The sequence below is a fragment of the Rhineura floridana genome, chromosome 7 (genome assembly GCF_030035675.1).
Source record: "Rhineura floridana isolate rRhiFlo1 chromosome 7, rRhiFlo1.hap2, whole genome shotgun sequence".
NCBI lineage: Eukaryota > Metazoa > Chordata > Lepidosauria > Squamata > Rhineuridae > Rhineura > Rhineura floridana.
In genome coordinates this window covers 40,747,909-40,819,997 of record NC_084486.1, presented here as the reverse complement: position 1 = coordinate 40,819,997, position 72,089 = coordinate 40,747,909, and the positions used below count along the sequence as shown (strand labels likewise).

Below are 72,089 nucleotides of genomic sequence, written 5' to 3'. Positions count from 1 at the left end.
AATTTGCCCTCTCATCTAGTCCACTTGTCAACGTAATACAGGGCTATCTGGTGTTTGAGCCCGGTAGGACAATGATCCCATAGCTTGAGTCACAGTGGCAGGAATCCACATAGCACCAGCATCATAGTTCCTGGCATACACAGGGTCATCTGGGGTGAACACACGTGCAGGTCTTTGAACTGCAACTGACTCCCTTGGTTGGTCCTCAGTCAGGTCAGGATGCATACAGTCAAGTTGGGTTGTTAGCTGTCTGTTCTTTAATAATTCAGCTGGGCTCCTTTCGGTTGTGGCACAAAGTGTGATGTGTTGTGTCAGGAGAAAACTTGCAAGGCAATGGTCCCAGTCACCTTCAATTATCTATTTAATTATTTATTATATTTATATCCCGCCCTTCCTCCCAGTAGGAGCTCAGGGTGGCAATTTCATTGCATCCTTTATTGTCCTGACCATCCTCTCAACCTGGCCATTGGTTGATGGATGAAAAGGGGCTGAAGTGACATGTCAAATCAGTCCATTATCCAGGAATGTGCAGAATTCTGCAGATGTGAACTGCATGGGTGTTTGGCAGCCTACGTGTTATGAAAAGCCTGTGTAAGGTCTTGATCAAAACACAGGATGTCATTGATGACACAGTAACCACTTCTAACCATTTGGAATATGAGTTAACATCAATAAAGAAGGTCTGTCCCTGGAAGTGGCCTGCAAAATTGATATGAAACCATGACCATGGCATCTAAGTTTAGCAACATACAATGATACACTCTCTGTTAAACCCAGGTTACATTTGTATTAGGAATTACGTCGTGCTATTTCAGACAGTTTTGGAGAAAAATGCTCTTGTAAGGCAACCAGAATATTCTCATAAGATGAATTAGCAAATTGTGCTGGTGCTAGGAGGGCCCGGGCTAAGTCAAAAGTGTCTGCCCCACAGACACTAAGTAACACAGCATACTTCTTCTCTGACTCTATAATGTCATTTGCTACCAAGTAAAACTCCAGTGTGACTCCATAACTCTTCCACTTGTTGGGACATGCAGGGTTAATTTTTTCAATATGTCCTTGAGTAGCCCTAGTCCACAAAATATGCACACAGACCTGGAGTGCTTTGCAATGACTTCCACAAGGCGCAACCTGATTGCCTAATCCAGTCTGCCTCTAATCCATGAAGAATATACTCTGTGTGCCTCAAAAGTATCCCATCTTCGTAGCCAATGAAAAGTATCATGAAAAGGAGGCCACAGAGAGGATATATAACATCAAGAATTTTACTATAACAGTTTATAAAAAGAACCAAGCCTGTCACATGGTGCTGCTTGTCATGCAGAACTGAGACTAAGTGCAGACAGCCTAGGGGATGATTCAGCAATCCCTCGTATGGCAAGCCTGGAGGGCCAACACACTACATTTTATTTTAATAAATGTTAAAGTTTTTATTGTTTTTAAGATGTTTTAAAGTGTTTTTAGCTTTTTTGCTTGCCCTCCTCGGCTCCTTCTGGGAAGAAGGGTGGGATATGCATTTAATAAATAAATAAATAAATAAATTATCTTGCTGCAAAAGTTGCTTCCCCTCTCTCTGCTTCATATACTCTATCCAACCCTAGTAGCCAAGAAATTTGTACTGGAGGTTGCAAAAAGAAAAGTGATTGCAGAAATATAGAGATGATGTAGTGAAAGAGAATTCCCATTCTGTTTCCTGACTCCTAACTGAGCAGAGCAGAAGGAGCTGACTCAGCTGGTCCACAGGAGAGGAGATACAAGCAAGCAAGCTTTCAGGGAGTGAGTGAACAGAGCGAGCAAACAGGTAGAGCAAACAGGAATTTGACAAAGGAGCTGTAGCGAGGAAAAGAAAAAGGCCAAGAGGGCTCTGAAGCCGTGTGCAGCTGTGTGCTCTAAGCTGTGTGCTCTGAAGGGCTCCATAGCAGCTTGATTGGGAAGGGTGTGGCCTGATACCTATTGGCTTAACGGTGTGGCCTGAGAACTGCTGAGGGCAACAAGCAGCAGCTGTGTGTGTTGGGTCTCTCATTCTGTTTCCTGACTCCTAACTGAGCAGAGAAGAGGGAGTTGTCTCAGCTGGTCCACAGGAGAGCAGATACAAGGAAGCCAGCTTTTAGAGAGTGAGCAAACAGAGCGAGTAAATAGGGAGAGCAAACAGTAGTTTGACAAAGGAGTTTGACAGGGGAGGTCAAGGGGGAGGTCCCTAAAAAAAAGTACTAATTCTTCTTGTATAGTGCACCGCATACCAGTGGGACTCTCAAGTCTACCCTGAAGTAGGACAGGACAAAGCACTCTAAAACAAGTGGTTAGAAAGAAACAAAAGGTAGAAGAGAGTATGAACGGGAAGGATACTCCAGTGGTTGTACCTGCAAGGTGTGTACCATGTTTGTTTTCTTGCCTGAGAACAACATGGTGTACATGTGCAACAAGTGCAAGCTCGTGGCACTGTTGGAAGAAAAAGTGAGAGGCCTGGAATGGCGGGTGGCCACACTGAGAACTATAAGAGAAGATGAAGAGTTCTTAGACAGAACGCTGGGACAACAGCAGCAAAGAGAAGTGGAGGTGGAAGAGCAACAGCATGTGGTAGCAGAAGCGGAGACTGCTTTGGAGAGGAACAATGAAGTGGAAGAAACTCCGTGGAAAAGGGTAACAAGAGCAGAAGAGCTAGAAGACACCATTCACCAGTGGAACTATGGAACCGCTTTCAACTACTTGAGGATATGACTGGAGGACAGCCTGTGGTGGAAGAATTACAGGAGACCCTGTGCAAAAATGAGCAAGAGGCTAAAGCTCAATCAAGCAGGAGCAATGAAACCACACCCCACAACAAGAAGAGTACTAATAATGGAGACTCCCTACTGCATGGGATCGAAACCCAAGTATGCCGAGAAGATCCGTGGACTCGCCAGGTATGCTGTCTACCAGGAGGAAGGATTAGAGATGTGACAGAAGGGTTGCCATCATTCATCAAGCCCACCAACAGGTATCTCTTTCTCCTCATCCATGTGGGAACAAATGATACTGCCAAATGGAGCTATGAAGAAATCACATCAGACTTTGAAGCTCTGGGAAGGAAACTCAAGGACTTTGAGGCCCAGATAGTTTTTTCATCCATTCTTCCAGTACTTAGGAGTAGAAAGGGAAAGAAAAATACTCTATGTGAATGAATGGCTGCAAAGGTGGTGCTGACATGAGAGATTTGGATTCTGGGACCACAGGCTCTGCTTCCTGGGAGATGGACTGCTTGCAAGTGATGGGTTGCATCTCACAAGGACTGGGAAGAATGTGTTTGGCCACAGCATGGAGAAGTTCATTGGGAGGGCTTAAAACTGAATCCTAAGGGGGAGGGAGACATAAACTTGGTGGTAATAACTGATGAAGGCTTGTGCACAGTAATGGGAACAGAGAGATCGGCTCTAATAGGGCCCAGTAACAGTCCTCAGAAAAATGTAGTAAGGAAGCCAAGCCATAAATCACATGGTCTTCGATGTCTGTATACTTATGTGCAGAGCATGGGAAACAAGCAGGACGAACTTGAACTCTTAATACAGGAGGGTAATTACGACTTGATAGGTATAACTGAAACTTGGTGGGATGACTCCCATGACTGGAATACAGCAATTGAAGGATATAACTTGTTCAAAAAGAACAGAAGGAATAAAAAGGGAGGTGGAGTTGCGCTGTATGTTAAAAATATATATCCCTGCACAGAAATACAGGAAGATGAGCTTGGTAGCTCCACCGAGAATATCTGGATTAAAATTAATGGGGCAAGTAATAAAAGGAATGTGGTGCTTGGAGTCTACTACTGACCACCCAGTCAAGGAGAAGATGAGAATGTAACTTTTGAAAAGCAAATTGCCAATGTTTCAAGGAGACATGCTGTAGTAGTAATGGGGGACTTCAATTATCCCGATATCTGTTGGGAGACAAATTCTGCCAAACACAGCCCCTCCAAGAAATTTCTGTGTTAGAGATAACTTTCTCCTACAGAAAGTGGAGGAAGCAACCAGATGATCAGCTATCCTGGATTTGATTCTAACCAATAGAGATGATTGATTGAGTGACTGATTGATTGATTTGATTTATATTCCACTCATCCTCCAGCAGGAGCCCAGGGCGGCAAACAAAAGCACTAAAAACACATCATAAAAACAGACCTTAAAATACACCAAAACAAAACAACTTTAAAAACATTTTTTAAAAAGCTTCAAAGATCATTTTTTTAAAAAAGGGTTAAAAACACATATTGGTTTTTTGTTTTGTTTTTTAAATATCAAAAAGCAATTCCAACACAGACACAGACTGGGATAGGTCTCAACTTAAATGGCATGTTGAAAGAGGAAAGTCTTCAAAAGGTGTTGAAAAGATAACAGAAATGGCGCCTGCCTAATATTTAAGGGGAGGGAATTCCACAGGGTAGGTGCCATATTGTTTTTTTTTTAAAAGGTTTAAAAACATATTAAAAAGCAATTCCAAGCAAGACTGGGATAAGGTCTCAACTTAAAAGGCTTGTTGAAAGAGGAAGGTCTTCAATAGGCACCGAAAAGATAACAGAGTTGGCGCCCATCTAATATTTAAGGGTAGGGAATTCCACGGGGTAGGTGCCGCCACACTAAAGGTCTGTTTCCTATGTTGTGCAGAATGGACCTCCTGATAAGATGGTATCTGCAGGAGGCCCTCACCTGCAGAGCACAGTGATCGACTGGGTATATAAGGGATAAGACGGTCTTTGAGGTATCCTGGTCCCAAGCTGTATAGGGCTTTGTACACCTAAACTAGAACCTTGAACTTGGCCCAGTAGCAAATGGGCAGCCAGTGCAATTCTTTCAGCAGTGGGGTGACATGCTGGCAATACCTTGCCCCAGTGAGCAGTCTTGCATTTTTATTAATGACTTGGATGAGGAGGTACAGAACACGCTTATCAAATTTGCAGATGATACAAAATTGGGGGGCATAGCTAATACCGTGAAAGACAGAAACAAAATTCAAAGGGACCTTGATAGGCTGGAGCATCGGGCTGAAAACAACAGAATGAAATTCAACAGGGATAAATGCAAAGTTCTACACTTAGGAAAAGTAACCAAATGCACAGTTATAAGATGGGGGATACTTGGCTCAGCAATACGACATATGAGAAGGATCTTGGAATTGTCGTTGATCACAAGCTGAATATGAGCCAACAGTGTGATGTGCTGCAAAAAAGGCAAATGCTAGATTAGGCTGCATTAACAGAAGTATAGTTTCCAAATAGCGTGAAGTATTAGTTCTCCTGTATTCAGCACTGGTTAGGCCTCATCTTGAATACTGTGTCCAGTTCTGGTCTCCCTACTTCAAGAAGGATGCAGACAAACTGGAACAGGTTCAGAGGAGGGCAACAAGGATGATCAGGGGACTGGAAACAAAGCCCTATGAGGAGAGTCTGAAAGAACTGGGCATGTTTAGCCTGGAGAAGAGAAGACTGAGGGGAGATATGGTAGCACTCTTCAAGTACTTGAAAGGTTGTCACACAGAGGAGGGCCGGGATCTCTTCTCAATCGTACCAGTGTGCAGGACATGGAATAATGGGCTCAAGTTGCAGGAAGCCAGATTTCAACTGAACATCAGGAAAAACTTCCTAACTGTTAGAGCCATATGACAATGGAACCAATTACTTAGAGAGGTGGTGGGCTCTCCGACACTGAAGGCAGCCATCTGTCAGGAATGCTTTGATTTGGATTCCTGCATTGAGCAGGGGGTTGGACTTGATGGCCTTATAGGCCCCTTCCAACTCTATTTTCCTCTGATGCTATTATTCTAATATTCATTCACCTATCTCTGTCCATAATCTCAGTATGAGCTATTTTCTTCTTTTCTTTTAACTGTCTGAGCCCATGCCCGGTATTTGAAATGCTTCCAGGCCCTCTGTCTTTTTCTACAAGTAGCTGTGAGCAGGTGGTGCCAAACTTCTGAGTGCTTTTATACGGAATGCCTGCTGTGAGATTCTTGGTTCTCACTATTTTCTGCACATGGCTTTCTCTTTGACAAGGTCAGAGGAAAGGAGATCAGAGAAGGCCTTGATGTTTTTTGAATGGTATCACTGTCTTTCCTGCATTGTGATCCAGCTGAGAATCATGTAACAGATGCAACTTACAGCTCCTTTTTGGGGGGGGGGAGGGAGAGACTTGCCATGATCCACAGGTTCTGGCAAATTCGCTCTTTATGCTTACTAAATTTATTTTACACTGCCCAGTTTCACAAGAGTCTATGGGCCATTTTACACATTATGGAGGCAAACCTAGGGCCTTTTGCTTCCAAAACATGTGCTCTCCTGCTGTGCTAGTGCCCTTCTCTTTTAGCCAGATTTAATGGACAGTAAATTTTGGACAGCTGCACCACACTGAGTGCCCTTTAATTAAGGGGGCCCATATTTGTCCTGCTTACATTGGACAGTCCCCTGTTTGAAAAGCTGTAGATCCTCTATTTGAAGGAGTCCTATATTTGAAGGGTTATCCGCTCAAAGGCCAATTTAAATATAAAGAATGGAGACTGGAAGGGCCTTGGAAGTTGTTGATCTGGGCAGCAGACTAAGCAGGCACATTAGCCACCTGATCACAGTCTTCCCCACTAGGGTGAAATGTATTTTCATTCTTAGTATCTCCAAATGTGCAGTTATGCATAGAAATCAGCATATGCAAATATTATGCAAATCTGTGCTTTTTCTTTTCCTTGTGATGCATTATTATTATCATTATTATTATTAATAATTAAATGGCTATCCCGCTCTTCCTCCCAGAAGGAGCCCAGGGCAGCAAACGAGGGACAAAACACTAAAAACATCATAGAAAATAAAACATCTTTTAAAAAAGAAACTTCAAAAATATTGTGAAAATAATTCCAACACAGATGCAGACTATGATAAGGGCTCAGGTTAAAAGACTTGTTGAAAGACGAAAGTCTTCAGAAGGCACTTTCCCCACTTTGTTATTTTGATTTGTAATTTGAACTCTCTCTTTATTTTACCTAGCCCTTGGGGGTGTTTGGCCAGGATCAATTGTCCTGGGTTTGGGAACTGAGTCCTGGTGCGAACTGGCAGCAGTTCATGACATGGTGTTGGTGGTGGAATTGTCATGAATTGCTGCCAGTTTGCACCAAGACTCCGTTCCCAAACCCAGGACAATTGTTCCTGGCCAGGCACAACCCATGCCTCCCTTACCAGGGCTCAGTAAATCAAGAACAACCCTGCAAAGTAGGTAAACTACCACCATCCCTTAAACCTGGTCACCCACTCTGGGCCAATGGGAAACCCAAAGTGCCAGAAACAAACCTGCCAAGGATTCCAGAAGACAAGAGCCAATTATGTACTCCTGGTCTTAAAGCCTTTACACAAAATACCCAAATATACAGTAGTCTGTGGCTAATTGGCCAAAGTGTTGGATTCAGAGCCAATTCCCCCTGAAATGCACGCACACTGGTAAATAAGAGGTAACTTTATTACAATAAAATATAAGTGCAAAGGAGTATGGCACTAAAATAGTACCTTAAACCAAACACCCCCATTTGCTTGGACTGCCTTCAAGTCGATTCTGACTTATGGGCAACCCCATGAATAGGATTTTCATGGTAAGCGGTATTCAGAGGGGGTTTACTATTGCCTTCCTCTGAGGCTGAGAAGCAGTGACTGGCCCAAGGTAACCCAGTGAGTTTCATGGCTATGTGGGAATTCGAACCCTGGTCTCCCAGGTCATAGTCCAACACTCTAACCACTACACCACACTGGCTCTCTACCCACAAGGTAACACCCCCAAGGGCTAAGTAAAATACAAAGAGAGTTCAAATCACAAATTAAAAAAAAGCTGTCTAGCCTAATCTATACTCATAATAGAAGTAACAACATGGTTCCACATCTCCCCAGAGACTTATAGCCTGGATAGCAGATGGAAGATGGAACCCCAACATCAGGTAGCACCAATGAACCCAGGGGCGTCACTAGGGCAGTGCGGCGGGTGTGGGCCGCACTGGGTGACACCACAAGACGGGGGTGACACCCAGAGCTGCCCACCACCCTAGGCACCACCGCTGGGAAGCGGCAGGCGTGGCCAAGGAGGAGAGAGAGAAAGAGATCAGGAGCGAGCGCGGTGACTGCCCTCTTCTCTCAGCGCCTGCCCTGCCGCCTCACAGGCTGGCTTCTTCGCACTCCCTCGAGCTAGATTTGCTCTCAAATTGAGTGACGAATGTGAGAGCGAGCGGCTCCTCCGGTGGAGGAAAAGGTCAACAGAACTTGAATGGTTAATGGGCCAAAGGGGTAGGGTGGTCTTTAGACTCCGAAACACCTCCAGTTCCCAAACGAGAGCAGCAATGCGGAAGGGTGCTGGTCCAAAGAAACACAAGGAGGGGGAATGAAAGAGGTATGATGGCAATGAAACCAGTTCCAGCCTCTGAATGAGGACTGGAAGGCTGCATGTCTTCCACCACTTTGTCTCTGGTCATTGCACCCCCCTCTTCTGGCCTGGTCAATTTCCTTCGCAAAGAAGGTGGGGAAAGCGGGAACAGAGTAGGAGGGAATAAACTCCCAGGCTCCACCCCTTTTAAGAACCTGAGGGCTTCTCCATGCAATCAACTCCAATCCAATGTCATGCAAAACAGAGCCCAAACTCCATTGCTTCCATTGCCTGGTTTTCTTGCAACCTCCAGATTTGGGGGGGGGGCTGTCCTGGTGCAGAGTAAGCCACCTTGCATGGGGCGGGTGGGAACAGCGGCTGCACGTTGGAATGCCAAAGAGGGTTGGACCTGATGGCCTTATAGGCCCCTTCCAACTCTACTATTCTATGATTCTATGCCGGCCAACTTGGATGGCTTTCAAAGCGGGTTGCACATGTTTCTAGAGGCTCAGTGGCTGCTGACCATGATGGCTCTGTTGCTCCCTCCATTGTTGGAGGCAGGAAATGTCTCTGAATACCAGTTGGTGGGAATGTCATTTGGGGGTGAGTGTTGCTGTTGCCCTCGAGGCCTGCTTTCAGGCTTTCCAATGGGGCCTCTGGTTGGCCACTGAGGGCACGATGCTGGGCTCTTGGCCTGACCCAGCAGCCAGGCTCCTCTGATGTTATGAGAGGGGTTGGTCTAGGGCTGGCACCAGACTTTTGGGGGGCTGTGAGCCCAGGGCCAGTAATGGCCCCCACGAACACCTGCCTCCAACAAGGCCAAGGCCCGCCCTTTCTCTGTCCCTGCTTTGACATCGAGGCTGGTCACCACCTTCCACCCCCTGGATACACTTCAGCAGGGACAGGTGGTGGCTCTTTTGAATGGGGGCTCACCATTTGGGGAATGAAACAAAGCTCATTAGAAGAGCACCTCCTTGGATGCAGAAGGGCCCAGGTTCAATCGCCAACATTTCTGGAAAAGACCCCCTGCCTGAAATCTTGGAGAGCTGCTGCCAATAAGGGCAGACAATACTGAAATAGATGAACCAATGATCCTCAGTCTACAACAGCTTTCTGCATTTCAAGGTTTTTGTTGTTATATGCCTTCAAGGTCGATTATGACTTATGGCAACCCTATGAATAAGCAACCTCCAGTAACATCTGTTGTAAACTGCCCTGTTCAGATCTTGTAAGTTCAGGTCTGTGGCTTCCTTTATGGAATCAATCCATCTCTTGTTTGTTCTTCCTCTTTTTCTACTCCCTTCTGGTTTTCCCAGCATTATTGTCTTTTCTAGTGAATCATGTCTTCTCATGATGTGTCCAAAGTATGATAACCTCAGTTTCATCATTTTAGCTTCTAGTGATAGTTCTGGTTTAATTTGTTCTAACACCCAATCATTTGTCTTTTTTGCAGTCCATGGTATGCGCAAAGTTCTCCAACACCACATTTCAAATAAGCTGATTTTTCTCTTATTCATTTTTTTCACTGTTTAACTTTCACATCCATACATAGAGATGGGGAATACCATGGACTGAATGATCCTGACTTTAGTGTTCAGTGATACATATTTGCATGTGAGTTCTCCAATAGCTGACCTCCCCAGTCCTAGCCTAATTTCTTGACGATTGTCTCCATTTTGGTTAATGACTGTGCCAAGGTATTGATAATCCTTGACTAGTTCAGATAAATTAATATTACATGAAATGAGTAATTATATAATTTGAAGTTCAGGTCAGCTTGTATGGCTCTAGTTTATTGTCACCTTTCCATTTCTTTCAGCACTAAAATCATGCCATCAAAACTCTGAGAAGTTTGATACACAAATAACCTTTTAAATAAATACCTAATTAGTCTGCTTTGAAGTGCAGGCAATCATGCCAAGGTCAGAAAATATATTAACAATTACACCACTGTAGCCTGAAATGTTGATTACCTTCTTTTCAAGCTTCAAATGAACAGTATACAGAATAATAGGTGTCCCTGACTATTGAATGACTGTCCCTACAAACTAATGTCAGCGGAATATTTTTTTAAAAGGTTAAAAAAAAAAACCCACTAGAAATTCTGTAAAAGACCATTTGTAAAACTATCATTATTTAAGGGCACAAAGGGCTCTCAAATTTCCCTATCCTTCATATGATTGCACTGCAGAGGTAGAAACGGGCACTACAAATGTGTGCTTTATATGTATGGCAATGATCCCTGTGCAAACAAAAATCTACAGACTTTTGTCATGAAAGTTGCCTCTCTGATGCTGCTTTAATGGTGGGCAAAGAAAAACCTATCATTCCAAACTGCTTCACTAAATCCCAAATGAACAGAAATGATTTAAACATGTGCCCTTTGGGGCATGCATTATTAGAGCATATATTTTAGGTGCTTCTTCTTATCACCTTAACAGCTCATTCTTATGCACATTCATGAATCTTTACACAGAAATAAGTCCTACTGTATTCAGAGCAGTTGTAGTCTAAGGAAGTCATCCTGTTAGCACTTGCAAAATGGAACTCCCCTCTTCCAAGTCTGCTCTAGAGGGCAGGGGTGTAGTGGTCCAGGGTCTCAGGGGTGGGGTCTCAGACCCCTTACTTTTTTTGAGAGCAGGGTCCCTATGTCTCCAGCATTCTACAAGCCAATCAGCGTGAAAGAAGAGCACTGAGAAGAATCTTCTTACATGATTCCTTGTCCTTTCCTGCTGATTGCAGCCAATCAGAGTGAAAGGAGGTGAGCCAGCCACTGAGAAGACTCTTCTAAGTAGCTAACACACTCCTCTTGCTTTCTTGTTGGATTCTATGGACATCTGTTGTTCTGGAAGAAGGTGCATGTGGGAAGGACTGAGGAGTGTGGAGATGATGATGGATAGCAAGCAAGTGAATGAGGGGACATGGCTATGAGAGGGCATGACATGACTATCATGAAGGGACTCTGCACTTCTGAATTTGTCACTATGCTATTGCTAGAGCATTGGGGGGAACCTAGAACAGATCTGGGGACACATGGGAGAAAGAGGGGGAGGTTCTGTTGTGCAAGCGGAAGTCCTTGTGAAAATTTAACAACTTTGTTGGATACAACCCTAAGGCTGAAATCCTATGCAGATATACAAAGGAATAAATCCCATTGAAATCAATGGAAATTACGGAGTAAATGTATTTTTAATGATGTGCATTTCATGTATTTGTATTGTTGTCCTTGTAATTTAATATATGGTATTGTGATTTTAATTTGTTGCAAGCTGCCATGGGCACTGGAAAGGTGGAATAGAAATGTTAATAAGATAAATTAATATTCAAAAAATGCACCACACAAAACCCTAAAACTAAATATTCCATTGAAGCCAGTTCTTATGGCTACAGTAAAAGTCAAAAGCAAGAAGAATTCCAGGTTGTTCACAAAAAATGTTTTAACGTAAGCTCAGAACCAGAGAATAGAGCTACTGTCATGGGACCCGTACACCACCAGTCTGTTATCATTATTATTTTTTATTTTTATATTTTATCATTGTCACTGGAGCTTGAGCAACCACTATTTCAATGACTTCAAAGTAGTGTCTATTTTCATTTGCTGATGCAATTGCTTCCCTTGCTATCTCCAGCAACTATTAAACAGTGGCCTGGATTTCTAGCTTGAGTGGGATCAGGGACCCAGTTCACAAAGTAATGGAATTATATTTATAGTTGCATGGGAAGGACTGGGTATCCAGCATGCCAATTTCATTGTGTATACAAAATTATTCCTATTAGTTATTATTTGTCACATTTCCTCCAAGGAGCTCAAGGCAGCATACACGGTTCTCTCCCTTTCCATTTTATACTCAGCAACCCTGTGGAGTAGGCCAGGCTGAGAGACAATGCCTTTCCCAAGGTCTCCACATTTGAACCCTGATCTTCCAGGTCCTAGTCCAACATTCTAACCACTACACCACACTGGGTCTCAGCTTTTTTTAAAAGGGCGTATCCCATATGCCCCATCCTGACTCCTTGGATAGGCATACACATGTGAAATATACTTTGAACCTTCTTAAAAGTTAACAGGCTTACTCTGGAGGACATGGTTTAAGGACTACAGACAAAGATGGCTTCCTGTTTTGTTTTGTTGTATAGATTGTTCAAAAGAGAAAAAAAACAGTTCTTCACTGAAATTTTCCCCCACTAACTTAAGAAATTTGTATTTATTTAAAATATTTCTATCCCACCCTTCTACCCTACAATAGGGCACTCAGGGCGGCTGCAATAAAATCACACACATATATAATAAAATACACAATAAAAACACAAAACATTACAGTAAATTAAAATGCATAAAATACTATTAAAATACATAAAATACATTATGCACACACATACATAAAAAGCATTATGCATACACACACAAACATACATACATGTATATATGTGCATACTAGGGTTACCAGATTCAGGGCCTGAGACTGATCCTGTATCGTTAGGAGAAGAGAAAGTCAGCCAAGTGCAGGTGTTCTTGCAACCCTGTAATGGGAAAAACCACAAGGTGGAATTCTCCCTTCCCCCAGCACAACTTTTAAAGATACAGAAGACCTCTTGGTTGCCAGGCCCACCCTCCAAGATGTCTTCTGTATCTTTAAAAGTTGTGCAGAGGGAAAGGAGAATGCCATCTTGTGGTTGTTCCCATTACAGAGTTGCAAGAACACCTGCACTTGGCTGACTTTCTCTTCTCCTAAAGATACAGGATCAGTCTCAGGCCCTGAACCTGGCAACCCTAAGTCTACTCTGAAAGAAACCTGAATGAGTTCAATGGGACTCACTCTCAGATAAGTATGTATATTGATTGCAGCTGAAGGTTAGTAATATCACCCATTCTACTTGAATGGAGTTAACCCAAGTATCACCTTAATTAAAAACAATCAGCTGACAAGAACTATTCTGTGGGTGGTGGAGCACATGAGACAAAGGGAGCATATATGTCTCCAATAGGGTTGCCAGGTCCATGGCCTGAGACTGATCCTGTATCCTGGAAGTTGGGCAGGGGGAAGGAAGGAGTCCACCTTGTGGTTTTTCTCATTACAGAGTTGCAAGAACACCTGCACTTGGCTGACTTTCTCTTCTCCTAAAGATTACAGGATCAGTCTCAGGCCAAGAACCTGGCAACCCTAGTGCATATGCATATAAGAAAGTGAGAATAAAAAATAAATTGAAAAAGATGAAAGTCCTGCCAGGAAGAAAAGTTTGTTTACAGCATGTGGTGTTTTTAAGTAGCTTATTCTTCCTTTCTATTTTGAGGACTTATCACATTTTATGCAAATAGCTCTAACAGCCCAAGGATATATGACAAAACTAACCCAATGCAACACTCAGAAAATTTGTTATGTACTGTAAAAGTTCTTGACAGAGCTAGAGAGCAAAATAAAATAACTTCAGATAAATTTAACAAGATCTCTCCTAACTGCAAAACAGAAAGTACAGTTCTATTATTATGTAGCATATAGTGTGGGATATGAAGTCCCAGGTTTTTATACTGCAAATATTTCCAGTTGCTTGTATGAAGGGAATGGATAGTATTAATGAAATTTCTATGGTTTAATTTTTTTAAAAAATTGGCATGATGGGAACATATTGAAAGAACAAATGTTGTGCCTTCTGTTCTTCAGTCTAGAAAATTGTGACAGAGAAAAGAAAAAAACAAGAATAAAACTAACAGCCTTGTTTTTTCTATTACAGCCAGTGTGAAGCAATCACTTAAGTTAATAATGGACACATATGACCCAAAGGAGTTATGTGAAGGGTCCACACCCAGGACCAGGGCAATGTTGTGTCTTTTCCCTTGTTAGAACAGGAATGTGACCCTGCCAATTGGAACGATGGAGCCCCTCCAGCTGTTGTTTTTATTCTGCTTTCATGATGCTCAAGATCCCGCTATGAGGATGTGTGATCCCACTTTTAATACTAGTTGCACCTGAACAGAGCTTGGAAAAGTTACTTTTTTGAACTACAACTCCCATCAGTCCAATCCAGTGGCCATGCTGGCTGGGGCTGATGGGAGTTGTAGTTTAAAAAAGTAACTTTTCCAAGCTCTGCACCTGAAAATGTTCTGGGGGAGTCACACTGCTTCATTTCCAATCAGTGATTATCCTGTAACTTCCTGCTGAAATCCCGTAATTTTTCATACCAACATTCAGCACCTTTAATACTTCCCATGATTTTGGGGGGAAAGCCATGACTGTTTAAAGACCATTTGGGGGAGACCCAGTGCCTGCAGGAGGAAGGGGACCATCATCGCCCAGGGAAGAAGGAGAGCCGTTTGCTGCTGCTGTCTGCTTGCCTGCTTATGCTGATGATGCTCGGCTACCACCATCGTCCTCCCCCTGTTGGACTTCTGCTCTGCACGTGTCACGCCTTGCAGGCCCAGGCCCCCATGTACTCAGCCAGTTGTTGCTGATTTTGTCCACCTGTCCCTTCCCTGGAAGGGATGCATAAGCTGGCTGGCTGAGGTGGCTCCTGCTTTGCAGACTGCCTGGCTTTTTGTGGAACTGGCAGGTCTTGAGTTATGTGCCTGGGAGAGAGGACTCAGAACCATGCGGGGAGACTTAAGGGGGTCCCAATTAGTGTAGTGATGTGTAGAGGGAGATATGGCATTGTGAGGAGGACTTGCCAGGTAAGGGGAACGCGGCCTAGGCAGTTGACTGTGCCTTGTTCTGGTCCTCCCCACATCTGCAGGTTTGTTGGTTGCCCTGTCAACCAGCTCTCAGACCTCTGGATGCTGCTCCTAAAGGCTAGATCAGTGCATAATAAGATCTCCCCCATTCATGATTTAATTGTGGATGAGGCAGCCGATCTGGCAGGTATAACCGAGACCTGGGTGGGTGAGCAGGGAGGAGTCAGTCTCTCCCAGCTATGTCCGCCAGGGTACCTGGTTCAGCATCAGGGTAGGCCTGAAGGTCTGGAAGGGGGTTTGCTGTGATCTATAACAGCTCCATCTCCCTCTGCAAGCACCCTGTCCATGTGACTACTGGTCTGGAGTGTTTGCACCTTGTGTTGGGTCAACGGGACAGACTGGGGATTCTGTTGGTGTACCACCCACCCCACTGCCCAACAGACTCCCTAGCTGAGCTGATGGAGGGGAACTTGGGTGTACTGTTGAGATCCCCCAGACTGTTGGTTCTGGGGGATGTCAACATCCATGCTGAGGCCACTTTATGCGGGCGGCTCAAGAGTTCATGGTCTCCATGACAACCATGGGACTGTCCCAATATGCCATTGGCCCAACGCATGTAGCAGGGCATACTCTAGATTTGGGGTTTGCAACTGGACATGGAGATGGTGATCTGAATGTGGGGAGCCTTACATCAGTCCCTCTGTCATGGACAGATCACTGCTTGCTAAAGTTTAGACTCACAGCGGCTTTTCCCCTCTGCAAGGGTGAGGGACCTATTAAGTTGGTCCTCCCCCAGAGACTAACCGATCTGGATGGTTTTCAAAGGGCTCTGGGGAGTCTTCCGGCTGATAGGGCTGGCGCTCCTGTTGAAACCCTGGTTGAGCTGTGGAATGTAGAAATGACCCGGGCGGTTGACACAATTGCTCCTGAGCACCCTCTCCTGTGTAGAGCTCGTATGACTCCATGGTATACCCCAGAGCTGAGAGCAATGAAACAATATAGGAGACGGCTTGAGTGCAGATGGAGGCAAACTCCTAGTGGATGCAGTTATACACTGGTAAGTGCCTATGGTAAGCTGTATTTGGGGGCAGTGAGGGCAGAAAAAAAAAATTGCTGCCACTATCAAATCATCAATCTGCCGCCCAGTGGAGCTCTTCAGAACTGTCCAGGGGCTATTACACGCTGGCCCCAAGGACATGGTAGAACCATCTGAGGCCCACTGTAATGAATTTGCTAGGCACTTCCAGGATAAAATCTTTAACATCCACCAGGACTTAGACTCCAGTGTTATAGCAGGTGAATCAAGCGAGGTATCCAGAGCACAGCCTTGTCCTGATTTCTTAGATGAGTTTCTGTTGGTACAGCTTGAGGACATTGACAAGGTGCTTGGACAGGTATGTGCAACCACTTCTGTGCTGGATCCTTGCCCTTCTTGGCTAATAAAAGCTAGCAGGGATGGAACAGCCGGCTGGGCCAGGGAAATGATTAATGACTCTCTGTGAGAGGGAGTGGTCCCTGGATGCCTAAAAGAGGTGGTAGTGAGACCACTCCTGAAGAGACCCTCCTTGGACCCGGAAAATCTTAATAACTATAGGCTGGTGGCAAATGTTCCATTCCTGGGCAAGGTTCTTGAACAAGTAGTGGCAGGCCAGCTCCAGACACTCTTGGATGAAACCGATTATCTGGATCCATTTCAGTCATGTTTCAGGCCTGGTTTTGGCACGGAAACAACCTTGGTCGCCCTGTATGATGACCTCTGTTGGGAGAGAGACTGGGGGAGTGTGACTCTGTTAATTCTCCTTGATCTCTCAGTGGCTTTCAATACCATCGACCATGGTATCCTTCTGGGAAGACTGGCTGAGTTGGGAGTGGGAGGTACTGCATAGCAGTGGTTCTGCTCCTACTTGGCGGGTCAGCTCCAGAAGCTGGTGCTTGGGGAACATTGCTCGGCATCCTGGACTCTCCAGTATGGGGTTCCACAAGGGTTAGTTCTGTCCCTCATGCTGTTCAACATCTACATGAAACCGTTGGGTGCAGTCATCCAGAGCTTTGGAGTACATTGCCATCAGTTTGCTGATGACACGCAGCTCTATTTCTCCTTTTCCTCTTCTTCAGGTGAGGCTTTCAATGTGCTGAACCAGTGCCTGGCTGCGACAATGGACTGGATGAGGGCTAATAAACTGAGGCTCAATCCAGACAAGACTGAGATGCTGTTAGGGGTGGTTCTTCTAACCGTAAGGTGGATGTCCAACCTGTCCTGGTTGGGGTTGCACTCCCCATGAAGGAGCAGGTTCATAGCTTGGGGGTTGTCCTAGAACCATCTCTGTCATTTGAGGCTCAGGTAGCCTCGGTGGCATGGAGTGCCTTCTACCAACTTTGGTTGGTGGCCCAGCTACGCCCCTGTTTGGACAGGGATAACCTGGCTTCAGTTGTCCATGTTCTGGTAACCTCCAAGTTAGATTACTGCAATGCGCTCTACGTGAGGCTGCCTTTGAAGACGGTTTGGAAACTGCAGCTTCTGCAAAATGCAGCAGCCAGATTGGTAACAGGGACCAGACGCTTCGAACATATAAAACCGATTCTGGCCCGCTTGCATTGGCTGCCTGTATGTTTCTGAGCTTGATTGAAGGTGCTGGTTTTGACCTATAAAGCCTTACACGGCTTGGGACCACAATACCAGACTGAACGCCTCTCCTGACACAAACCCACCTGTACATTACGCTCAACATCAAAGGCCCTCCTCCGAGTGCCTTCTCCGAGGGAAGCTGGGAGTCTGGCAACAAGGGAGAGGGCATTCTCAGTGGTGGCCCCCAAATTATGGAATGATCTCCCTGACGAGGTGCACCTGGCGCCAGCACTGTTATTTTTTCAGCACCAAGTCAAGACTTTCCTCTTCTCGCAGGCATTTTAGCATGTGTTTTTAAATTGCTTTTTTAAAATGTGTTTTTAAATTTGTATATTTGTTTTTAATGTTTTTAATTGTTGTAAACCACCCAGAGAGCTTCAGCTATGGGGCAATATACAAATGCAATAAATAAATAAATAAATAATAGAGTGGTATGCTAGTGCTTTAAATTCAGAGTGCAGATTGGGGCAGTGTGCACTGTAAGCATAGTTCCACAGCGGAATATAGTTCTGCAGCTGAACAGTTAGTAATATAGTGAACCAGTATGTCATTGTATTCTTTAAAAATGATCACTGTAATCCTTCAGGTACCTCATACAGATACTGTAGCTCTGGTGTTCATTGCACATGAAAAATATTTGTTGTTGTCATTTCAATTACTCTTTGCTTTCCACAAAAATGTCTCAGATGTAAAAAAAAGTATATTGTGTATATTTCATATATGCAGCCCACATCCATTCTGTTTTATGTATGAAATATATGAATATATTTCAAAGCATGTATTTCAGTGCTTTGTACTCACTGAGGCAATATGCTTGCATCTGGGCAGCAGTGGATGGCAGGGTGGGGCTGTGCTACTCACCTGACCTCCATCTGGTTGAGTCACTGCAGCATACTGGTACAGTGAAGGGGAGGGGTGCTACGGCTGTGAGCTTTGGCATTGGCTCCAGTGTAGCGTTTGCTTCACACTGACCTTGATGCTGCCACACCCCTCTCCCTCTCTGTATTCTGCAGTGACTCAGCTGAACCACACCATCCATTGTGAGCTGGGTTGTACCACTTTGGATTGCCAGTGGGACAAATCACAGATAGAATAAAAATTTAAATCCTTCACATAGAAAACTATGAATCAATGAGAAGGGTGTTAGCCTCATCTTATCTCTGGTGTGCTAGTTTGTCTGTGTGTATGGGATTTATTTTCTACTGAGGAGCAGCATGAGCTCCCACTTGATGTCTGAAGTGGTATAGCCCAGAAACAGGTTTATAACCTCAGAAAGAATTAAGGCAATATGTTGGTGTTTATAACAAGAAAGCACTAGAAAACTTTAAAAATAAGTAACAGCCAGCCTATCTGAATGACCGTGGTACCCATATTTGCCTCAATGAAGTATTTCAGTGTTGGTAGAATGTATTATCTTTGCAAGGAAAGAAATTAGGAATGCCAAATAAAGAATCCTTCGAGTATCAAAGTGGCCAGTTTTTAAAGGTTTGACCATCAGTTTTTTCCAAGCAACCTCCCTGGGTGCACCTAAGGAAGAACAATCTTAGAAGAGAATGAAACCAGCTGACAAGTCTGTGCAGCAGAGGTACCCAACATGTATATATATGAAAATGTGATATTAAATTGTGCATGGACACACGCGCACAGCATAATTGTTATAAGCTTGCATTGGCAGGGGACCTGAGCAATCTTGGGATGCCTTCAGTATATCCCTTTCAAGAAGGTTTGCCAGGTCAGAGGAAAAACACACCAATGGTCCAAATATGGAAAAATTCTTATTCTCAAACAGAAGCTCCAAAGAAGATCATACCTTGGTAGCATCAACCATGCCAACCCAAGGAAACCAATAATGCATCATGGATTCCTTGGTTCCTGGTTTGTTCCTGAGCCCAATTCAAAGTTTTGATTCTTACCTTTGAAGCTCTAAATAGTTAAGGACCAGGATATTTGAAAGGCCATTTCATTCCACATGAACTACCAACATGCTGAGATCCTCAGGTGAGGCCTTACAAATGTCCCACCACATGTTGGATGGGTACATGTGGTGATATCCCTTTAAGAGGTTTTGCTTAGTTTTGGAGGGAAACCCACTGGGAAGTGGTTATATTAGGGTAGAACCCAAACAGGGAGATCAGGCTGTGGATCTGGTAGAAAAGGCAGTTTGTTCAGCATAACAAAGGACTAGGTTATAGTAAATACTGTCTTCCGTTAAATAAATGAAACATTATACTTAAGAAGCCTGGCATATTTCATTACTGGTGCACAAAGAGAGAACATCGCAAAGGCCTTAACTGTAGTAGCTCCTAGGTTTTGGAATCTCCTGTCTTGGAGGTATGCCTATTTTTAGGAACAAGGCCAAGAAGAAGGTGTTGCTTAAGCAGCTGATGATTATTCAAGGCCTCTGGTAATGCACATTAATTCTTGTTGGGTGTTTTACTGTTTTAACGTAAGTTACTTTGTCTTTATGTTATTTCACCCCATTCATTTCAACGCAGAGGAAACAATTCAAATGGGAAAAAAATGTAATCAGTTATGCATTATTTGTGGACCGAAAGAAGCAACAACACTGAATACCGGTCATATTTACTGGGTTGATTTCCATTCCAGAGATGCGACGAATAAATAGCAATTTCCAATCCCATCTCCATTTTTGTCAGAATTCTCCGACATCCCTAATTATAAGTCACCCTAAGTGTCTTATAATGTGAATAAAAGTTTTAGCTTCTATGATATAAAAGCTTTTAGTAAATAAAACATATCCAAGTAAATCCTGGCATTCATAGTCTTGTATTCATAGATAAAATGCTACTAAAAATAATACTGATCCAGAAAACAAACGCTGTAAAACCAAGGTAGAGCCAAAAATAAGAGCCAATTTGCACATGGCATAGTCCACTCATGTGCTGACTCTGTGTGCGCATGGACCATACATAGCCATGAAGCTCACTGGGTGACCTTGGGCCAGTCACTGCCTCTCAGCCTCATGAAAACCCTATTCATAGGATTGCCATAAGTCGGAATTGACTTGAAGGCGGTACATTTACATTTTAAGGAATGCAAACATGTCAGGGAGAAAGTAGGTTCTCTTGATCTGATCATTTTCTATAAGTGCACAAGGATGTTATTTTATTTTTAATGGGGGGGAGGAACCTTGTAGCCAGCCTTCCTTGTTAGGTAGGACAACCATATTTCTAGGTGGGACATTTTGAGGGGGAGAGGCACATAGTGCCAGCCAATCCCACAAACACACACTGTTGGAGAGGACATGAGGGCCAGGCCTGGGGAAAAGAAAGCCAGTGGCCTATTTAATCTGTTGAATTATGTCACCTTTTTTTGAGAGATCCCCAGGAATGCCAGGGTATTGACTTTGCCTATAGCTACAGTGCTCTTTCACTTGTGGTCTGTCCCTGTGTTCTGATTCTTCATGAACTGAACTACTTTGGTAATGGCAGTTTAGGTATGCTGCATTAAGTATCTCAGTTTTAGACTTCACCCAAAAAAACAAACTTGTCCGTACTACAAGTTTAGGGAAGGGCAGAAACACAATAAATACTTTAGGGTGTGTTTGTTAACTCTGCCTTGGGGGTCCCTCCTTCTAGTCTTGTTCCTGACCTTTAGTTTTTCCTTCCTGTTGGACAATCAAGGGAAACCTTTTAACTGGCTGATATATACAGGGCTAACTAAGCAACTGGAAACTAATTGTGGAAAGAACTCCTGTCCAGAAACCCTGAAAAGGCCTCATGCTGAACTGCACATATTGACACATAGTGGGAAAATCGGAAATTAGGCCTGAGTTACAGCATAGGTAGCCATCCAGCCAGCTAGCCAGCTACCTAACTGTAGTGTACACTGCAATATTTCTGTTTCTCTAGGGATGTTTCATCCTTTGCCATCAAATATTCAAGAAAGAAAGAAAGAAATAGCCACTATTATGATTTTGAGGACAGTGAGTGCTTTCTTTAAAACAGTAAAAGGTAACTTAGGGTAGCCATTTTTCAGATCACTAAGTTATCTCTTTATTTTACCCTTTAGCTATAAACATCCAATCCTGCTCTACTCATCATAATAAAGGAAGAATAAACAAACTCTTATTTCTTACTGCAGACAAGCCAGCATGCTTCTTCATTGCCAGCTGAGTAGGGAACACAACTGAAACTGAAAAGCAGAGCAACGGAAAATCCAAGGGGTGGAATCTAACTCTAGCCCATAATACGAAGTTCTAATATTTAACTCTTCATATTACTATACATGCTGTTTTTTTCTAAATTTTTTCTAAATCACTAAAGTAATTATAGGATGATTATGAAAATGAAAAATCCACCATCAGTGAGGGAAAGTCTTGAGTGAGTAAATTTTGGGGGGCTCTTCCAGATTTTATTGTGTACTCCCTGTATCACTGCATTTTTCAGAGGCTCCTATTTTTAAATTGCTTGTGTTCTTAAAACATGCTATCATTCTTTAAATGGAGGCTGCCATTGTCTGTTATGTGACAAATTCAAAACAAGATAATTTCCCCCAAAATTCCTAGGAGGGGCGAAGCACAGCTCTATGGGAGCGCTGCCCCCATTTCCCCCCAGGCTACAACCCAGGGGTGACTTCAAACAAGTAACTCCAGTCCCTTGTGCCTTTTGAAATTATACAATCCCACAAGAGGACTCTGTCAGCATGCATTTCTTAACATTTGAACCATTCACAGATGACTAGCAGCACTGTAGCTAAATCTACTGAGTTTTGTTCCAACACAGTCTTCATTCGTTTCAAAGGGACTTTATTACAGCAATGCTGAGTGAACAATTTATTTATGTGAAGCATCTTAGCCCACCTTTCCTCCAAAAAACATCAAGGAGGCTAACAGCAATCAGTTAAAAACAGCACTCAAAACAAAAATACCTAAATTGCATAGTATGAAATGAACCAGCCCAGATGGGAAGAAATCTACTGTTGGGTAAAGAAAAAATCAGGATACTTCCCATTCATGTCAATAGGTCACCAACTCATTGAACTCAATGAGTTTTAGACATGTTGAATGGTAGTTTCTAATGACAATTATTTTATATTTTATGAATAGTTTATCAAAAATATGGTGCTTTTTACCATTTTACTTTAATTTGCTTTTGATTTGGGGGCAGCGTTTTGTGTGAGGCATTTTCTTATCAACACAAGATTGCCACTATAATTTAAGGCATTTATAAATATAAATGGGAATGAGGCACAAACATTTCCAACAGTCAACACAATACAGCATTAAAATTTCATCTGTTTTTTTTTCCAATCTCAAATGTGAGATTGGCCATGTTGTTGCAATAATCGTCCTATCTTATTTGAATGAATGGATTTTTTCCCTTTCAGGGTGGCCTAATGTCATTTTTACTGCACACCCATGAAAAATTTTACTATAGCTATCTTTGTAGAAAGCAGAAGGGCAAAAGTCTCTAAAGCATCTTATCTGCCTTGAAAAATGCTTTATGATATAGTAAAGAACATGTTTTGAGAACATCATTAAGTATCTTTTCTTTGCAATATACTTTTTTTAAAAAAGCCATCCAACAACATAGCTAATTATTATTCTTATTAGTAGAAGCAGTATATTACATTTACTCACACTGACTAAATTTGTTTTGTGATTTTTTTAAAAAAATAATTCAGACAAAGTTGAATCATTTTTAATATCCACAATACTGCAGCTTACAAAAATGCAAACTGGGATGGGTGTTGCATATCCATTCTCAAACTGAGTTTGCAATTGTTTCCAGTAGCATCAGATTACATTAATCATGCATAAATAGGGTTTTCCCCAAAAGAACATTGTTTTGAGACACAATAGTTGCTCATCGCTACCCAGTGAATTCTCAGAGGGATAAAATTGGACCAATCATGCTGCAGTCCACACATTAAAAAACAACAACTTTGGGTGGAATGCAATAGGCACCCTTGCAATCACAGAATTTTGATCCAGTGAAAGGAGACCATTTTTACCTGTTCTTCTTCTCCCTGCACACACACACAACCAGCATTCCCTCAAAAATGGGCTCCAAAAAGTTGAAAGACCCTCCAGATTAGCCTGAAAGGTGATGGGGGGGGTTACTGGGAAGAGGAAACTGGTATAACTTATCTCCCCTCTTCTTTCATTCAGCAGAAGTGCCTGATGAATCAAAAGACACAAGGGCACCAGTTGGATCCTACCCACTATGAGAAGTTGGTAAGTCCTTGGAGAGTTCCAACTGATAAATAGTGTTACTTCAATAAAGTAATGGGAAGGGCCGTATAACTCAAATGGAAAGGGCTGTAAGCTCATTGGCAGAACATCTACAGAAGGTCTCAGGTTCAACCCTCAGCATCTCCAGGAAGGACTGGGAATGTCCCCAGTCTGAAACCCTGGAGAGCTGATGTCAGTCAGCTTATACTATACTGGACTCAAAGGACCAATGGTCTGACTTGGTATATGGCAGCCTCCTGCATTCCAAATTGTACTTACAGCATTGTTAATTAGGTTCAAGTTCATGTGGGGGATCAACAACTCCTCATGTATTGAGTGATGATGCAGTTTGCCACACTGCCAGACCTGTGCCCTGCTTCCCCTTATTGACTTATCATGATTTCTTTGGTTACTAGAAATCCACCAAAAATCTAGATGGAATGGTGTGCTCGTCCACTGATGATCAGTTGTCAATACATTTATCCAATAATGCAGTAACACCATTAAGCATAACACTCTGGCCATTATACCCATATACTCACACCATAAATTCCACACTGATGCATACTGCCAACACTCAAACCTCTATACTAATAATTACGACTGGCACCCTTAAGCAAATCTATGTAACCCACATAGGCTTATCATGAACATAAATGAGATAAATATTACAAAGCATTTACTGTGCGCTGAAAAATCTGTGGAAATTATTGATAGCAATTTATTTAAGCTGAATTAGACTTTAAAATTTGATAGGCTATGATTGTTCTCCAGTTCAACAGCCACCACATTAAAAATGTGCTAGGTTAATCAATTGAAACACGATTGATTAATTTTTTTTAATCAGATGGCAGTATAACATACATAGGTCTCATGTGAATAGTGAGCTTCTTGTAGGCCCCTTAATTCTCCATCATCCATATGACATTCTCCTCCAATCACTGCCCCCCCCACACTTTCCCTTCCCTTAATCCAAATTTTCTCATACCAGGTGTACTCCAAAAAGGACAGAAAGCTATTCCAAACTGTTGCTAAGAAGAGATCTCTGGTTGTTTTGCCCTGCTGTTTCCTATGTGTGTGGTTTACCCCCATCTTCTTCCATATCTGCTAGGTCCCCATTTGCTCCCGTCACATCACCCCTTCCCTTTCTCCCTCTATTATATGCACTGAGCTGATGTCAGCAACACAACGTATCTCAGATGCTAAAAATAATAAAAAGGAGATGGGGGCAGTGTTCTCAGAAGGTGAATAGCATCAATCAAAATAAAAGGGAAAGGTTTCCAGAAGCTGTAATGTATGCATATATGCCAGAGCTTGGAAAAGTTACTTTTTTGAACTACAACTCCCATCAGCCCCAGCCAGCTGGCTGGGGCTGATGGGAGTTGTAGTTCAAAAAAGTAACTTTTCCAAGCTCTGATATATGCTGTGGATCTGTGGTTGTGGAGCTCTCACAGGCACAGTGGGGAGATTAATGGAACTTATTTCCTCCAGGCTTCTCCCCCCCACCCCATTTTTGCCAAGTGTGTGATGGTCAGCTCTGTGCTGGGAGAGGAGGGAGGACAAACAAACCATACACACTTGTGGACTTGTGTGTACTCACTTGATCAGGGAGGAAGGGGGTGGCTGCAAAGGCAGGCAAACAGTAAAAAAGCAAAGTAAACAGAAAAGGACATGCCTACAAGTATGGAGAATGTTTAACTGAAGCATGAGGGAAGTGCAAAGCATCACGTTTGGACTACCAGGGACCATGCGAATAAGGAAAACATGGATTTTTTAGCAATCTTATGAGACAGTATAAGAAGCTGGTATAGCACAGTGGGGAGGAGAGCCTGGCTGGGAGGCCAGAGTCTGTGAGTTCAAATCCCCACTTGTGTCTCCTGGTGTCAAGGGCCAGCTAAAGATCACCCCACAGTGAGTGGCTCAGGGGTTACGTGCCCTGCCACCTGTGCAGCCGTGATCAAGCTGCATAGTCCCAAGGAGGCCAGTTGCCCCCCAGCTGGCAGTTGCGGACAAGGAAGGGGCTGGCTTGTGCTGCTGTGGCAAGCTGAGCAGGCCCTAGGCAGCTGGGGAGGACTAGCCTCAGAGGGAGGCAATGGTAAACCCCCTCTGAATACTGCTTACCATGAACACCCTATTTATATGGTCGCCATAAGTCGGGATCGACTTGAAGGCAGTCCATTTCTATTTTCATGAGACAGTACGGATGAGTCCATAGACCTGTATTAGCTTACCAGTAGTTATGGTAGGGTTGCCAGGTCTCTGGTTTTCACCCAGAGACTTCAGTTGTTGCGAGTCCTCTCCAGGTGAGTCATCCCAATTTCCAGACTCTTAGCTTTCATATATAAAATAAAAGTTTCTAGGTGGTCTGGTTCAAGACATATACACCAAAATATCAGCCACCCACCCACCCGCAACTTCTATTAGAAGTCAGAGGTTCTAATCCCCGCCCTTTCACATTTTTAGCCAATAGGTAAAGTAAGGTTGGTGAATGACAAGAGATTTGCTGACCTCCAGGCAATAGCTAGAATCCATTGCAAATCCTGAAAAGTTTCATTTACCTGATTGTCTGCACATCGGAAATTGAGTATAACTTACAGCAGCAGAAAGATTGCCTTTCTGCAATAATGTAACAGGAAATTTTGATCTGAAGATCACAACAGATATTGGTAGGTATGCACAGTAAACAATTTCAGTTATGATTATAATAAAAGTGTACATGCAGGTTTTTAATTACTTGCAAAAATAGCATATTATATATTTTATCTTTCAAATAATTTTTGAACATAAATTTGAAAAAGGGTACATGCTGCAGCTTATGATGCCATTACAATGTGTTCTGCTTTTCTAATTACAAGGAATCAAACAAGTTTAAATTTTACTGGGCTGTTGAAGAGAGCAGTTTATTTGTCTAATTCATAGCCTGTTTTGAAAATCTTCTCAATATGAAGCTTTCATCCTATACTCACTATTCTGGGAGTAAAACTGCAATGCTAATCCAACATACTGAGAGTAAACCCCATTGAATTCAATATGACTTACTTTTGAGCAGACATGGTAAGGATTGTGCTGTAAATTAGTGGGACTTTTGAGTGAACATAGCAAAAGATTGTGTTGTAAATCTTTCTTTCCCCCTCCAATCCTTTTTTAAGCAATGAGGCAGGGCTTACTTGGCTGTGATTGCTTTTATTTTGTAGGAAACGAATACTGTTTATTTTAAAAAGAAAACGTTCTGCAATGACAAGTTGGTTTTGACAATAAACTATTATATGGCGTGCATGTATTTTTACATCTTCAGTGTGTGTGTGTATGTGTGTATGGAGTCTTTTTAACAACCCTGTGAGGTAGGATTGGAAACCAAGGCAGCTCACAAGAAATAAATCCATTTAAAATCCAGTAACCATAAAACAAGTATAGAACAGTTGTAAAACAACTTAAAGTGGCATGGTTCTGAATTTTGGGTTGGGTGAGTGAAGTTTCTTATTACTTGAGTTTGCAGTCCTGGCACGCTTCCCAGCTTCAGTAAGTCCCACTGAATACATTGGGACTTGCTTCTGAGTAAGGATGCATAGGATTGCACTATAAATATTGTTACAGGTTTTGTAAATTATACAAATCTTAGAGATTCATGCTTATATATATATATATATTATACTATGTCTCAATAAGTAACTGATTTCACCCTAAGGTTGTACATGGTTATTTCCTCTACATTTTAAGTGTGCCCTTCTTCCTTGGGGTGGTCATGGCCCCCCTCTGTTGTTTTCACCCTGAGGGGCAAATAAGGCTGAGAGATGATGAGTAGCCCATGGTCACCCAGTAAACTTTGTAGCTGATTTCCATTGTAAAAATCAATTAAAATGATTTACATGAAGGCAAAATTTATGAGGTAATGCAGATCCACATAGTACATTTAAAGCATATCCAACTCACATTTAAAGTGCATTATTTTCCCCAAAGATTCCTGGGAAGTGTATTTTCCCCTCACAGTTATTGTATAGTTCCCACCATCCTTAACAAACTACAGTTCCTCATTTCTGTGGTGGGATTCATGTACTTCGAATGTATGTTGAATGTACTTTAAATGCATGGTGTAGATCTGCCCTAGGTTTGCTGTGCATTCATTAGTGAAACGAAAAGAACAATTTTAAAAGATACTTTTTTAAACAGGAAGGGCTGCAGCTCAATGGTAGGGCACATGCTTTGTGTGCAGAAGTCCAACATTCAATCTCTGGAAAAGACTATTGCCTCGAATCCTGGAGAGCCAATGCTTGTCCATGTCATCAATACTGAACTGCATAATACCAAATGGCCTGAGTCGGTATAAGGCAGATTCCTTTGTTCCTAAAAGAGGAAAGAGACCTTCTTACAACATTTATATACCACTTCATTGTAAAAATTCTCAAAGCAGTTTACAGAAGGAATTAAAACAAAATTATTGGCAAAAACAGTTAAAAACAGGTGTTTAAAGACATTCAAAATAATAAAACCAACAATGAGTTAAAAATAGATAAAAAGCATAATAGCTTCTACATGCCTGGGTAGGCTTGCCTGAATAAAAAATGTTTTTAGCAGGTGTCGAAAAGAGTACAAAGAAAGCATCTGCCTAATGTCAATAGGCAGGGAGTTCCAAAGTGTAGGTGCTGCCACACTAAAGGACTGATTTCTTACAAGAGCAGAACAAGCACTGTGTGGTGCCTGTAACATGGAAAGCACACTTAGAACTTGGCCTGGTAACTAATCAACAACTAGTGCAGTGAAGGGTCAAATCTGAAAGACGTTTGGAGCAGCCATGTTAAAAGGCAGGCAGGGGGTTGCCAACCCTATTTTGATATCAATATCTTTGCAGAGGAACCCTAGTAAAGCCTTACCAATAGCACAATCCTAACAATATCTACTCAGAAGTCCTATTGAGTTCTATGAGGCTTAGTCCCTTAGTAAGTGTGTTTAGAATTGCAGCCTTCAGTGGCATCCATCTTTACTCCTGAGTGTTCCCATCTAACATCTCCACAAAACTAGGCTCCCTTCTTCTTACAATAGCCTTCTGGTGACTGGCCTTGTCTGAGGGCAATTAAACCCTTCTTGCCAGAAGCAAGTAGACTAGATTAAATGTTCCCTACCCAGACTTCCTAAGCAGGTGAGAAGAAATGATCCCATCACTTCAGCTGGACCTGGGAACATCCTAATTTAGCTAAGATTTCTATCTTAATTTCTAATCAGATTTTTTTTGTGGGATGCTCCTAGCAACTGTGGGTGATGCATAATGTATCATGCTTAATGACATCACTAGGGCCTACCCCTGTGACATCACTAGTGCCCGCCCCTGAAATCTCAGGATTTGGGATGCTTCTGACCTGACAACCCTAACTAATGGGAGTATTACACTGCAGGATCAGAGACCTAGACTCTCAAGTTATAGCAGTAGATCCTAGTGAGGTGTCCGGAGCACAGTCTTGTCCTGTTTTGTTGGATGAGCTTCAGTTGGTTCAACTCGAGGACGTGGACAAGGTGCTTGGACAGGTACGTGCAACCACTTCGGTACTGGATCCTTGCCCCTCCTGGCTGATAAAAACTAGCAGGAATGGAACAGGTAGCTGGGCCAAGGAAGTGATAAATGCCTCTTTACGAGAGGGAGTGGTCCCGGGCTGTCTGAAAGAGGCAGTGGTGAGACCACTCCTGAAAAAGCCTTCCTTGGACCCAGACAATTTTAACAGCTACAGGCCAGTGGCGAATGTTCCATTCCTGGGCAAGGTCTTGGAACGGGTGGTTGCTGGCCAGCTCCAGGCGCTATTGGATGAAACTGATTATCTAGATCCATTTCAATCGGGTTTTAGGCCCGGTTTTGGCACTGAGACAGCCTTGGTCGCCCTGTACGATGACCTATGTCGGGAAAGAGACAGAGGGAGTGTAACTCTGTTGATTCTCCTTGATCTCTCAGCGGCTTTTGATACCATCGACCATGGTATCCTTCTGGAGAGGCTCGCGGAGTTGGGAGTTGGAGGTACTGCTTGGCAGTGGTTCCGCTCCTACTTGGCGGGTCGTCTCCAGAAGGTAGTGCTTGGGGAACATTGCTCGACACCGCGGGCTCTCCAATATGGGGTCCCGCAGGGGTCAGTTTTGTCCCCCCTGCTTTTTAATATCTACATGAAGCCGTTGGGAGAGGTCATCAGGAGTTTTGGAGTGCGTTGTCATCAGTATGCTGATGACACGCAGCTCTACTTCTCCTTTTCATCTTCTTCAGGTGAGGCTGTCGATTTGCTGAACCGTTGCCTGGCCTCGACAATGGACTGGATGAGAGTTAACAAACTGAAGCTCAATCCAGACAAGACTGAGATGCTGTTGGTGGACGGGTTCTCTGATCAGATGGTGGATATATACCCTGTCCTGGACGGGGTTACACTCCCCCTAAAGGACCGGGTTCGTAGTCTGGGAGTCTTTTTAGACTCTTCCCTCTCACTTGAGGCTCAAGTAGCCTCGGTGGTTAGGAATGCGTTTTACCAACTTCGGTTGGTAGCCCAGCTACGTCCCTATTTGAGTAAAGAGGACCTTACATCAGTGGTACATGCTCTGGTAACCTCACGTTTGGATTACTGTAATGCGCTTTACGTAGGGCTACCTTTGAAGACAGTTCGGAAGCTACAACTAGTGCAAAATGCGGCGGCCAGATTGCTGACAAGGACCAAGCGGTCCGAGCATATAACACCTGTTCTGGCCAGCTTGCACTGGTTGCCAATATGTTTCCGGGCTAGATTCAAAGTGTTGGTATTAACCTATAAAGCCTTATACGGTGCGGGACCACGATACCTTGCGGAACGCCTCTTCCGATATGAACCGGCCCGTGCACTACGTTCTGCTACGAAGGCCCTCCTCCGGGTTCCAACTCACAGGGAGGCCCGGAGGGTGATGACAAGATCTAGGGCCTTCTCAGTGGTGGCCCCCGAACTATGGAACAGTCTCCCTGAGGAAGTACGCCTGGCGCCGACTCTGCTTTCCTTCCGGCGCCAGGTCAAAACCTTCCTATTCTCTGAAGCATTTTAAGTTACATTGATCTAATTTTAATAATGTTTATTGTATTGTTGATTGTATTTTAATATTATTCTGTTATTCATTGTATTTTTATACTATTTTATGTTCACCGCCCAGAGAGCTATCGCTAGTCGGGCGGTATATAAATTTAATAAATAATAATAATAATAATAAACAACTTTCTTAGATTATGTGGCCAGCATGAAGGCAAATGACCTTCACACTCCCCATGCCTAGATTTAACAGTCTTCATTGTGAATGCCTAGGGTTGCCATATTGCCCGGTTAGCCGGGTTTTACCCGGATTCTATGCATGCCACCCAGCGCCCGGCTAGCCCTTTAAGTGGCCCGGATTCTCAGCTTTAATTTAAAAAAAAAAAAGTTTCTAGTTGGTCTGGTTCTCGAGATATACATAAAAACGTCAGCCGCCCCCCCGACTGTTAAATCTTTCTTTAAACAGTACTGTATAGCACTTCGTAGCTTTAACCCCGCCCGTTCAGGATTGCAGCCAATCAGGGATTGTGTTTCAGTTTCATTGACCTTAGGCAGTGTCTAGAAAACAAAATGGTGGTTTCACCCCCTGTTTATCTGAAAATCTCATAAATTGGGTAAGTATATACATTTCAGTTTTTTTTCCTCTTGTGTGCAGGAGTCAGATCTTGGGCAGTGTTTTGAAAACCTTCCCAATACTTGCTTTTTGTAAAAGCAATGCTAATCCCATATGCCCAGAGTAAATCCCATTGAATTCAATAGGATTTACTTTTATTTTATTTATTTATTTATTTATTTTTATTAAATTTATATACCGCCCAACTAGCAATAGCTCTCTGGGCGGTGAACATAAAACAACATAAAAATACAATAAATAACAAAACAATACTAAAATACAAGCAACAATCCAACACAGTAAACATTTTTAAAATTAAATCAGTATAACTTAAAATGCTTCAGAGAATAGGAAGGTTTTGACCTGGCGCCGGAAGGAGAGCAGAGTCGGCGCCAGGCGTACTTCCTCAGGGAGACTGTTCCATAGTTCGGGGGCCACCACTGAGAAGGCCCTAGATCTTGTCATCACCCTCCGGGCCTCCCTGTGAGTTGGAACCCGGAGGAGGGCCTTCGTAGCAGAACGTAGTGCAAGGGCCGGTTCATATCGGAAGAGGCGTTCCGCAAGGTATCGTGGTCCCGCACCGTATAAGGCTTTATAGGTTAATACCAACACTTTGAATCTAGCCCGGAAACATATTGGCAACCAGTGCAAGCTGGCCAGAACAGGTGTTATATGCTCGGACCGCTTGGTCCTTGTCAGCAATCTGGCCGCCGCATTTTGCACTAGTTGTAGCTTCCGAACTGTCTTCAAAGGTAGCCCTACGTAAAGCGCATTACAGTAGTCCAAACGTGAGGTTACCAGAGCATGTACCACTGATGTAAGGTCCTCTTTACTCAAATAGGGACGTAGCTGGGCTACCAACCGAAGTTGGTAAAACGCATTCCTAACCACCGAGGCTACTTGAGCCTCAAGTGAGAGGGAAGAATCTAAAAAGACTCCCAGACTACGAACCCGGTCCTTTAGGGGGAGTGTAACCCCGTCCAGGACAGGGTATATATCCACCATCTGATCAGAGAACCCGTCCACCAACAGCATCTCAGTCTTGTCTGGATTGAGCTTCAGTTTGTTAACTCTCATCCAGTCCATTGTCGAGGCCAGGCAACAGTTCAGCAAATCGACAGCCTCACCTGAAGAAGATGAAAAGGAGAAGTAGAGCTGTGTGTCATCAGCATACTGATGACAACGCACTCCAAAACTCCTGATGACCTCTCCCAACGGCTTCATGTAGATATTAAAAAGCAGGGGGGACAAAACTGACCCCTGCGGGACCCCATATTGGAGAGCCCACGGTGTCGAGCAATGTTCCCCAAGCACTACCTTCTGGAGACGACCCGCCAAGTAGGAGCGGAACCACTGCCAAGCAGTACCTCCAACTCCCAACTCCGCGAGCCTCTCCAGAAGGATACCATGGTCGATGGTATCAAAAGCCGCTGAGAGATCAAGGAGAATCAACAGAGTTACACTCCCTCTGTCTCTTTCCCGACATAGGTCATCGTACAGGGCGACCAAGGCTGTCTCAGTGCCAAAACCGGGCCTAAAACCCGATTGAAATGGATCTAGATAATCAGTTTCATCCAATAGCGCCTGGAGCTGGCCAGCAACCACCCGTTCCAAGACCTTGCCCAGGAATGGAACATTCGCCACTGGCCTGTAGCTGTTAAAATTGTCTGGGTCCAAGGAAAGCTTTTTCAGGAGTGGTCTCACCACTGCCTCTTTCAGACAGCCCGGGACCACTCCCTCTCGTAAAGAGGCATTTATCACTTCCTTGGCCCAGCTACCTGTTCCATTCCTACTAGTTTTTATCAGCCAGGAGGGGCAAGGATCCAGTACCGAAGTGGTTGCAAGGTTGCACCTTGTCCACGTCCTCGAGTTGAACCAACTGAAGCTCATCCAACAAAACAGGACAAGACTGTGCTCCGGACATCTCACTAGGATCTACTGCTATAACTTGAGAATCTAGGTCCTGGCGGATACATGAGATCTTATTCTGGAAGTGATCGGCAAACTGAGTAGACATGGTTATGAATGTTCTGAAAATCAATGGGACTTTGGAGTGAATGTAAAAAAGAATTGTGTTTGTGCCCTCCAGTCCTATTTTAAAGCAAGTAGGCAGGGCTTACTTAGGTATTACAGTTTTTATTCTGTAGGAAAGTAATACTGATTTTTTTAAACCTAATACTGATTTTTCTGCAATGACCAACTGGTTTGACAATAAACTATTATATGGGCTGTATGTATTTATACATCAGCAGTGTGTGCGTGTGCGTGTATGGAGTCTTTCCAACACCCCTGTGAGGTAGGGTTGGAAACCAAGGTAGCTCACAACAAGAAATAAAGCCATTTAAAATCCAATAACCATACAAACAAGTATAAACAGTTGCAAAACAGCATGAAGTGGCATGATTTGGAATTTTGGGTTGTGTGAATGAAGATGCTTATCACTTGAAGTTGCATTTCTGTCCCTGTTTGAGTAAGCCCCACTGAATACGCTGGGACTTGCTTCTGAATAAATAAACCTAGGATTGCACTATAAATATCTTTACAGTTTGTGTAAATAATAAATATATTTGATAGTCATGCTTTTATATAAATATTTCTTTATTTATCATATTTTTGGTTTTTGGTTAGGAATCCTGACTGGTTGTGAGATGCTTAGTTTTCTGCCTTACTCATAGGAATCTTGTTGTGGTTGGTATGGTATTACATTTAGGAAAGTGTTACTGCCTTTTGTGTTGTTGTTTTCCTATTTGCATTTCACTTATCTTTAACCTCACTCCGTTACAGCCATAGAAGCAGCAGCAGCATATGCAAGATAATTAACTCCCATTAGTGATAAGAACAAGAATTTATAATTATTATTTCAATTAAAACAAGAGGCTTATCAATACTTTGAAGAGGACCAGATATTTATTTTCTTTCTGAGCCCAGGACTGGGTCTTTTATGATGCCCGGGGGGGAGGGGGGAGCAGGAGAGTTGTCGATAAGACAGACATCCTGGCATTGGTAATCTAATTAGCAAGGTATGTGTGGGGTTGTTGCACACTTCCAGGCCCAGTTTCATTTTGAGTATGGAGGTGGAACCAGTGTAGATGTGGTTGATCAAAGGGAGAAGAAATTTTGAGTTAAGCAAAGCTCTGCTTTTATAAAACCTAAGAAACATACAGATACTTTGAATGTCTGAGTGCCTGCACCAGTGGAATACTGGAGGAACTTGTAAAGCTTGCTGCAACAGTATTTACAACTGAGCATGTTGTGTGAAAGACTCCTTTTCCTAACATTTTGGCTTCTTGTTTTTCTCCACCCACCACATCTTTGAAATATATCGTATATGGTTAACCGTACTGCTGCCCTGACTTACTTTATGTTTGTTGCTATTTTGTGTTTTTATTATGTTTTTATATTGATTGTGTATTTTTATTGTTTTTATTATATATGTAAGCTGTGCTGAGCTCTGTTTTTAACAGCAAAAGGGCAGGATATAAATTCTCTTAATCAATCAATAAATACTCCATAGTGTTGGAAACTAGAGTCTAGGCATTTAAGGCTAAAAATGTTGCTTTAAAAAAAAAGATTTCTCACATCTTTCCCCAGTTTTTGGTGGTAATTCCTAGGCACAAAAACAAAACAACTGGACAATCGAAATATTAATATGCAAATAATTTGTATAATATGCAAATGCTTTACATAATATGCAAATTAACCTGCCCGGATTTGTGGAACTGGAATATGGCAACCCTATGAATGCCAATGATAAAAGGTCAGCACATGGTCACTTACTGAATCCTCCTATCTTGGGTCTCTGACTTCAATGAATAAATAGATCAGGGTTCCTGATTTAGCATTTTCACTCAGTGACTAGGAGGCTACCAGTGCATAGGCATCCCCTGTTAGGCTGCTGACTCAGTGATGTTGCTCCTCAGCCTGCTACAAAAGCACACATCTCCTTTGATAAACAATACAGCCATTAAAACATTCAGGTTAATCATTAATGTTTAATTCAGAAAAGCCAGAAAGGAGAGAGGTGCTTTTGCAGCAGATCAATAGTCAAATAACTTTCAAAGGGATCACTCAGTTTGTTGTTCTTGCTGCAAGAGGCTGAGAATTTTGTGGCACCCTAAAGACTAATTGAGGAAGCATGTGTTTATTTGATGAAGTAGACTCAAGTCCACTAAAGTTTATCCTGTAAATAATCTGTTCAGCCTTAAAATACCACATGAGTCAGAGCCCATTCAGAGAATCAAACTAGGCCAGGGTGAACTGTCTAACCCTGGAGCAAGCTGGTCATCTGTAAGCCCAGAAGTAAAAAACCAGGAGTTGGAGCTTATAATGAACCAAGAAGTCAGACATAGTTTGCTGCCCAGAAAAAGTCCCACCAGACTTAGTTATTCCCCATCAAGGAGAACCAATGGGCAGTCTGGACTGGTGGAGTCACTCTGGAACCTAGCAATGCTTAACTGCCATGGGGCAACAGTGCACAGATCATGCCACTTCTGCCATTCATGCTGTCAGTGCTGATGGGTAGTGCATCAGTAGCTGGGCTTTGACCAAAGTTTGGTCCCTGCACCAGTGCAAGTTGTCCTTATGCTTATGTTTGTCACAGTACATGTATACCCAAGACTGTAAACTAGGAATGGCCAACTTCTGCAATCTCACGGGTCATTCTTCTCTTCAGACAGTAGTAAGCTTCACATTAAAAGTGGCACTGTTTAGCAAGAAGAGATTCACACCTAGGGTGCTAAGGCATAGCATTACGCACAAATGTGTATATTTACATACATCACAACAGAGATGTTGGAGACATGGCATAGCCCCCAAATCTGCTCTGGAGGCTTGGGGACCCTCTGGAACAGATGTTGGGGTGGAAAGGGGAAAAGGAAAATTGGAAGCCCCATTGCACAAGAGGATTTCCACTGCACAAGCAAGTGGACATCATTGGATGACGTCCATAGTATTTTGAATGACGGTTAATACATTTATAAAATATAAAACATATTTTCCTTGTGTAATAATAGTGTGTCCTTCTTTTTTTTTTTTTTTTTTTATTGATACGGTCATAGACCAAAAGACATTTATAAATAAAACTACATACGTTTATAATAAAAGGTTACAAAGTTGCAGTCATGTTAAAACAGTAAAACAATAAAACAACAAGGAAAACAGTTACAGTTGGGTGGCGGAAGCTTCTGAAAGGATAGATGCCTTCCGAATTGATTGAGCCGCAAAAATAAATTTAGCAACTGACAAGATAGTAACCTTATTAGCTGCTGACAAAAGATGTAAAAGTAAAGTTAAGCGGTTTGTAGGCGTATTTATTTATGATGGGGGTTATGAATTTGGTGCGAATATCGTCATATAGGGTGCACTCAAAGATGACATGAGAGAGAGTTTCTATGGCGCTGACACCACAAAGGCATAATCGGTTTGCATACGGGATACATTTAAATCTCCCTTCAAGTAAGGCAGAGATAAGACAGTTAAATCTAGCCTTTGTAAAGGCTAGACGATATTTGGGGATCGTAAGAGTTTCCAGATAAGGGGCACTGAGCATAGGCACAAAGCTCAGACCAAAGTGAATAGGAGAGCAGGTCGAGGTGGCTGCAGTTATGGAACGTTGGAAGTCCATATCGTTGATACGAGTCCGGATAGAATGTTTAACTGTCTCTGGAGCGAGGGACATCAGATGTTCAATTGAGAGGCCAATACTTGCAAGGTAATTTGTAAACGTACGGGCCCATTTCGAGGTAAAAGAGTCTTCCCAGAGTAAAGGGAGATAGCCAGTAGATTTTTCATAAGACATTTTAAACCAGAAATTTAGGGCGGCCAACCACGCTTGAGACTCAAGTGAGACTAGGCCAGATTCTAACCTAAGGACCGCCGCAGGAACGCACCTGGGAACGCCAAAAATTTGTCTGAGAAACAAGGAGAGAACTGCCTCCGCAGAAGAGTTGAAGGCGCCAATCCATAAAGGTACCCCGTAGAGAAGTTGAGAAATAGTTTTGGATCTAAAAACCTTTAGGGCTGCCGGAATGTATTGTCCTCCTTTAGTGAAGAAGAACCTTCGAATACCACTGGCTGAGTTGCGAGCAGTAGAAATAGCCCCTCGGATATGGGGATTCCAGGACAGAGAGGAATGAAAAAGTATACCAAGGTATTTGAAATGAGAAACCTGTTCTATTTTATGGGTATTAATTGTCCATGCGTGAGCAGGAGAGTGCTTGGCAAAAGCTAAGATCTTAGTTTTGGAAAAGTTTATAGATAGTTTGTTATTATGACAGAAACTCATAAAAGCTTTAGTTAGGCGTTTGAGTCCTACTTTGGAAACAGAAAGGAGAACAGCGTCATCTGCATACAATAACAAGGGACAATGCAGGTTTGCTAACTTAGGGGGGTGGAAGTCCGGGGATTGACAATAAAGGGACAGATCATTCATGAAAAAATTAAATAAAAGTGGGGCTAGTATGCAGCCTTGTCTAACTCCTTTTGTTGTAGTAATGGGGTTTGTGAGATGACCTTCACGACTACATCTAACATGAAAGGATGTGTGGTGGTGCAGACGGCTAATTAAGAAGAGGAGTCTCTTGTCGATCGTAGATTTTGCGAGTTTCGCCCATAGTATCTCCCTAGGGATGGAATCAAAAGCCGATTTCAAGTCGACAAAGGCAACAAACAGGCCGTTACCCCAGCGGTTCTTGTATTTTTCAGCTAAGTGATTTAAAATCACACAGTGTTCTATCCCAGACCTACCTTTCCGGAAAGCTGCCTGCTCCCTCCCAAGGATATTATCCTCCTCCAACCAAGATGAGAGTCTCTCTTTTAAGTAGCAGGCATATAGTTTGCCAATAATGGAAAGGAGGCTAATTGGGCGGTAATTTGCTGGGTCCTCTTTGTTCCCTTTTTTAAATATAGGGATAACTATGGATTCAAGCCAAGACTCAGGGAAGCATCCGGAATTATTGATCAGAGTAAAGAAATTTGCTAGAAGAGGGGCCCACCAAGCTTGGTGCGCCTTCAACATTTCAGAAAGTATGTTATCAGGTCCAGGAGCTTTGCCGGATTTCAAACTAGCAATCAAATCAATAATTTCTTTTTGGGTTACAGGTGGCCAAGTGGGAAGATTTGTTAAATTATCAATAAAGGAAACAGCATTTACAGTCTCGTTGTTTGCAGAAAAATATTTCTCCCAGAGGTATGGGGAAATGTGGCAAGGGGCCGGATTTAGTGGGCTCATAGAACCAGAAATCAGCTCCCAAAAACACTTCGAATTATTTGATCTGGAGGCTTGAATTAAGGCTTCCCAATCTTCGTGCATCACCTGCCTTTTTTTGATGACTATCATATGCTTGTAGTATTTTTTGATAATAAAATACTCAGGGGGGAGGGTGGTTAAATTTTGGTGTCGATATTGAAGGTATAGCCGTCTCAGCTGTTTCTTAGCATCAAGACAGTCCTTATCAAACCATCTGGGAAAACCAGTGGTAGGAGGAGCCCTGAAGGAAGAAGATGGTGGGATAATAGAGGCTTTAAGTTTGGTAATTAAGGAGTTATACGCTATTGACGCTAAATATGAATCAGAAGCATGCATGATCTCCCTCTGTAAGGACAGGGCAGAGGGGGAAGTGAGAAATAAGGCCACATTAGCGGCTACTGTGGGAGTCCAAAATGTCCTTTTATGGGTAGGGTGGATTAGATTTGCCATTGGTTTATGGGTAAGGAGCAAGTGACCGCGTTCTGGTAGGTAAAAGGAAAAGGTAAGGGGAAGGTGATCACTATCCTGTCTGGAGCCGACAGAAAAGTCCAAAATAAACCTGAACAGGGAATGCGAGATCAAGGCGTAATCGATGACACTGCACCTGAGGCCAGAGATGTAGGTAAATTCCGCACATGAATCTATCTGCTTATGACCGTTCAACATTATTAGGCTGTGTCTAGCAAGGAATCGGTATAAACATATTCCACCATAATTTATCTTGGGGTCCTTGGAAGTCCTAGCATAGCCTGGGAGATATGGGGCGGTGTCCTCGCCCCCCCAGAGGTTTGAAGCAAATAGCGCATCATTGTGGGGGCCAGACCTGGCGTTGAAATCACCCATAACAATGAGAGGCGCTTTGGGGGATTTAGCCTCGAGTGATGTTAGATAATTGGTAAGAACGTCCCAGTCACAGTCAATTTGTGCCCGAGAGGCATGAGGGGGAATATAAACATTTACTAACAGAAGAGAAAATGTGCTAAAAGATAATAAAACAGCCTGTGCAATGTTTTTACAAGGGGTTAAACTTATAGAGCGAGCTGTTACAGAAGTAGAGATGAGTATGGCTAGGCCTCCTTTGGGTCTGCCTTTGGAACTGGGTTGGGAATAGGTCGCTGGTAAACATGAACAAGAGAAACCATCCACTATTAATTTAAGGGTACACCACGTCTCCTGTAAGAAAATTAAGTCAAATTTGTTCAGAAAAGTAATAAAGTCAGGAATTTTTTGTTTGGCATTCCACCCTGCAATGTTCCAGGAGAGAAGGTGGAATGTAAAATTAGGTGAGAGAACAGAAACCTGGCATGCATTAATAATTGGATTCGTAGGATGAGAGATTTCCTTTGCTGTATAAGATTTGCATAGTGAGTGCTGTGATGTCCTGAAATGAGGGTTTACCATTTTTTCAGGAGATTCACAGGATAGAATCGGGTTTTTAGAATTTAATAAGGGTTGTCAAGTCAGTTCAGGAACCTCATGTACAATCACATCACATATTGTGCTAGGTCTACAGACATTTGAGTAACAATGTGGCAGTACCTTTAAGGGAACTTTCAGAGGAGAAACTTGAATGCTGGATGGTGAGTTCAGTTCATAGTCCTCCAAGTATCTGGAACATGTCCTTTTTGCCCTTAGATTGTTTAACAGATTCTGCATTTTGTTTATGACCTCACTTTGTTCATTCTCAGTGAATGTATGGAAACTATTTAATAGTTCCTCCTCTCCCTCACAAGCAAAGTCAAATGCAAGATCTTGATTTTCCTTACTGTTTACCAGAGAAGGAGGTGACTGTAACGGAACGAAAATGGGAGCTGGTGGTGGGGAGGAGCTTACTTCATCCAAAATAATAAGATCAGAGTTTATGGAGTTAAGTGTTTCAAAGTTTAATGTTTCTTGTGCTGGGGGAGTCAAAGGGGATAAATTCTTTTCCAGCATAGTTGGTCCTAATGATAGAGAAGAGCAGTTCATGTTTAATGTGCTTTTAAGAGGAAGCTGTTCCAGGAATGGATCCAAGTTTCCAGAGTTTGATATATTTTTGCTGCTGTTCGAGGAAAACTTCCTCCTCTCATGTGAAGAGATAAGGTTTGTTGTTGGAGTTCTCTTTGTGAACAAGGAAATTGGACTGGCCAGGTTTGTGAAATGTCTCTGAACGGATATTCCATGGTAGCTGAGAAGGGATTTATTTGCAATTATCCGTGCTGTTGTCTCAGCCGATTTAAAGGTAAGTAAAGCAGACGTTTTTGTTGAGGGGTTGTAAAGGAATTCCACATACGAGATATCGTCAGGCCGTAAATCCATTACACCTAACGACTGGAGGGCGTAACACACTCTTTGCTTCCTGATGTTTACTTTTTCTTTGATGTTAAGAAGAGGAAGATTCAGCAGTGCAAGTTTGTTTGAATTATATTTGAGAAGCCAATTCCCATTTGTATTCTCTCGTCGTGAAATCTTGTTATTGGTAGAGCATATTCCGCTATAGGACCTCGGGTTGGGGTGAGTAAGTAGCTCTGGGAGATTTGGACTTTTTTTGCTTTCTGGTAAGGCTTTGCAATAAGATCTAGGGGGTGTTCTCGCTGTAGATGAAGCAGATAAATTCTTTGTTTGCGAAGCTGTTTGCTGTTGAGCTTTAAGTACTTTAAAAAGTTTCTGAAAGTTCATCTTCTTACTCCTTGGCGGTTTGTAATTTTTTATGTTTTTGGATTTTTTCTCCTTAGGTGCAATACGAGGTTTCTTTATGTTTGCACACTTCAGTGTTGTTGTTGTTTTGTGGGGGGGAAGAGTGTAGTTTAGGCTCAAATATAGTTTGGATAGTTCTTCCATAAATGATTTTAGAAGGTTGTTTGTTTCTTCCAAAAAAACTTTGATGTTTTCAGTCTCTTTTGCCACAATGGCTAATTGTAGCTGCAGACATTTTTGGCCAGTTAGAAGTAGTTTTTGGCCAATTTGTGCCAGTTCCGTGGTTTCAGTAACTTCTGTAGAGCAGGCAGAAGAAGGCTGTGATTGAGTAAAAACGGGAGTCTGGCTGTCGATGTCTGTAGCATGCACAGTAGACAGAATGTCTAAGGGGGAATGTAAGTCAGTGTCCTTGTACAGAGAGGAAGATGGCGTCTCCTTGCTTTCAGGTACCTGCAGCAAAGAGTTGATCAGACTAGGTGTATGCGTCTGCCCAAAAAGGGGATCTGTGGATGTTCCATACACCAGGCTTTGTATAATTTCTGGGTCATCTCTTGCCTGGAATTCCTCACTCAAGCAGGTACAGAATTGTTCTGTTTCGATTTGGGAAGGGGTTTTCTCAATAGATCGTGACGCATTTCTCTTTGTCTTATCCGCTTTGGTTGGTAAAAAGAAGTTTGTAATTTTAAGCTGTTGATCCCCATTCCCAGATTCTTCCAAAACCTGGTCTGATTTATGGTCATGTTCATAACATCTTTTCCTTGTTTGAACCATTTTAAAAACTATAAGGTTTGCCTTTTAAACTCTAAGATGAACGGAGGTATAATTATAAATTGTCGACTCCAAGGCTAAGTAGTTTTATCTTAGGAATCCTTAGATTTTGTTATGGTAAATTATATTCCTTGAGTTAGTAATGCGAAGCAGAGTTGTGACTCACCGGCTGATAAAGAGTCTGTTTTCTTGCTGATAAAATGGTTCCATAGCCTTCAAAAAATAGGTGTTGTTGATGCTGTTAGGTTCCAGAATAAAAATTTCCAAAGAATATCTCTAAAGATAGCAAAAAAAGAGGCAAGGTGGGTATGAGCTCCAGAGCTCGCTAGTGGACCAGCCTGCCAGCAGCCATCTTCCCCCTTCAGCCTAGTGTGTCCTTCTGTTCCTGAAATGAACAAAAAATATTTTATGGCTATAAATTTTGATTTCAGATCTTCTGGGCTGCCAAATGTGAGATACGAACAGAGTAATCAACTGCCAGAAATAAATCGTTTTACAATGATCTCTTCGTTCATCATTTCACAAAGTAAATATGCTACAAAGCAATGCATGAACAAGCAAATAAGCAAATCATGAGCCTAGCAGAGTTTCACGTTTCCTCCCATTGTCCATAAAACAGGATGATATGAAAGTCAATAACATGAAGTGCAAGAAAGCAGCAAGTGAAAAAACTATATAGTTTAAAATTAGAATTAGACATGACATACACTGTGCAGTGTGACAAGTCCAGAGTTAAAAGGAACACGGCTCTTTGTAGATTGCATGGCAAGTGTCAGTTCAAATAACCATTTGATCTGGATGTTATAACAAAGTGAAAGATCTGTTCTTTCTGCCTCAGCTCCTTGTCTTTTAACAGATTGTTTTATGGACTCTTGTCCTTTAAAGTTTGATGATGCAGTTTCCCTGCATGAAGAGTTATAGAAAGGTCTCAGAGCAGAGAATAGGCTTTGATGTTAGACTAATATCCACAGTATCCCAAAATGCTTTGCCAGATTATTAGCCAATTTCTGGTGGTACAGGTAAACATAAAAGTGATTATTTCCCCAGTAATAGCTTACATATGCTGCATGAGTGGGAGCATGAGTTCTTGGATTAGATTAAATATAATCTGGAAAATAAATACCAGCAAGGACAAGAAATTAAATGTCTTGGAGGCAAGGAAACAGAAGATGTATATCAGAAATTAAAAGTATAATCAGCATGGCAAAAAAAATCCATTTTTTTTTTGAAGATGAAATGCTGACAGGCAGGAGAAAGACGTTTAAATCTGAAAAAGAAATGCATAAAATCTTATGTATGAAATACAGTTCTATATGGATGTGGTGATGGAATGCCAAACTGGGGTGCCAAACTGATGGAGAATTTTTTATTTTCTCCTGTGGGATCTTTGCTGGGGGTCCTTTAAGTAATCAATGACACAGGCTTAGAGCAAAAAGGTAGGCCTTTATTAACTTACAAGTATATGCAAGGTCAGTCCTCCAGAACACATCCAGGAAGTACCCAGGAGGGACTGCAAAGAGGTAGAGTCTGCACAGATCCTTTATACCTTATTGAATATACATGTGACATTATTTTACCAATCCCCTGAGTTCTTCGTAACAGTTCTTCCCTCTTGAAATATTTCCAACAAACCAGATAGTTTTATTACAATGAATTCATGTATGTTCATGGTTTTTACAGGTACTTCCCATCATTGTCTTGTTGTCTTCCCAGATTGATGTTTATCTGTCCTCCTGACTGATATTACCATTATTCTACTGTCACTTGATACTGATGATTTTGTACCAGTTTGAAACCAATATGTTCTTTCATGGTTTCTGATCAGTCATGTTGGCCAGAAACATGTCTTAGGACATTTCAGCCTGTTCCTTAGACAATACAATGATGCAAAGCCAACTTTTGGGTCCCCTTAGAATGACTGGAAATTTCTATATGAAGTTCCACTTATAACTACCTTGCTATAGAGAAAGATTAATTTTAAATTATATTATAGCTGAAAACCACATAATATAAAAATGATTAGGGAACACAGTAAAAGAAAAGGGGTAAATCTGAGCCAACCACTCTCTATTAAACACAGAGGGGTGAAAGAGGTGGCCCACACACTTACTACATTTATGGAATAAAATTATACACATCATGCTGTCATAAAAAATCAGTATCTCATTTCCACCTTGATTTCTATGATAAAGACTTATGAAAGACTTATAAAGATTTCTGTTATAAGGTTATAAAGATTTTTTCTATACAAAAGCAGGACTCTCTAATCATCTGCTTTCCCAAGATCAAATAGTAAAAAAAAATATTAATGAAGAGATTGCACGCATTGGCTTAACAATGCCGAATTAATGATCTGCAGTCATACTTTAGCCATTCTTGGCACAGGGAGATGCTCAGGAATTTGCAGCAAAGTGAGTTTGACCTCCCTTCTGCTTCCTCTACACACCGGCCTGCTTTTAATGCCTGTTGTGTGTGAATAGAAAGAAATCCAATTTTCCTTCATAATTTTTCAAGGGGCCTATTGCTTGGGGCCAGGGTGCTTAAGGGGTCCTCCATCAGTGGAGTCTAAAGATAGGTAAAACTGGAGAAAGATTAACTTGTGGCTTTGGGATATTTTATTTATGTATTTTTTAACATTTCCAAACCACATCCTCATCCACACATAGATTCCAGGTCACTGTACCTAAAGGCATTTGGCTTTACCGATGCTGGCCTGTTGTGGATTGGCAAGCTATTTTTATGTATGCATGTAACTATTATTATTATTATTATTATTATTATTATTATTATTAAACTGATATCCAGCCCTTCCTCCCAGAAGAAGCCCAGGGCGGCAAACAAAACACTAAAAACACTCTAAAACATCTTAAAAACAGACTTTAAAATATATTAAAACAAAACATCTTTTTTAAAAAAAGCTTTTAAAACATATTAAAAAGCAAGTCCAACACAGATACAGACTGGGATAAGGTCTCTATTTAAAAGGCTTGTTGAAAGAAGAAGGTCTTCAGTAGGTGCTGAAAAGATAACAGAGATGGTGTCTGTCTAATAGTTAAGGGGAGGGAATTCCATAGGATAGGTGCCAGATAAGATGGTATTTGCAGGAGGCCCTCACCTGGAGAATGCAGTGATTGACTGGGTATATCAGAGGTAAGATGATCTTTCAGGTATCCTGGTCCCAAGCTGTATAGGGCTCTGTACACCAAAATCAGAGTCTTGAACTTTGCCCAGTAGCCAAGTATATATCTTATTCCATTTAAAAAATGGAGCAGGACAGAATCCTATTTAAAATCATACAATTTAAACAAATGAATAGGGTTGTACATTCAGCAGAGTCTGAACATCAAGTATAATTAGCTTTATAGTAACCTTTATTGGTTCTGTCCATAAAAAACAAACTGCCGTCCTTTTTCTGAGGAATGCATATCAGCAGCTCTAGGATAGTCAGAAGGTAATATAGACAATGTTTTATGAAGAATGTTATGTTCTTTCAGCCCAATTTATGCACTGTTTATCTTTTATGATCACTAAAATGCATGGAGTTTTTTTAAAAAAGAGTTGAGAATAAATGATTGAGTTCAGTTTTGCAGTGCTAGGGTTGTTCAGGTACTGTGTATGCTTCAAATGTTTACTGAGTTTATGAACTTTGCTAACAATCTGTGATAAAGTCTGAAGACAAGCTAACTTGGCAATACCGAAAAAGCAATTCAAAGGAAAGAAAATTATCTTGTTCTTCAGTGTGGTGTATGAAAAAATCTACACATACAAATTCTTTTAAGTAAAAGATGTTGAAAACTGTCTCACATTGATTAATTTAGTTTGTCCACCCTCAAAATGGAAGGTGAGATTTAAGGATGGCATTTTGTTTCTCAAATGTCCTTAGTTAAATATGCTTTCCATAGTTTGACATCACTGCTTTAATTAATAAAGGGGGTATCTTGACTATGGACACTCTTAGCATTCAGATAGGAAGAGTAACAACAGTTAAAGCTGTGCCAGCTCCCACCCCAATTTGTGGCGTGATTGGATAATTTTAATTGGACCCTGATTTGGCCCAGATTGATCCAAATCCTGAATCTGAATTGTGATCCAGAAATCCAGTCTTGGTACTCCCATTCACTTGCACTGGAAATGGCCGTAACTTTTTTTGTTGTTTCACATAGGTGCATGGAATTTGGAAACCACTCAAGAGGGAATTAGCCCTACTATATTGCAGACAGGTAGGACTAATTGTTTTGTACTAGCTACCTTTCAATGTGCTTTGCCAAAACACTTTGCTGGAGAGGGTTGGGTGAGATTCTAGCCCTGGATTAGAAGCTAGAGCTGTCAATGAGCACAATCCATCTCCCCTCCTCCCCTGTCCCTTCTTTCTGTCACCACCCTGGCATTCTTCTTATACAGTAGGGCCCCGCTTTACAGCACTTTGCTTTACAGCATTCCGCTAATACAGCAGTTGTGAATTGTAGAAAGGCCCCACATTACAGTGCTTGTTCCGCTTTTACAGCATTTTTTTTGCTGCCGGGCGCCATTTTGGTCAATGTAAGTCAATGGGATCCACTTTACAGCGGTTTTCACTTTACAGCGGGGGTCCGGAACGTAATCCACTGTATGAGCGGGGCCCTACTGTATGGTGCTGTAATTGCAAAACTTTGGAGACAGGCTGTCTGGCTTTCTTGCTCAGTATCTCCAGCTCCAGATTGCTCTGGGTGGACCCAACTCATTTGGGAGCAATCCAGAGCTGCCTCGACCTGGTTCAGAGCAGCCCTGTTTCAACCCAAATCAGCCCAATTCAGTTTGGGATTCAGCTAGAATGGTTGCACTGCCCTAGCAACAACGCTGTCCTATCCATGTCTACTCAGAAGTATTTCCATTTCTCCATCCTGTCCTCTTTTTGTTCTGGTCCTTTCTGAAATAGAGAATAAAGTTCTTGTCTAGCTTTCTGACTGGTGTGTATTTCATGACAGTTGCTAAAGCCTAAGATACCTAGAGATATGTAGGAAAATCCTCCTTTAGCATAGCGGCAATCTATTGTTTATTTTCTCCCCTTCTGAAATCTGCACTGCTAATATTAACTGGTCCCAACTGGCTTTTAGGAAGATAGTGAAAATTTATTGTTTCACCAAGTCTTGGGGGATTAACCATTTAGGGAGGTATTCAGTGCTAGTCCTTTTCAGCGTAGACCTGACTAGTTTAGGTTCATTAATTTCAATAGGTCTACTCTGAGTAGGCCTTAATTAAATACAACTCTTCATTTATACTGTTGTCCTTAGTAAGTACAAATGATAAGTACCAGCTGGATGAATGGGTCTCTGCTATAGATGTCTGCTTTTTTTTTCTTTTTACATGTATCTGCTGTTTTTTATGTTGTTGTTATACATTATCTTGAGATGCTTGTGCAGAAGGCAATTAATAAATTAATAATAATAATACCATTAAACTTCTCAGACATATGTAAAAATTGCAGCAAGGTTAAGACTGAGCAGGCAAGTCTTGCATTTCAGGTCTTTTAAGGTTTTGCAGAAATGGAGAGATAGGATGGTGTATATTAAAGCCCAGTTAAATCAGATGCCCTTAGCTGTCTTAGAAGGAAAGTTCAGAAATATGTCATATTCTGAACATACCCGTTGTTGCAGTTTAAACTGGGTTCAAGATCTTGTAATATTATTGTACATTGTCCTTTGTATGGTGTGTTAAAAAATACTCTGGACAAAGTTTGGGGAGAGATGTGAAGAGTTTTAACCAAGAATCTGTAGCTTATCTTCTGGGTGGAGAAGATATATATACAACTGTGAAGATTGCACATTATTTTAGAGATAATGCTATATTTGTCAGAGAGATTCCGAATTTTAAATTTGTTTTATGCATACATGAAATTAATTTCATTATACAGCCACCACACTTCCCAGAATTCTTTGAGGGAAGCCATGACTATTTAAAGTGGAATAAATGTCTGGTATGGATGTGGCCAGCTTTGGTTTAAATTTGGGTGGAAGACTACACATGTCTTCTGTAGAATAAAATGGTGGGGGAAACCACGAAAAACAATGATACTGTTAACAGTGTTTTCCTTTTGGAAAGAAAAGGGGCTTTCCCTGTGCATAGTGCCCACACACCCAATCATTTTAACATTTATTAAAAGAGGGACAGGTGTTTTATTTTTTTAAAGGTTGTGATCTGCCAAGCAATTCAGCATTTGAAGTTTGTTTATGTTGCATATAGTTTTATTTGGGACTGAGTTATCTTTTATTGATATTACCTTGTTAAATGTTTGTTTTGGGATGGTCTGATGATGAGATAGAAATAGACAAAGCTGATCTGTGATCTGCATTTCAGGTCAAAAGCACTGTGTTATACAAGATTATAATGAGATGGGTGATGATGCATACTGAAGTATTGCGATGCTGACATTATTTCTCCTATCTAACACATGGCTGTGCTTGGAAGAGGGAAGGTCTGCTATTGCAGCAGATAGATAGACAGGAAGGAGCCTACCCGTTGCCAAGATGGCTGAGGGATGAGTATGTTTCTGTAAAGCAGGGATGGGGAAACTGTGGCCCTCCTGATGTTGTTGGACTACAAATCCTGTCATCCTTGACCATTTATCATGCTGGCTGGGACTGATGGGTAGTAGAATCCAAGACCATATGGAGGGATTTCTCATCCCAGGTATAAAATCACTACTGGGGGCTATGCTGTCAGCCTGGATGGCTGAAGATGATCAGTGGCATGGTAACAGGCTTTTTTTAAAAAAATCCCCTAAGATGTACATTTTAGCATTTTCATCAAGGTTCACACCGTTGCTAAGGTCCCACCTGTACTATACATTTAAAGCAATATTCACTAATAGGCAAAAAAAAATCCTTGCGGTTTAAGAATGTACCTAAAGCCAACAAATATTTCTATCAAACTTTCAAAAGCAGGGAAATTGGGCAGCTATAGTGAATGCACCAGGGGAGCAGGAGACCTGAACTCCTCTCTGAGATATTGTACTGCCCTACAAATTTGTCAAAATGCAGACACAATTTGGGTTGGTGATTCACAGTCCAATCCACTTCCTGTGTAGATTGGAAGAATTTGGTAACGTGCCTCTGAGCATATGGTGAGTGCTGGCAACAGCTGCAATCAGCCCAAAGAACAGAAACAATACATGTGCTGTGCTGATCTTGTTTTAGCAGGGAGGAAGCAACAATATCAAAACAGTTGATATAGTTCAGATAGTCAGTTTAAATATGTTTGATTTACTTTGCAATTTTAGTGGAGTTTCCTATAGTAAATCATTTTCTTTTGCTTCTGTTTCTGTGAATATGTGAAGAACTGACCATGGGGAGGGGAAGGCGGAGGAGAGGGGAAGGAGGAGGAAGGAGAAGGAGGGAATTGGAAGGGGATGGGGGAGGGGAGAGGTGAAGGAAGGACGAGGGAAGAGGCAAGAGGGAGGGGATAGGAGGGAGGAGGAGAGAAGGGCAGGTTTGATCATTTGCATGTTTATTGAGTTCAGTGGGATTTACTCCCCTGCAATCATGCCTAGAATAGGTGAAACTGACCACAGGGGATGGGGAGGAGAGGAGGAGGAGGAGGGAGAGGAGGAAGGGCGGAGGGGAGGAGGGGAGGAGGGGGAAGGGAGGAGAAAGACAGGTTTGATCATCTGCATGTTTATTGAGTTCAATGGGATTTACTCCTGTGCAATCATGCTTAGGATAGATGAAACTGACCTGGAAGATGAAGGTCAGAGTATGGGGCAAGGTCAGTAATAGGATTACAGGTACTCTGTGAATATGACTGATTTTTAATTAATTTCAACAGATTATGAGAACTCTGACAGAAAGAAGTCCAGATGGGGTCTGTTTTTCTTTCTCTCTTTTTACACTTTGAAATCTCAATTCTCTCTGTTTTATGTATCACCATGAAAATTTAGGGTTTTTAAGAGGGTTGTTAAGCAAGTGTTTCTGAGTTCAGGACTATAGGTTTTGTAAGGTTTTGTTTTGAAATGAGCTTATGGGAAGCATCAGAATGGCATGGGGGTATTTTCAATTTAACATTGTGGAATGCAAAAAATCCATGCTGACTATAGCATACAGCCACTCTTGTGGCTGTGTAATTATACCATTTTAAACAGACATGGCTTCCCCCAAAGAATCCTGGCAACTGTAGATTGTTAATCGTGCTGAGAGGTGTTACGAGATGTCTATTCCCCTCACAGAACTACAATTCCCAACTTAACAATCAATTCCTCTTCCCCAGGGAACTCTGAGACTTGTAGTTGTATGAGGGGAATAGGGGTCTCCTTAACAAACTACAGTTCCCAGGATTCTTTGGGGGAAGCCGTGACTATTTAGAAAGTGGCAAATTTGTACTTTAAAAGTACAGTGCAGATAAGCCTAAGATATAAATCAGTGCTGGAATTTTTCATAACTCGTTTATAACTCATCAGAGTAATTTAATTACGAGTATTTCAAAACTCATAATTGGTAGAGTACATCCTTTGCATTTAGAAGGTCCTAGGTAGAAAGATTCACACTGAGCGTACAGCTACCTGAAACAGCCTTGCTTATATGTAGGTAAATCCCCATTGCCTGCAGTGGAAGCTTAACCATGTTTACTGAGTTCAGTAAATCTAATGGCGCAATCCTAGACGTGTTTACTCAGAGATAAGTCTTACTGATTTTAATGAGGTAAGTGGATATAGGATTGTGCCCTAAGACTATAAATCTATACACCAGGGGTGGAGAACCTTTCAGGGGTGGAGAACCTTTGGCCCTTCAGATGTTGCTGGACTCCAACTCCCATCAGCCTCAGTCACCATAGCCAGTGGTGAGGGATAATTGGAGTTGGTCCAGCAACATCTGGAGAGCAGAAGGTTCCCCAGATCCTGGAGGCCGTATTGAATTCAGAGGAGCTTACTTCTAAGCAGCATGCATAAGGTTGTGGTTTTCTCAGCAGTCTGCATACTTAGGATTGTGGTGGTCTTGACAGCTCAAGGTATCTGAAGCAGGGCCTCATCTGAAGAGAGAAGTGTTTGGGGAGGTTGATTCTTGCAGAGAAGACAGACCCTGGTCTCAGCAAATGTCAGATTTATCAGATGCTTATCAAGCTCTGTACCATGACAAGATCATGAGAATGCAATAATTTGCAAGCAAACACAGTAAATATTAAATCAACATCGTAAACTCTCGTTAGCCCTTTGAATGACTGTTCTGCTTCCCAATGGGACCAGCCGTAACCAATGGCATTCTCTATATACTCATTTTATCAAAAATGTCTCGTACTTCAGCGAATAACTAGATCAGTGCAACAATGTAGCCTCCTCACTTTCTTCTATACAGAGGCATCTTGTAGGTTGGGATTCAAGGGTATTTTGTAGACCACTGCCCCATGGTGGCCAAAAAAGTACACAATACCTGGATGCAATCTCAGTGTAGAGCAATACCCCATCGAGAACATCTCTGTTGCCTCGGCACCAGTGAGAAGGGCGAAGAGGCTACCTTCGAATGCAAGGCTGACTTTCAGCAGCTGAACTTCAAACCACATTTGAAAATCAGTACACTTGTCTGTGTGGAGCTGCTTTTCAGTAGGGAAAAAAATCCAAGAGGAAAGTGTACAAGTTCTTTTATGTGATGACATGAAGACAGTTCCACTGTGATTTTCAAAGGCTTCTTTTCTTTGCTTCGTTTATAAGTGTGTAATGCGGAACTTTTATGTTTGTGTGCCCATGAATTTCTTTATAGGGTATCGTTGCATCTCTCTTTGATTTCCATCCCCCCAATGAAAAGCTGTAGCTCACCCGTCCTGAAAAAGTTATGCCATCTGTGGAACTTTTAAAAACAGAAATGTAGATACAGCAGCCAACTCACTTCTATTTATTATGAAGTATGCCTTTCTCTGGCTGTTTTGAAGAATGAAAAAGAACCACAGTCCCTGTGTCTCCAGAGTTCAAAGCTCTGATGCTTGCCTCCAAAGCTGCATATGCATCATAAATGGAAAGCAGATTACTTCCCCTCAAGAATCTTGGGAACTGTAGTTTGTTAAGGGTGCAGGGAATTGTAGCTCTGTTCTACAGTTCCCAGGATTCTTTGCCGGAAATCACGTGCTTTAAATATATGGTGTATACTCAGTAGGGATATGCTAGATTCCACCCAGTTTGGATTTGGTACTGCATTTTCTATTAATTCGCTTATTCTTAATCATTGCCAATCGGATTTTCTGTAGTGATTTTCTGTAGCAATTTTCAAAAGTGGATTTTTTAAAAAAAAATCTGCCTCTGAAATATTGACATTAAAAACAATAATGTAATTGATATCTACTTTCATTTATCAATATTTCCTTTCAAAGTATTGATATTAATATTAATTCTTTTATGAGGGGAAAATTGATTGGTAAAAGCAGCAGCTAAACAAAGAATGAACTTGAATCAATACTGGCCTGTTAGGTTGACAGAATGCTTTCAAACTGGTACTGACCAATGGATCCCATCCCTCATACTCACCCTAGCTACAACACATGGATCTGGTAAGTATTCCTTATGAGCAAGACTCAAGTGGAAAGCTATTAGTTTTTTGAGGGGGTGATGGGGACAGTTGAACTAAGGTCACATCCTCTAATCAAACAAGAACTTCTTCTAGGCAATGAAAGCACACCAAGAAACTTGGCTAGGGACTAGAGAATCGTTGCCATCAGATCAATGAGAGCAAGAAGGAGACAGGTTTAACTTAGGTCAAGATCCAAAGAACTACTTTAAGACTGACCTAAGTTCTAGGGATGGGCAGACATTTTCATTTTAATGCAAACCTTATTAGTGCATGCTTGCTGAATCAATACATGAACTGAAATAGTTATCCTTTGAAATGTGAACTTCTCTGAATTTTGTGGTGTAGTTCTCCAACAACCCCCCCAAAAATGTGTGTATAATTAGGTAAAATTGTATATAAATGTGTTATATTAGGAGAAATGTGCATGGAAATGCATGCAAGTATTTCATGCAAGCTCTAAAAAAACAGTCACAAACTGATGTGGAAATAAAGTGAACTGAAAATTCAGATTGGAAAAATACAGGTTTGCCCATGCTTACTTCGGGCACACCTGAAGGATTTTTTCCCCTCCTTTGTCAATCCAACTCCTGTGATATATCACAATGTAGAGGACAGAGATGATGTGAATTTCATTAGCTGGATGTCAAGCAGAAGAAATCGAGCAATACTCAGTTCTCATCATGGCATCTTCCTTGCAGAAAAGTCTGAATCCTTGCCTCCCATGCAGACTTTCAAGGCACAGAGGAACTATCCATAAAAATGGAGAAAATCTGTAACAGAATATTTATTCAGGACTGACACTCAGAGTGGATGATATGGTCCTGTTAGCCATCTGGTCAGTTACAGCCTGAGATATACTGCAGATCATCAGAGAAAGCTCAGCCAAATTCAGCATGTCTACAGCTAACTTTTTTTCAGATGTTGCATCCGCCTGCAATCTCTCTCTCCAGCCCAAACAGCCCTACAGGTTCTGGAGGCACTAGCAGTTGGCAAGTATGTTATTAGTTGCATTTCTCATATTCACCAAAGCATTTATTCTGCCTGAGAAAAAAGCTAGGATGCTTGCATGGGTAGTCTCTGCACTACATATCTTTTATGAATGCCCTGGGCTTTAGCAACATTTTCTTCCCCCAGCCAAGCAAGGTTCATGGCTCTGAATCAAACAGAATACTGCTAGATTCCATTCATAAAGGTTGATAGCATTCAATGCAGAGAAAATAGCTTAGCCCTTTAGGAAGTAACCCTGTCAACCTTATACAGGTGTAATAAATACAAGTATTAGAGGGTGTAGGGAACCAGTCAGAAGATGGCTTTACAATGTAAGACAATGCTTCAGAGTAACATTTTCCTCAAAGGACTTCTCAGAAGTGTTTTGCTTAGGTTTGGAAACCTGCTGGGATCTACAAGTCAATCCTCCTTAACCCTTTGCATGACACTGCCTCAAATGTATATTGGCAGAATCCTGGCAGCTCACTCTTGGAGCTTTGCAATATAATGCTGATCTCAAAATGGTTATCACACAAGCTTAGTTTCATAAATTACCTGTTTCATGATGGTTCACCAGTAATGGAGGACAACAAGTACAGGAAAGAATAAATGATAGTGAGACAGTCTGGTTGTTTTCTCGTTGATCAGCAATGCAGTGTACCAGGAGTTAATGATGTCATTGCACTGTGTGTTGCCTTTTTAATACTTCATACCTCAGTCTAATTCATTTGGTGCTGAATAACTTGCAACATACGACCTCAAAGCCACTGTTGAATCCTTTGGGGCTTAAACATGAATTAGAGATGGCAGGACTGGATTCCACCAGGACTGAAATTTCAACTCAGATTTGGGCTGTCTATCATATACAGGTCCATTTTGGATTTCACTCAGACTATACCAAGTCTCGTTGCAATCCAAAATGGATCTAGAATGACACCTCTAATGTCTCACAGTCAAGAATATAGGAAGCTGCCTTATACTAAGTCAGACCATTCGTCCATCTAGCTCAGTATTTTCTACACTGACTGGCAGCAGATCTGCAGGATTTCAGATATAGAAATTTAATATTTCCAGATTCTGATACCAGCAGACCTGATCCACACTCTGTGGATTAATCTGTTGATCAGAACTTAGTTATCTATCCATTCGATTTCAGACTTCCTGAATGTTTAGATAAAGTTCATGTTTTTAAAATGCTATCAAAATAAGTTTAGAAATGGGCATTTTGAAAGAAAATATGTTTATAAATGCATATATTGAGAGAAAACACATGTTAAAATACAATGTTTTCATGTAAACTTGGAGAAAAATAATGAATTTTTAAAAATCAAGAATCAGGACAGTGATTTTTGGGCACAAACATGCAAATGTGACATGGACCAGAAAGTGAGGTTTCAATTCCATCCCTAAAATTTGGATAGGTCTGATAATTATGAATGTGAATTAGCAATTCATTTAGCCCCTACACTTTGAAACTCCCTGCCTATTGACATCAGGCAGGTGCCTTCACTGTACTCTTTTTGGTGCCTGTTTAAAACATTTTTGTTTAGGCAAGCCTATCCAGACAAGTAGATGTTGGTGTGTTTTCATCTTTTTTAGCTTAATTTTAACTATCTTTTTCTGTTTTTAATTATTTGTTCTTAACTGTTTTTAACTGATAATTATAATATTTTTGTAAACGGCATAGAGGTTTTATTACAATCAAGCAATATATAAATTTTATTAAATAAATAACTAAAATGAATCAATTTCTGCAGATCCTGTTATCACATAAATTTTTCTGATCTCTGCACCTTTATAACAAATAGCTTTCCCCTAATGCTACCAGAAAGTTTTTGCTTGAGGATGGTCCCTTTATTAGATTACTGAACTCTTATTAGAGGGATATAAGAAGGATTAAGGGGAAAATATATATAATTTTGATTATCCAACCCCAGGCCCAAAAGCCATTTTGGCAATTTATTTTTTTTAAATCTCAAACCAGTTCAGTTGCTTATGTATTGGACCATAGTAACAGAGATCACTTTGAAATTCTCTGACCTTTCAAAAAGCCTCAAACTTTTGCTATATTCGTTTGTTATTTTAATCAGGTTTTGAAGATTATTTGTAACACTGAGTTTCTAACCCAGTCTCAGCTGGGAACTCCGCATTCCTGAAGCAATGAACAAATTGTATCATTGAAGCTATGTGAGGGAGGGAAGCTTTGTTAATAACGATTTACTTTTAAAATAGTTCACACCAGATGCTGCTTGCATCCCTTTCATTCCTTTTGTCGTATCACTTGAAAAGTAGCTTATGGCTGTTTGTTCTTTTTTTTTTTTAATTATTTATTGTATTAAAAAAAATGGCAAAGGACAAATTTTCAGGGAACATGGCCACAAATCAACCAGCAGAAGTTAGACGGAATCATAGTTTAAGGCACTGCATCCCATCAAAACAGAGAACATGGTAGAAAGGTGATCTTATTTTTCCACTTCTGTGACAGAGTGTAAGGGCTTAGCCCACATTACATTAAACTGAATCCTAGATAAGGGGGGCATTTCCCTATTGGAACTGCAGCACATAAGGAGATGCTTTTATCTCCCTAGCTGCAATCACAATGGAAATTATGCTCCTGTGCTGTAAGTAGCGATGAAGGAAGTTCCCACTAGTGCCATGAAATGAACTTAACATGAGGAGGCCTGCAGCTCAGTGGTGGAGCATCTGCTTTGCATGCAGAAGGTTCCAGGTTTGATTACTGGCATCTCTAGGTAGGGCTAAGAATGTCCTTTGTCGGAAACCCTTGACAGCCCCTGCTAGCCAGTGTAGACATTATTGAACTAGCTGGACTGATGGTCTGACTTAGTAGAAGCCGTGGTGGCTAGTGCCCATTGGGGCTGCTAGAGCAGAAGGTAAGGAGACCAACAGTAGGTGGAGCCAGAGCCAATGACAGGCCGAGCCAACGAATTCTAGTTGTGTCCCCATCCTTCTCTCTGCTTAGTTCTACAAGGGCAACACTGAGGCTAAGGAGAAGGAAGCGAACAGGCAGCGCTATCCCTGGAGTGATCATAAGCAAGAAAGCAGGCAAGCAGGATCTGTCTGAAGGCAGAGTGATGTTGATGGGGCAGTGCCCCAATCTGCCCTAATGGAGCAGCCTCCACTGAGTATAAGGCAGCTTCGTGTCCAGTTAGGCCCTAGCTCATATCATTACTGCTGTTTATTTATTACCCACCCTTTATTTATTAAATTTATTACCCACCCTTTACCAGCAGGTCCCAGGGTGAGTTACAACATTTTAAAATTCAATATTAAAAACAGTTAAAACAAATTACAGTCATAGGAATAGGGTGGGTCCTAAAAACACACATCTCAGGTGACAAAGGCCAGGGTAAAGAGGTGCGTCTTCAGCATTTGCTGAAACCTGAACATGAAGGTGCCACAGACCTCTTTAGCGAGGAGCTCTGGTTTGGAGTCAAAGAGGTCCATGCACATCAACACTTGATACGTACTCATGGGGAGGAAGCCATTAGTCCCTTCCAGCTGTAGCCTTCATGCCACATCAAATGCTGCGCTGAAATGGGAGCAACCATCAGGAAGTAGAAAAGGAGGGCCCAAAAGGGTGCTGCCCTGGCCTCCTGCTGGGAGGAAGGGCAGGATGTAAATCAAATGAATAAATAAATGAAAGCAAGCCTCTTCAGATCTTAGCCCCTGTGTACAAAGACATGTTCATTCAATACAACGAAAGCATCAATAGGACAAGGAAGAATGAACAGAGAATCAACGAGACTGTGAGAATCACAACAACATTCTGTGCTTCACTTTATTTTTGTTTCAGTATAGGGGCAAGGTAGACATTCCTGAAGCCACTGCAATATGAGTAACCCTCCAGGCACAGATTCCCTCGTATTCAAATGGGATCTTCTGTTTTAAACTGCTTCCCCTCTGGCAAGTAACTAACGAAAGCATAATATTTCAAGAGTCATTTTCTGCTTTCCAAGAGCACAGATGCAAGGAGAAGCTAATGGGTATTGGCTGGGCTTCCCAAGAGAGAAGATGAGATGAATTTTCAGTGATTCTGTTCATTGGGTGGGTATTGGACCAAAATCACTCCTGTAGTTACTGTGGTGATTGTACTCTCTGGAAAGCAGTCTCTGAATTGACTCTTTTCTTCCTTTTCAAACTTGAAGTCAGGATCACCACATGCCAAAATAACTGGTAATAAATGATAATATCCAGGTCATATTCATGTATTTGTGTGTGTCTGTGTGTGTTGGTCTTAGATTATGGGCAGATTCATCCATTACCTTTTAGGCACGGTACTATAATTTATTCATTTATTTATTAAATTTATATCCCACCCTCCTCCCAGTAGGAGCCCAGGGAGGCAAACAAAAATTCCAAAAGCACTCTAAAACATCTTAACAAAAGACTTTAAAACACATTAAAACAAAACATCTTTAAAAACATCTTTTTAAAAAAAAAAAACAGCTTTAAAAGCATCTTAAAAAGCAATTCCAACACAGACAGAATGGGATACGGTCCCTACTTAAAAGGCTTGTTGAAAGAGGAAGGTCTTCAGTAAAGGAGACATATACAGATACACTTTTCAGAGATTCTTTGGAGCTGTAGCAGCTTCCTTTGAGTGCACACTCAGTGGCTGGTTTTTTTTCCTTCTGGCTTTCAAAGTCGACTTGTTATTAAGAATGCTGAATCATATATTTAGTCAAATTTCATTATATGTTTTGCTATAGCAGCCAGGGGTGGTGAAACTCAGGCCCAGGGGTTAAATGCAGTCTTCCAAGCCTCTCAATCTGCCCTTCGGGGCTTGCCTCAGCCTTCCCTAGCCTCAGCCACGTCCCATACTAGCACTACTTCACACTAGGGATGAGCTTCGCTCTCTGATTCTGTTCCTTTTGTCAGTTCATCAAATGGGCTGCCATTTCCTATTCACTACAAATTGTGTTCCGCTAGTTATCATGATTCCCGCTTCTCCCTTTTCTTTCTTTATATTTTTCCAAAAAATTACAAATTGTCTCTGTTACTCCTTATGCGGCTGTATAATTACATGCTGTATAATGCTGTAAATATACATATTTATGCTGTATAATGTATGCAGCAACAGCAGATTACAAGAATAATTATGTGATTCTCACCGCAGATTTAAAAAAATGCAGTGTTGCTAACAGCCGTGAACACATGCAAAGGGTGGAAACCAATTTGACAATGAGACAAACGTGCAGATTATCCGAGAATTTGATACCAAATCCAATTCTGCAAATATTTGACACCATCCCTACTTCACACCCTCCTTGGGTGTTTTTTCGTGGCTTGAATGTGTCCTTGAACTCTGATCATGCCCCTTGCTTTCCTGGATGGAGGATAGAGAAGGGTGTGTGTAGGAACTAGCCTACTATGCAAAGGCAAAATTTACATTCATTGTGCCATTCCCTTTTCCCTTGAAGCCTCACCTAACACTGGCATGTTGCCCCTGGAGGGTTGCCCAGATGGGAATGTGGTCCTCATGCTGAAAAATGTTCCCCACCCCTGTGTTACAGTTTCATCTTTCACATTACACTTCAGAACGAAAGGGGGGGGGAGCCAGACTACAGGCACAGAACATTTGGGAGGGAGGAAGATGAGAGAAGCATTTGCTCGCTCATCCAGCTCCACTGGTGATAAACGAATACTGCTGAAGAAAGCTCCCTTCCTTGGTTGTAATTTCAACTAACTCTAGTTCACATGCAAGATGTTACTCTTGTTGTTTAAGTACTTTAATGTGAAGAGCGGGTTGGAAAAGTAAAAAGATTTTCCCCCTCCACTCACATCTGGGTTTCAGCTGCTTAAAGGGGAAGATACTTTATCTCCCTGCTGCTTTAATGATTATGTAGCCCAGGTAGATTGGTCGCTCCACACTATCAGTTATTGTACTGCTCAAAGCCACAGGGCTTGTATTCAGCATCTGAAATTAAAGTTCTGCCTTGAAGATTCAGAAAATAGTCTGCTCTTCCACATCACTTTTGATGGTTTTCCACACTCAGTGAGAGCGTTCACCTTTTTTAAAAAATAAAAAAAAATCAACTGAAGTAGTACCTCTAATTTTCCGTCAACCAGGAGGGAGATGGTGCTCTCAGTTTTTGTCTTATGTTGTAATTCTGGACTCATCTTTTTCCCAGTTCCTCTCATTGCACTCTACATAACTGCTGTTGTTGTCTTAATGTTACAGATTGTCTTTGTTTTTAACCAGGCCTGAGGAAACAATGTCTCTACTGTCAGATGAGGTTGAGATGGCTTGGTACAGGAGAGACCTGAGGGCAACATCATAGAGATGTAATTGCCAATGCATGATACTGACATTCTTTCTTTTTTTCTGTCTCCCTGTGGTTTCTGTATGAAATAGGAAACTCGACAAAATTTGCAGAGGCTAGCAAAGCGCTCAGTCAGAGCCATTGTTGCCTGAGCAGAAGTGTATTGGACCCTGTTGTGGGAGGAGAGCAGAATGCTGTAGCCCAGAGGTAAAGCACATGTGTTGCATACACAAAGTCTTAGGTTCAACCCCTGACATCTTCAGGTAGGGCTGGGAAAGGCTCCTTTCTGAAATCCTGAAGTGTTGTTGCCAGTCAGTGTCGACAGTACTGAGCTAGATGGACCAATGTCCTGACTTGGTATTTGGCAACTTGCTGTGTTCAGCTAGAGACCATGAACGGAAGAAAAGGTGAGCATTTCCATCTGCAGAAAGTGATAGGTATGCTATAGTCTGTTCAGCTCTTCCATGAGTTTCAAAAGCAGCAGTTGATATGATTTCCTGGGCCTGTTCATACCTTCACTCAGTGCTTTTTTAGTAAAAAGAGAGAGAGAGAGAGAGAGAGAGAGAGAGAGATGTCAGTACCCATATCTTGATAAAGTGTCGTAGATGCCAGCCAAAATAGTTGTCCTGGACAGCAAAAAAAAAAGAGGTGTCAGTACTTCATATTGCTAAGTGTTGTCAGGGGGAAAAAGCCCTGGTTATGCTTAATGCACAGTGGAACATGAAGATCACGGATGTGTTCAGTCCACCACAGCCCTTCAACTTTAACAATTGAATAGGGTATGTAAGCATTTATTTATTTTTTATTTTATTTAGTTTAATTTATATACCGCCCTAAGCCCGAAGGCTCTCTGGGCTGTGTACAAAAAAATAAAAACAAGCACAATATATAAATACAATAAATACAATAATAGTAATAAAAAAACAATAACGAACCAAACAACATCCAAAATACGGAAATGCTGTTTAAAATACACTTTAAAATGCCTGGGAGTATAAAAAGGTTTTCACCTGACGCCGAAAAGATAGTAGCGTCGGCGCCAGGCGCACCTCATCAGGGAGACTGTTCCACAGTTCGGGGGCCACTACTGAAAAGGCCCTAGTTCTAGTCATCACCCTCCGAGCCTCTCGATGGGATGGTACTCGGAGGAGGGCCTTAGATGTTGAGCGTAGTGTACGGGTAGGTTCATATTGGGAGAGGCGTTCCACCAGGTATTGCAGTCCCATGCCGTGTAGGGCTTTATAGGTCAAAACCAGCACTTTGAATCTAGCCCGGAAACAAATAGAAAGCCAGTGCAGACGGGCCAGAACAGGTGTTATATGAGCGGACCTTCTGGTCCGCGTCAACAATCTGGCCGCTGCATTCTGGACTAGCTGTAGTTTCCGAACAGTCTTCAAGGGCAGCCCAACGTAGAGCGCGTTGCAGTAGTCCAATCTAGAAGTTACCAGAGCATGAACAACTGAAGCGAGGTCGTCACTGTCCAGATAGGGACGTAGCTGGGCTACCAATCGAAGATGGTAAAAAGCATTCTGTGCCACCGAGGCCACCTGGGCCTCAAGAGACAGGGAAGGATCGAAAAGAACTCCCAAGCTACGAACCTGTTCCTTCAAGGGGAGTGTAACCCCATCAAGAACAGGATGAACATCCACCATCTGAGCAGAGAAGGCACTCACCAACAGCGTCTCAGTCTTGTCTGGATTGAGCTTCAGTCTGTTAGCTCCCATCCAGTCCATTATCGCGGTCAGGCAACGGTTTAGCACGTTAACAGCCTCACCTGAGGAGGATGAAAAGGAGAAATAGAGCTGCGTGTCATCAGCGTACTGATGACAACGCAGCCCAAAACTCCTGATGACCGCACCCAGCGGCTTCATGTAGATGTTGAAAAGCATGGGGGACAGTACCGATCCCTGCGGGACTCCACAATGGAGAGTCCAGGGTATCGAGCAATGTTCCCCAAGCACTACCTTCTGGTGGCGACCCACCAAGTAGGAGCGGAGCCACTGCCAAGCGGTACCCCCAACTCCCAACTCCGTGAGTCTTCCCAGAAGGATACCATGGTCGATGGTATCAAAAGCAACTGAGAGATCAAGGAGAATCAACAGAGTCACACTCCCCCTGTCCCTCTCCCGACAAAGGTCATCGTACAGGGTGACCAAGGCTGTTTCGGTGCCAAAACCGGGCCTAAAACCGGATTGAAATGGATCAAGATAATCAATGTCATCCAAGAGCCCCTGGAGCTGGCCGGCAACCACCTGTTCCAGTACCTTGCCCAAGAACGGAACATTCGCCACAGGTCTATAGTTGTTCAGGTTATCTGGGTCCAAAGAGGATTTCTTCAGGAGTGGTCTCACTACCGCCTCTTTTAGGCAGTCAGGGACCACTCCCTCTCTCAAAGAGGCGTTTATTATCTCCTTGGCCCAGCCGGCGGTTCCGGTCCTGCCAGCTTTCACCAGCCAAGAGGGGCAAGGGTCCAGAACAGATGTGGTCGCCCGCACCAGTCCAAGGATCTTGTCAACATCCTCAAGCTGTACAGACTGAAACTCATCCAATAAATAAGGACAAGACCGCGTTCTGGATGCTTTGTTTGAACTCACTGTCATAACATTGGAGTCTAAGTCCCGGCGAATGCATGCGATCTTATCCTGGAAGTGCCTCGCAAACTCATCACAGCGGGCTACAGATTAATCCATAATATCCCGAGGGCCAGAATGTAAAAGCCCTCGTACAATTTTAAAGAGCTCCGCCGGGCGGGAGAGAGATGCCTTAATTGTGGCAGCAAAATATCTCTTTTTTGCTGCCCTCACCGCTACTATATACCGCTTAGAAGAAGCACTTACCAAAGCATAATTGCATTCGTCAGGAGTTCGCCTCCATCTGCACTCAAGCCTCCTCCTCTCTTGCTTCATCACTCTCAGCTCCACGGTATACCATGGAGCTGTATGAGCTCTACATAGGAGGGGGCGCATGGGAGCAATCGTGTCAACCGATGTATTCCTATGAACATTGGCTCAGTAATTGTCACTCAGGTGCTAAGGTCATGTGCATTTGCCACATGCTAAACCCATGTATGTCTCACACATTATGGCATATGCACAACAGAGACTACACAAGGACAAGGACAGAAAATTCCACTGACTCACAAGATGGTCAATACATACACTTTAGTGAATGTTTAAATATGCCCAGGAAATCGTTTCTAGGTTGAGGAGTATTATATTTATTTGTTTATATATCCTACCCATCCTCCCAAAAGGAGCCCAGGGTGGCTAACAACACGTAACAATGCATTAATCATAAAAACATTTGGAACATCAAACAGATCTGCATCAGAAAAAAGAAATAGCAGCAGATAATTCATAAGAACACAAGAAGAGCCTGCTGAATCAGGCCAATGAACAGCAAGCTGTTCTCACAGTGACCAACCAGTTGCCTATAAGGAAAACCCCAAGCAGGACCTGAGTGCAAAGAGCACTCTCCCCTCCTGCGCTTTCCAGCAGGTGGTGTTTGGAAGCATACTGCCTCTGCCTGTTGGGCTAGAGTTAGGCTTCAGCCTTGAGACTTTTCTTTGCCCTGCATTTCAGTTTCAGTTTCAGTTTTGTTCTCTACCCCGCCAGCAATAAAGAAGCATGTTTCTTTGACTGCAGTAAAAAGTGTTATTCTTATTATGATGAGTAGAGCAGGACTGGGTGCTTATTGCTAAAGTGATCTGAAATATATATATGTATGTATGCTGGAGCATTCATGGTGAGTGTAACACTTATATATGTAGAAGTGTTACACTTGCCATGAACGCTCCAGCGCAGGTATGTGGCGGCTGCTGCTGAAGTGTTCACAGCAAGTGGAGCAGGCAGGCAAGGCAGACAGTTGAAGCAAGCAAACTGCAGTGGGAATGCTTCAGCTGCTCGGCTTGGCAGTGGCAGAAGCAGCATCAGCAGGTGGCAAAGAGGGATGGCAGGCAAACTGCAGCCACACTAGACTCATGTGTGCATGTGTGTGTGTGTGTGTAAGATTTGGAGAGTTGAGGGTGTCAAGACAAACAGTCTTTAAAACAACGCACGGTCATAAATGCTGGACACAGCAGTAGAAGAGAGTGTGCAGGGACAAAGCAAAGGGCTGTAAATACTCAGGACCTGTGTTTGAAATTCATCTTTAAAACAAAACACTTCATCTCTGTGGTCTTTATTTTCCTGCCCCTGTTTGTGGCAAGAAGCCACACCTGACAGAAAAATAATAGTTTTGGCTACAGAGATGTAAAACTCTCTGACAAGTTGCTATGACCAGGGATCCAAGGCATTCAAGTGATGTACATTCTTAATTCTATTTTACAAGGTTGCCTTGTAAGTTAAAGCCTAGATATAGAACTAGATCACTTCTTGGCTAAATAAATATTCTTAATTTACCATTTCTTGTTGTCCTGCAATGGCTCTGAATTTCTTTCTCCTTCTGCTACTGTACATAATTAATATCCACAGTAGTCCATTATTAAAGAAGCACCTGGAATACATTTTTTCCTGAAATATGCTATATAAAATAATGTTGTTTTATGTTATATTGATCATGCACTGAAACGTAATGTGCCTTGTTGCTTTCTTGCCATAGGCTAACAAATGCTTCTGGGGATAGCTGCTCCACTGTTGCATTTAAGCAAAAGCAAACTGGGGTAGCACATAGTCAAAAGGTGTTAATATCGCTTTACCTCATTAACAGCAACACAAATGTTAGCATAGAAGATTATAGGTTTTATCCAACGTTGTGTGAGTGGAAGGTAACTCACACAGCAGATCTTTTCCTTCCCTTTGCAGCCCTCTGCAAAGCCGCTGCAGAGGGTCACAGAGAGCTACTGAACCTTTGTGTTATGTGGGATCACCCAAAATTGGTGGAGAAATTTTGCACTAGTAGAGCATGAGGCTCCTCTACCCAATTTCAGGTGACTCCCTCCTCCGAACACCTTTGGAAGAGCATGAACAAGAAAGAGACAATTTACAGAAGGTAGAAAACAAAACACAAAACCTTCTAGTAGGCAGAAAACTAAAAAAAAAAAAGGAGATGATACTGAGATTCAAGTGTGGGTGAAGAATAAATCAGAGTTACTATCACTTGAGTAGGCAGCAGAATAGGAATAGTAGCCAGATTTTTAGATTCGGCAGCCAACAAATCATTGGAAAGTTTGGTAAGTGTAGTTTCTTTGGTTGTTGCATGCACATTAAAAATATGTCTTATAAACGTGCCATTCTTCTTGGCATGCAATATTCTTCAAATCTGGGAAATACTACACTCAGCTTCACATTTTCATTTAAACTTTCTTGTCCCACAACATGCTCAAAATGGATGATCTAATGCTGTCACTTCCTTAGCCTTCAACATTTTCACAGATATCACACTTGTGTATTTAAGAGTGTCCATTAATTCGGACAGATAGGCGACTCACAAATAAAATTTTATTATTATTATTACTTGTTCTCACATCAAGGATTACTAACTGAGTGTGAGCAGCTGTCAGGGCCCTGCCTAGACCTGGAAGCTGAGGTCTCCTGAGATAAGAATCAAGGGAAGAAGGAACTTCCAAAAGATCTCCACGCTGCTAATGATCCTGAGGAGCCATCAGATCAAGACAGCCCTGCCCCAGGACTGGAGGTCCCCAAACCAGCTGCCTGGATATCTGCTTGGCTCTCTGTGTCTCAGTGAAGTGCCTGGCTAACCGACCGTGAAGCTACTTGGAGAAAGGGTAAGTGCAGGAAACATCTGCTTGGATTAGGGCCTGAGTGAGAGCCTGGAAGGGATGGAGCCTCCAGCTTTTATATGAATTCCCTGTCTAAGCTGCTTCGTTGCTGAAGTTACAGCTCTCATCCAAGTTCCAGCCTTCCTGACTTGGGGAAACAGACGCCATCCCATCCACTATTACAAACTGCTGAAGCCACTTCTCCATCAGCCTTCCCCTGTATTAGGGTTGCCAGGTTCATGGCCTGAGACTGATCCTGTATCTTTAGGAGAAGAGAAAGTCAGCCAAGTGCAGGTGTTCTTGCAACACTGTAATGAGAAAAACCACAAGGTGGGATTCTCTCTCCCCCCTCCACAACCTTTAAAGATACAGAAGACCTCTTGGTTGCCAGGTCTGGCCTCTTAGAGGTCTTCTGTATCTTTAAAAGTTGTGCAGAGGGAAGGGAGAATTCCACCTTGTGGTTTTTCCCATTACAATGTTGCAAGAACACCTGCACTTGGCTGACTTTCTCTTCTCCTGAAGATACAGGATCAGTCTCAGACCATGAACCTGGCAACCCTACCCCATATCCATTTGCACCACGATAGCTGCATCTACTCTCGCTTCTGACACAGATGGGTTAGTAAACCGAGCAGAAAATTCATGCATTAATTAACACACCACTTTCCAGCTTAAAAAACCCTTTCAGTCTTGTTTTGATTAAAACCTCTCAAATGTTTAATCCCACGATAGAATTGGTTGCATTGAATAGCTGCCATACCAGTGCCAATATGTCACATTTACTATGCTGACAGGCAGTTATGGATTGAGAGATGGAGGGGAAACAAGCATGTTACCGTGACTTACTTACTTATTTAAAATCTTACCCAAAAACAAAACAGGGACAAAATCGGGATAGTGATGTATCATTCTCCAGTATTAGAAAGCAGGGATTGTTGGGACATAATGGCTTGGATCCTATATTGGTACTCCTTGAATGAAAAAAAGCTTCCATCCATGAAAAGGGTGGTCCTCGCATGGAAGGGTCCATCTGTGGGAATAATTCTCCTCTAACTGCAGGAAACACTTTGGTTCCAAGCCATTGTGCTTTTCTCATCTTCTCCGTATGCATATTGGATATCATTTAAATGTTTGCCTGAATCTGTTCCAGGGTAATGTATTAGCTGCAGGATCTTTGAGGGCTGCATATCAACACAGTCACAGTTAGCTCTCACCTAGTTAGCCAGCATGTGCATGTCTAAGACACTTACACTGTTCTTTGTTCTTTGTGCTGACTCCATATGCACGTAGTTTCCAGCACTCTCTCTAGAAGTAAATCTCTAACTAATCTCAGACTCTTCTCAGTCATCACATTTGACACCATGCTCAGTGATTGGGCTCATTAAGTATAAATATGTGTAAATGAGAAAAAAATAGCTTTTTAAGAAAAAGAAAGCATTGTGTCCTCTTGCAATTTCTCTCTCCCTAGCTCCTGGTAGGGATATTTCCAAATTTCAGTCTTTGGGAGGGTTACCCCTCCCCCAGTACTCTTCTGAATGTTTTAACATTTCATAGTAGAGTTGGAAGAGGCCTATAAGGCCATTGAGTCCAACTCCCTGCTTAATTCAGGAATCCAGGTTAAAGCATACCAGACAGCTGGCTGTCCAGCTGCCTCCTGAATGCCTCCAGTGCTGGAGAGTCCACCACCTCCCTAGGTAACTGGTTCCATTGTCATACCAATTAGTTCCATTGTCTAACAGTTAGTTATTTCAGTGGGTCTATTATGAGTATGACGTAGTTGGATACAAAAGTAAACAATCAATAAAGTACTGGACTAGCCCATAGCAAGTATTAGAACTCGGATCATAGGAGATTATTCTAAATTAAGGAATCAGGTTCTGGATGCACCTTTGGTACCAACATTTCATTGATTGTTCTCATGATTGTAATGACCTTGGTTTCTAATAATTGATAAGAGTTTATGCACATAAATACAATTGGTATAACTATGAAAACCTGCTTTTGTGCAAAGAAGCAGAATAGACATTTAAATTGGATACTGTGATTCCCAAGGGGCTAAATGCCAGCTTAGAACTGATGTCATTCCGATTGATAATTTCATGTTATCTTTCCTTATCTGTTAATTTTGAATGCTCATTGTAACATTGGGAGATATTTTCATATGCCTTTAAGGAAATTTATATAACATTTAGTAACTACATGAATTAATAAATGTGCTTTTAAGGAAATTGTCTTCTATATAGTCCTATAGTCTCCAACTATATTTTTCTAAGATGTTATGCCATCACGCCATCATGCCATCACGCAGTGTGACATGTGGACATGGTGATAAGTGTCTTATTAAAAACAAAAAAAGATTGGGCCCAGACTTCAATTGTGGCAGGAAAGCTGAAGCATAGTGGCAGTGATGGCGGTGACAGCAGCGGAAGGCCCAGGGTGTGGTGGTGGCGGCAGGGGAAGGCCCGGAGGGTGGTGGCAGTGGCAGCGGAAGGTCCAGAGAACAGCAGCAGTGTAATGGCAGGAGCATGGAGGTGCAGTTGAAGGCCTGGAGCATGGCAGGAGGTCCACCTGCCCATGGAAGAAGGCCCACAGTGTGGCCTAGAGTACCAACTGTGTGAGAAGCCCTGCAGTGTGGCAGCAGAACCGCTCATGTGAGAAGGCCTACAGCACTGCAGGTCTGCCCATGTGAGAAGGCCTGGAGCTTGGCAGGCTCACCCACAGCTTAGGTGTCAGCTTCACCAGGTGGATGAGAGGCCAGTCTTGATGACCCCTGGGGTGGTGCTGTGGGGGAGAAAAGGGAAGGGAAGCTCTGGCAACCCCTGGGGAGGTTGTTGGGGGAGTGGAGAAAAGGGGAGGGGAGCTCTGATGACTCCTGGGTGTCAGGCCCAGGATGTGACTCAGGAACCAGACCAACAGTTGTAGTTAATTCGTGTTTTATTAGGGTAATGTCCAAACAAAGACTGCGTTTTCTCATGAATCAATACAGGGATACAGGTCCTGCGGCATTGGGAGAAAGTTGACAGAGCAAGGGACTTCTTCCCGCCTGTTCTTTAAGAAGGGGCCAAATGGGCACGCAATCTTTCGCTCCTCCTTAACTGCCCCTCAGGTACTGCCTGCCTTCCCCCCTTCTCTCCTGTCTTTTCAGCTGTCTGCGTGTGCGCGGTGAGGGGGGAAGCATCACCCCCTCCTCTTCTGAAGTTTCCGATTCCAGGATGGGGGATAGGGGAGGGGCTGATGGTAAACTGCCTCCCCGCTTTTCGGCTGTGAGCAGCCCTCCCTCTTCCCCCTCTTGCTCTGAGCCTGAAAGAGGGGGAGGCGTGAGAATGTCCAGGGAGGGCTCAGGCTCCCCGTTGCTAAGCGATCTTATCACTGGCAGTTCCTCTGTTTCGTCTTCACTCCAAAGGGGGGAAGTTCCTCCTCCTTCCCTCTGCCATCCATCCGAATACTCTTCTCCCAACTCTCCGGGATCCAGCTCCCCGGGATTGGGACCCCAGCTCTGCCTTCCGACACCATCCCCCCTCCCAGGCTGTGCCCCCCTCCCCTTGTCTGGCTTGGGATGGTGGGGAAAACGTTGATGGAAAAGTTTTACCAATTCTGGAGCATGCACATCAGCTGCATCTTCCCATGATCTGTCACCCACCCCATAGCCTTTCCAGTGAATCAAGTACTGCAGCTTGTGGCGTCTGATCCTGGAATCTAAGATCTCCTCAACTTCAAACTCAAGCTGCTCATTTACCAGGAGTGGAGCTCCGGGAGGTTCCTCCGGCCGTAACTCACTGGGAGGGGCGGCTTTCGTTAAGAGGGATCGATGGAACACAGGATGTATTTTAAACGTGTCAGGCAGCTTCAGTCGGTACGCCACGGGATTGATTTGAGTTTCTATTTTGAAAGGACCCACCCTCTTGTCTTGTAATTTTCTACATTTGCCCGGCATCTGGAGGAAGCGGGTGGACAGCCATACCTGGGGGGCCCTCCTTCCTGTGCAGGTCAGCAACTCACTTGTACTCCGTTTTGACTTCGTTTAACTGCTGTTTCAGTGTCTGTTGCGCCGCTTGCAATTCCTTAAGGAAGTTCTCAGCTGCCGGTACCAGCATTGCTTCTGAGCTGCTTGGAAAGACTTTAGGATGGAATCCATAATTAGTGAAGAACGGGGTTTGTTGAGTGCTGGAGTGCAGAGAATTGTTGTAGGCGAACTCTGCAAAATGCAAATATGATACCCAGTCAGTCTGTTGATAGGACACATAACTTCGTAAATATCTTTCCAAAACAGCGTTCAAGCGTTCCGTCTGCCCATCTGTCTGGGGGTGATGGGCGGAGGAGAGTTTTAATTCCGTCTGCAACTGTTTCCACATTGCTCTCCAAAATTTGGCTGTGAACTGAGTTCCTCGGTCTGAGACTACGCTGTTTGGCAATCCATGCAGCCGGTAGACTTCTTTTATGAATAACTTGGCCGTTTCTTTAGCCTCTAAGGCCCCTGCACAAGGAAGAAAGTGTGCCATTTTGGTAAGTAGATCTACCACTACTAAGATGGCTGTCATTCCTTGGGACTTGGGTAGATCAGTTATAAAATCCATGGAGAGGTCCTTCCAGGGTTCATGTGGGACAGGTAACGGTTGTAACAGTCCCGCTGGTGTCCCTGTTTGTGTTTTTGTCTGCAGACAGACAGAGCAGGACTTTACATAACTCTCAATATCCCGACGCATTTTAGGCCACCAGAAGTCCTTGGCCACGTTCTGAATGGTCTTGTAAATCCCAAAGTGTCCCGCTGTGATGGAATCATGACACTGGCGTAGGATTCTGAGCCTTAATTCCCCTTCTGGCACATATCTGGCGGTTTTGAACCGTAACAGTCCATTTCTCCAGTGAAAGGTTACTTCTGAGTCTTGACCTTGTCCCGTCTCCTGCTGATATTTTAGCATGTCTGCATCTTCTTGTTGTGCCTTTTTGAGTTCCTCTTCCCATGAAGGCTGGCATACTCCCAACGTTAATTTCTCTGGCGGGATTACGTACTGAGGCTGGTCCTCGGGTTCACTTTCTTTGTATTGTGGCTGTCTGGATAAGGCATCCGCTCTCTGGTTTTTGGCTTGGGCATGGTAAGTAATCTGGAAGTTAAACCTAGTGAAGAACTGGGACCATCTTATCTGTCTCTGGTTCAGCTTTCTGGCTGTTTGGAGGCTTTCAAGATTCTTGTGGTCGGAGCGCACTTCAATTCGATGAGAGGTCCCCTCTAGGTATTGTCTCCAGTTTTCAAAAGAGTCCTTGATGGCCAGCAGCTCCTTCTCCCAAACTGTGTAGTTCTTCTCTGCAGGCTTTAACTTCTGAGAGAAGTATGCACAGGGGTGCAGCTCCTTCCCTTCTTGGTCTAATTGTAGCAGGACCCCCCCCGATGGCAAAATCTGAAGCATCTGCTTCCACTACGAAAGGGCGGTTCGGATCAGCAAAGCGCAGAATGGGCTCAGTAGCAAACCTTCTCTTCAGCTCCTCAAAGGCCTCGGTGGCGTTCTCTGTCCATTGAAACTTCTTCTTCCCCCTTAAACAGTCAGTCAGAGGAGCTGTTAATTTGGAAAACCCTGGAATGAACTTTCTGTAATAATTGGCAAACCCCAAAAACCGTTGTACATCCTTTTTGGTGACAGGTTGGCCCCAGTCCAATATGCAGCTTACTTTCCCTGGGTCCATCTCCACGCCTTCCACTGAGATTCGATATCCAAGGAAGTCTAGAGACTTGAGGTCAAATCCACATTTCTCTAATTTAGCATACAGGTGATTTTCTCTCAGTCTCTTCAACATCGTCTTCACATGCTGGTCGTGGTCTTCCTGGTTCTTTGAGAACACCAGGATATCATCTAAGTAAGAGATTACATACGTGTCCAACAAGTCTCTAAACACGTCGTTCATGAATTTTTGAAAAATTCCTGGACTTCCACAAAGCCCGAACGGCATGGCCAGGTATTCATACTGTCCGTAAGCGGTCAAGAATCCTGTTTTCCATTCATCTCCCTCCTTCATTCTGATCAGATTGTACGCTCCTCTCAAATCCAACTTCGTGAAGATTTTTGCAGAGCGCAGTCGGTCCAGCAACTCTGAGATCAGGGGCAGCGGGTAGCTGTTGGGGATGGCGATCTGGTTCAATGCGCGATAGTCGTTACAGGGTCTGAGTTCCCCCCCTTCTTTTTCACAAACAATAGTGGCGCTCCAGCAGGGGATTGTGAGGGGCGTATGAATCCTCGCCTCAGGTTTTTATCCAGGAATTCCTTCAGGGCCTCCCTCTCATTCTCTGTGAGAGAGTAGATTCTCCCTGATGGGATGCTGGCTCCTGGCACTAGATCAATCGCACAGTCGTAAGGGCGGTGGGGGGGTAAAGTCTCTGCCTCTTTTTCATCAAACACATCTTTGAATTCTTCATACTTTGGCGGC

General features: G+C 42.5%; 1 long non-coding RNA gene across 1 annotated transcript; it reads left to right on the top strand.

Moving 5' to 3' along the window:
* Window positions 1–40,542: 40,542 nt before the first annotated feature.
* Window positions 40,543–65,672, top strand: LOC133388365 (uncharacterized). Its single transcript, XR_009763762.1, has 4 exons — window positions 40,543–40,936; window positions 46,323–46,379; window positions 60,046–60,160; window positions 65,424–65,672. It is a non-coding gene; the product is annotated as an uncharacterized LOC133388365 (long non-coding RNA).
* Window positions 65,673–72,089: the final 6,417 nt, after the last annotated feature.